The sequence below is a fragment of the Oncorhynchus tshawytscha genome, linkage group LG07 (assembly GCF_018296145.1).
Source record: "Oncorhynchus tshawytscha isolate Ot180627B linkage group LG07, Otsh_v2.0, whole genome shotgun sequence".
NCBI classification, from domain to species: Eukaryota; Metazoa; Chordata; class Actinopteri; order Salmoniformes; family Salmonidae; genus Oncorhynchus; species Oncorhynchus tshawytscha.
The window spans coordinates 17,372,268-17,444,356 of record NC_056435.1 but is presented as its reverse complement, the minus strand read 5'-3'; the positions used below and the strand labels follow the sequence as shown (position 1 = coordinate 17,444,356).

At 40.8% G+C, this 72,089-nt stretch overlaps 2 protein-coding genes across 2 annotated transcripts; one reads left to right on the top strand and one right to left on the bottom strand.

Moving 5' to 3' along the window:
* Positions 1-14,296: 14,296 nt before the first annotated feature.
* On the bottom strand, positions 14,297-57,758 carry LOC112239864 (zinc finger protein 239-like). Its single transcript, XM_042325009.1, has 3 exons — positions 57,634-57,758; positions 23,598-23,653; positions 14,297-15,496 (listed from the first exon to the last, which is right to left on the bottom strand). Exons 1-3 carry the CDS (start codon positions 57,756-57,758, stop codon positions 14,619-14,621), a joined length of 1,059 nt encoding a protein of 352 aa, XP_042180943.1. The 3' UTR covers positions 14,297-14,618.
* Positions 57,759-61,760: 4,002 nt separating this feature from the next.
* Positions 61,761-67,945, top strand: LOC112239865 (zinc finger protein 501-like). Its single transcript, XM_024408259.2, has 2 exons — positions 61,761-62,419; positions 65,950-67,945. The coding sequence occupies exons 1-2, from the start codon at positions 62,089-62,091 to the stop codon at positions 67,020-67,022; spliced, it is 1,404 nt and encodes a 467-aa protein (XP_024264027.2). The 5' UTR covers positions 61,761-62,088; the 3' UTR covers positions 67,023-67,945.
* Positions 67,946-72,089: the final 4,144 nt, after the last annotated feature.

Here is a 72,089-nt window from a genome sequence, read left to right as displayed (position 1 = left end):
CATCTGCTTTTCTTCCCTCTGAAAGCTTTTGTTGTCTTTTTGCACTGAGTCAGTTCCTCACGCTGCTGTTTCCAATGTCTTATCGACTCATTAAGGCCAAGCTCCCGTGCAGCAGCTCTATTTCCTTTTCCAACAGCCAGATCGATGCCTTCAACTTGAAAGCTGCATCATATGCATTTCTCTGTGTCTTTGCCATGATGAGGGTGACAAATTACTACCGTAATCAGAATGATGGGAAGTTTTAGCGCGCTCGATTTATGTCACAATATGTGACGGTGCTCAGTTTTTTTGAAAGCGGGAAAAATCTATAAATTAGCCGCGTAATTGTATAAACCGCGAGGTTCAAAGCCTGGGAATAAAGTAGCGGTTTATAGTCCGGAAATTATGGTAGTTGAAACATTTTGCCTTCAATGTCATATTCTGATCGCTATGTTGCACTCATTGCTATGATATAATTCCTCCATGAAGACGTAAGAAGTGCAAACTGTTTAGCCTCCAGGCCGCTGTGTCACTATTATTAGCTAGGCTACTTAGCTAGCTATGCTGGGTGTCGTGTGTGTGTACCAGTGTGTGTGTTTTTGAATGACCTGGTCCCTTACTGGCAAATATGTCGCTTATTTTGCAGCATTTAGCTGCGTCTGTGGCAAGGGTCTTTCTCTTTTTTATTCTCTCCCTCTCTGCTCCATCTTTCCTTTTCTGACCGTCCATTTCGCAGTGTGACTTGTCTAAAATGTTCTCGGTAGAGAAGCATGTTGACGGTTGCTTTGTGCGTCGCGGAGTGATGTAATTTCTGCGCAGGGACACTGCAGCGAGAGAGTGAGAGTCGCGCCTGATGCATGGATTCTCCATCAACTCATTCCTGCTTGCTATATTATCTCTGGTCAAGTTGATTATTCACAGCAGGCCAAAACGACCCTCAGGCCAAAACGACCCTAAGGCCACGGGGAAATGTCCTGGTGCTCCCTACGGCCAGTCCGCCATTGCCGCTCGGCCATCGCTCATCCATATACTTATATGTACATATTCTCATTCACCTCTTTAGATTTGTATGTATTAGGTGGTTGTTGGGGAATTGTTAGATTACTTGTTAGATATTACTGCAATGTCAGAAATAGAAGCACAAGCATTTCGCTACACTCGCATTAACATCTGCTAACCATGTATACATGACCAATAACATTTGATTTGATTTTCCAGTTATCTACCAACTTGAAAGAGGGAACTTTAGCATCAAACCCACATGGAAAACTGAGATTCGGCAAATAACATATAAAGAGAGGCTTATTTGACACCAAACCAACAAATGTAGTTACTAAAACATAAATTGTTAATGTACGGTGTAACTTTATACATTTCTATCCCCGGGACCAAAAACTCATGCTTCCTACACTTTAACGTGTCTGTTAATAAAATATACATTTTACTCAACTGCGTTACAGACTCCAGTCAACAGATGGCGGTCTGGGAATTTAAGGCGATGTTGCTGGTGTGACGTATAATCTAGTGGATGGAACGTTTCTTTCAACAGCAGCAACAGTTTGTCAGACAACTCGGTAGCTTGCTAGACAAAATAGACAAACCAATAAAGCTCTTTAGACGCTTTAGTGTATATTAGCCATTGTGTTTTAAACCCACTTCTGTCGTCTAGTTAGTTATCCGATTTAATTTCATATTTACGGTGTTGTTATTATTCAGCTAGCGGTTAGTTAGCATTAGCCTAGCTGGCTAACATCTCCGACCATGAGGTGTTAGGGTTGCGTCAATTGAATCTGGTATCAGGATAAATATGACATTGACACTTATTTTCCACCATAATTTGCAAATAAATTCATTAAAAATCCTTCAATGTGAATTTCTGGATTTTTTCCCCTAATTTTGTCTGTCATAGTTGAAGTGTACCTATGATGAAAATTACAGGCCTCTCATCTTTTTAAGTGGGAGAACTTGCACAATTGGTGGCTGACTAAATACTTTTTTGCCCCACTGTATCTGGAGTACGGGTGAACATCACTAGGTGCTTTTCTAGTAGATCCCAGGAGCTGATTAGCTGTAACTTCAATAATGGTTAGTGGTATTATCAGACTGGCTAAAGCATACATACCCTGCCAGTTATCTCTCAGGACAGGTGTTAAATGCCTGTTTGGGCCACACATCCACCATACATCAGCAACACCCTTAGTTTGATTCAAGCCTTTCACTGGCCAGGTGGCATTAATTGTTATGTTACTATTACAATCTGCTGCAGGCAACCGCCCATAGTCAAAACCCCTACCTGTACCAGTGATGCAACTGTAGTTACCTCCGTACGCCTTAACACCCCATGGAGCCTTTTGAGGAGGGACTTCCGGGAACACTAGAGACAGAGTCTTACAAAGGGTGGAGTTGTGTTTAACATGGTAAAACTTTCCAGTATACACCTCCATCCTTCCCCCTTTCCCAAGGCAAATGGATGAGTAGCCAATACAGGCCTAGTTTGGCCACAAATAACACAGTCCTTCCTTTGTAACGTTTTGACAGTATATCGCATGTATGCCATCCACATATTTTCCCTACCGTCATATCCGGTTTCAGTACGCAATTGGTCGCTATCTGTGATATCCTTAACATTAATTACCTGGATAGGGTTTGGTATTTTGGTTGGTGGAGGCAGGGTTGGGCCTGGAGTGCTGGAGGAGTGTTTCTGGGTCTGGCTCTGGTTCGTCTGGGACCGCTGTGGCCTCGGCAGCACTTTTACAGAGAACACACCCATCGTGTCAGCCCCATCCCTTTCCAGACCGAGGGTATAGGTTCCTGCATCAGAAAGCTTAATGGACCTAATGGTTAGTAGGATTTCATCACCTTTACAGAGTTCAACAGTGCTCCCAGGTTTTCCCCATATCATGGAAAACCTATCCACCTTTGTGGGATCCCCTATGCTATAAGGATACCCTCTTCTCCAATCCCAAACTGTCCCAAGATGGTTATCATATAATCCCCATACCGACACCCTCCCCCATTACACAGGTACACTGGCACCCTCCTATACACAGGTGTAAAACCAAACAAATATCTAAATTTCTTCCCTGTTTATCCAGATTAAAGGATCCCACATGCTTGGTTAATATAAAATCCTCATCGTCTAAACTATGGGTCAGGTTACCCTCTTTAGCCTTCTCGGGGGCCCATGGTGTATCAGGAATATGGCTCCAACAATCAGACAGCTCAGGACGACCAGCACTCCTGTAAAGCCCCACCCTTTCCCGGAAAACACATCAGCAGCCAGAGGTCAGACACACCCCTCACTTTTATGAACAAACACAGGGATGAAATGATGGGAAAAGGAAGTCTTCGTTAGAGAGATGGCCCCCAGAATCCTGTTGATTCCAGTTCTCCTCTCTAACACTGTGATTGTTCGACAGTGTCAGTGTGTCTTACCCTCCAGCAATGTGTGATATGTCCCCAGGTAGCTCTTTCAGCTATTCTCACCGCAAAGGCTGTCACCAGGAATCCTTCCCCCCCCCCTCAACGGGCTGCTTCCCATCTATTCTCCCCAGGGACCTGAATGAGTGAATCACCTTCTCCTGTAATTCACCTGTAATGCATAAAATCTTGGACATATAGGTTTGGTTAACAAACAGTTTCTCATTTGTTCCATCTGATTATATCTTTAACTTCTATACCTATTTGTGAGCTAGAATATATTTATTTTTATTTTTTATTAGTTTATTATCCAATGGGCCCCATCCTATCCTAGACCACAACTTACCCATCCCCCCTTTTGATACCTGGCTCTGCCTAGGTAACAACCTTACCTACTCGAAACAATTACTTAGGTAAGATTAGTAAATTATCCTTCTGTTCTGACATTATCATGTAGGAGCGCCCCTTTCATTCTCCACATGTCCAATTCCCCCTTTTGTCTCCACTTAGTAACTGTTATCTACCCATTCTGTTATCTTTGCTCATGTCCTGGCGCCCCTTCTAAAACTTCTCCTCTCTGCTCTCAAACCTTCAAGGTCTCAGCAGTGCGGGGAGGGCTCCTCTGTCTGCCCTTTCCCCTATCTGTCTGTAACAACTATGTGTTGTTTCCAAATTTTAACTAAATGTCTATGACTCCTCTGTGGTTCCAACTATAATTATTTCCAAGAGCTATAAACTCCATTATAATGAATTTACCTTTAAAACCAGTATCCCAAATGACCACAAATTCATTATCCAAATGGCCCTCGTGGCTGATCAGACCACAAAAGAAAACCCTGATAAAGGTCAAAGGTTACACCACCCTTTTACATTCATGTTCCATACCATATTAGACATATTAAAGAACCGTTTATCTAAAAAAATTATCACTTGTTTAATTAAAACTCCTAATATTCCATATGTGAGTGTACCCCTTTAAGATATCTTGTCTCTGGGCTGTACTAATGAAATCCCCTCAAACCCAAACGTTTACTACAAATAAAACCTAATAATTATATTGTATCTATCAACTCATTCGTTTTAAATGTCCTTAATGGTTATATCTAAAACCCATTCAGTCTCTCTTCAAACAGTCTCTCCAAAATGCTTCTTAAAGACCCTGCCATTAGACACACACAACTGTGATAAACGTGCACTGTCCCTTTAAAATAAAACAAACTCAGCCAGCAATACAACTTGCAGACCTTTCATTGTTCCCCGTAATAAAACAGATAATGTTTAGAATATGTTAACTTCTTGTTCGAATTCACTGGTGTTACCTAAACAATCAAACGAAAAATCAACAACCGGCAACTACCACAACGTTTTTACGATTCAACTATTCTGACCTCCCTATCTTATAGCCAAATATAGCCCAATAAACGCCACCAACCTGTGATGACCACCTAGCAATTTTGTTGCTAGTTTTACCATCTTTTCAGACTATCCTAACGATATTCAGCTACTTTAAAAAATGTATTTGGAACTTTTTAGCAACTTTTGAAAAGTGACTCAAAGCTATAATGCATGCATTTCCCTCTAAATGACACAAATCATTTTCTTTGTCACCCTCAGTCACAACATCCTTGCCTGACTGCAAAAGTGCATTGTGAGTGATCTCAGCAACATGCGCTCAGCCCAGCCCAGACCACAGCAACTTTCAACGAATTGCAAATCAACTGCTCCTGCAGTTGTTGGCTAACTGCAGCAGCAGTGGTACAGGTTCGACAAACCCAACCCAATTTATCACAACTGTTGGATCTTGAATAGAACTTACAACATCAATCAACATCTCTCAATCAAAATTGTACTGCCAGAAGTACAGAAAGAGTGTACCAGAACAACGGTCAAATCAATTTGAGTAATGTTATTGTGTATCCAACGTAATGACGCAGTTTTACTTTACAACTTCCTCTAACCCAAAATTTAAACGTACTACGTACATCGCTAAATTCATAAGAACATTTCGATGGGCACAAATCTATCGTAATTGTCTCTTCATTATTATTTAGAATTCATTAGATTTAGGTAACTTTCTCTTCTATTAATGAGTAATTTAAATAAGACTCCAGTCTCAATATATTATTCCAGCAGATAATTTGGGCAACACAACGTATTACATCGAAATTGCCTCGCCATTATTTTGAATTAATTAGTCTCTCAATTCAACCTAAACAAACTATTAAAACATTCAGTTCATATCTTGAACAAACACTAACAACCGTATCTTTCCGGGAAAAACCTATAAATATTTGAATTACAATCAGAATTAATTTGAGCCTATCAGTGTCAAGGCTGAGATACGAACCCCAGTCTCCCGCGTAGTAGGCAAAAACTTTACCGCTGAACCACCAATGCTATTGAAATGCTTGAGTTTCCCCGCCAACAACCATATTCTTATAATTGTCTGTATTCGCAAACTCCGGCACCGAGACATGTCCCAGAAAATATTACAATTAAAAGGTCCAAGCTTTTCCCCAGCGAGGATTCTCCTTACTCTCAATCTACTCTGAACTGGTTTTATATGTTTTTCGTTATGTCTCCAGTATTCAACCAGGCTCCCCGTCGACTGGGCGCGGCAATACTGCCCTCTTCTGTCCACTCCCTGTATAGGTTTTCTCCCCGTTTCTTCCAGTCCTTCCCATTCTTTCCACCATTAACTTCTAGTGTGGATTTAAATGTCTTCAACACTTTCTCCATCCTCTGATCAGTCATTTTAATATATAATATGGAAGTATATTTTATCCCCGTCGAAACCAAATTATCCAAAGAAACTCTAGAAGATATAACTAGGTACTATAACCCTCAATAGGATCTATAAACCTTTCATTCAAACTAGGTGCCAATGTTTCACAAACTTGACACCCAATGGACTACATACACTCGGTGACCATTCAATGTATGTAACACTTTTTATCCGTAGATCATTCAATCGATGCAGCGCGCCCACTTACATCCCAGTGTACTACATTCAAGTTTTACATATAGTAAAAACGGCATTCACTCCGGTAAATTCTCAAAATGACCACATACACACTAGTACACACATACACTGTTACATTGCGATTCCACCCACACTCATACTAGTAAATTCTTAGATCTACCCACATACACACAACTGAGTACGCGTCATACAAACCGACCCATTTAGTACATTGCATTCACTTGTTATATCACAAGAGTGATCGATCAGTTCAAAATTGCAATTACCACTATGTATTCCTTATGATCCTTTACCAATATAAACTAATACAATTTGGTTACTTACATCAAACAGATGTCTCACAAAACTAAATTTGGATAACGCCAATATGCAGAACTTTAGTCATTCACAACAGGTGTCTACTTACCTTTTTTAGTTGACCGGTCTAGTTTGTGAGGCTCACCGTTCAACGACAGCAATGGTCAATTGGCTGGCACGCCAATGTCCAGCGAAGTCCTTCACCAGATCATGTCGGGGTCACCATGTTAAGGGTTGCGTCAATCGAATCTGGTATCAGGATAAATATGACAATGAGTCACCGATTGTATACTATGTATTGTTTATTAGCTAAGCAATAAGTGGTAAATGCAATTTTCGTATATACGGGCTCTCTGTCCCACCTCGCAGGGCAAGCAGAGAACTGGCCAACACCCTAAAGGTATCTTCTTTAATACTCTGACAGAAGTAGTTCCTGCTTCCGAGCTGGCCTGTCAGAGTAGAGGTCAAGTGTGGTTTAAACTTACTCAACCTATCGTTGATTGTTGGCACACGAGCTGGTCCCAGCCCCCGGGCGCTGAAGTTGATAGATGCAACTGTTGCTGTGTAGAGTATCTATGCGCTCATACCCGAGATACCTTAATCACATATCTGGTTTCTGTTATTGCTAAGTTTGAGTTCTAACAAAAGACAGTCTGTGGTTTGCTACACTACGTTCTGTATGTGTCCCCCACAACTCATTGCACAGTCCCTGTCTTCATGTTATTCTGTATTTTTCCATAACGGGAAAGGCCCATGGCCCTGAAACTGTTAACAATGTCTCAAGTCAGCTACAGTATGTTGCATAACACATACACCCACACAAGCCAACAGCAAATAATATTCCATCACATATTATATGGTAACGGGCTATAGTGTATAACACAGAACGTCACACCAGGTGGTGATGCAACCGGTCAGGATGCTCTTGGGAGTGCAGCTCTATTACCTTTTGAGGATCTGAGGACTAATGCCAAATATTTTCAGTCTCCTGAGGGGGAAAAGGTTTTTGTTGTGCCCTCTTCATGACTGTCTTGGTATATACCCACGTGGGTGATTAAAAGATGAACAGAGGTCCATACTCCAGTCCAGTTGATGGTGGTAATGCACCTTAAAGTTGGTTGCCAACCACCATATAAAGTCCAAAGAAGAAAAAGAAGCCTGAAGGAAGGAGAAATGACGAGAAACCAATTTGGTTTACCGTTTGGGGCGTCGCGACTGGTTACCTATTTTGATGTGATATGAAAGTATTATGTGAAATTATTTTGATGTGATATGAAAGTATTGTGTTAAAGGATTTTGATGTTAAAGTATTAGTAATTATTTTGATGTGATATTAAAATATTATTTGAAATTATTTTGATGTGATATGAAAGTATAATATTACATTATTTTGATGTGATATAAAAGTATTATGTGAATATATTTGTCTAGGACACACGTTCCACTGACGGAACCCCCCCCAACATTCCGCTGAAAAGGCAGCATGGGAAATTCAAAAATATTTTTTTGAAATATTTAACTTTCACACATTAACAAGTCCAATACAGCAAATGAAAGATAAACATCTTGTTAATCTACCCATCGTGTCCGATTTTTAAAAATGTTTTACAGCGAAAACACAACATGTATTTATGTTTGATCACCACCAAATCCAAAAAAACACACAGCCATTTTTCCCAGCCAAAGATAGTCACAAAAGCAGAATTAGAGATCAAATGAATCACTAACCTTCGATAATCTTCATCAGATGACACTCATAGGACATCATGTTACACAATACATTTATGTTTTGTTCGATAATATGCATATTTATATCCACAAATCTTGGTTTACTTTGGCGCCATGTTCAGAAATGCCTCCAAAATATCCAGAGTAATTACAGAGAGCCATGTCATATAACAGAAACACTCATCATAAACTTTGACGAAAGATACATGTTTTACATATAATTAAAGATACACTGGTTCTTAATGCAACCGCTGTGTCAGATTTTTTTTAAACTTTACGAAAAAAGCATACCATGCAATAATCTGAGACAGCGCTCATACGTAAATATATTTCTCCGCCATGTTGGAGTGAACAGAAATTACATCATAAATATTCCCTTACCTTTGATGATCTTTCATCAGAATGCAGTGCAAGGAATCCTAGTTCCGCAATAAATCGTTGTTTTGTTCGATAATGTCCATTACTAGTGTCCAATTAGCTACTTTTGCTAGCAGGTTTAGTTCACATGTCCAAAAGCTGGCGCTGGTCCAGGCGAACTCGGACGAAGATTTCAAAAAGTTATATTCCAGGTCGAATAAACTGGTCAAACTAAGTAGAGAATCAATCTTCAGGATGTTATTATCATATATATCCAATAACGTTCCAACCGGAGCAATCGTTTTTGTCTACAGAGTAATGGAACACAAGGCGATATCAAGAGTAATATTCGCAACCAGGAACTGGCATTCTGCCAGATCACTGACTCAAATAGCTGCCATCTGGTCCCACATCACATTAGAGGCTTCATTCCACCTTCTACTGACTGTTGACATCTAGTGGAAGGCGTAGGAAGTGCGAACAGATCCATATCTTACTGGGATGTGAATAGGCGATGAGTGGAAAATCAACCAGCCCCAGAATTTCCACTTCCTGTTTGGAAGTTTGCCTGCCCTATGAGTTCTGTTATACTCACAGACATAATTCAAACAGTTTTAGAAACCTCAGAGTATTTTCTATCCAATAGTAATAATAATATGCATATATTAGCATCTGGGACAGAGTAGGAGGCAGTTCACTATGGGCACGCAATTCATCTAAAGTGAAAATGCTGCCCCCTATCCCTATTGTGTGAAATTATTTTGATGTGATATTTAAGTTCAGCAATTTATGTTTCTAGAAATGTATCGCAATTGAGAATCGATTCCCATTTCGATGGAATATTTGATTATTTTAGCTGCCAGAGCCAGTCTACCTCTGAAAATAACATACAGTCCTTGGACCTTGAGGAGAAACGGGGGCAGCAATCAGCAGTAGAAACAATAACAAAGCGTACTCCCTGCCCATTTCGGTAAAAAGCTGAGGGATGGGGCTGAAGAAATGCAACCCTCCATGATATCAACATTCTAGTTTTAAGCATGTTTTGAGGATATACAGTGTTTGTTTATATTTACTGACAAACATTGGAGTAAAAAAAGCTTATATTCTGGGTTCTGATAGGGTACGACAGTTGAACTAAGCTCATGAGGCATTTATAAGTGATTTCTTCAAGAAACAATGAGTACATATCATGAATGTATAAGTCCCAAAATGGATGTAACAACTGCTGATTGCCCCACTAAGACTACATATTGGGCTAATGTAATAGGAGATATTGAGGACTACAGTATTTCAGGCATTGTCATTGGATGCATTTGATCAATTGTTAATGTTTTGTTAATGGTCCACTCTTGATGTTCTACACGTTACAGTGTAGCTTCAGCCATTCCTACAGAACAACATTAAAGTGTAGAACCCCTTTACTGCATATTTGTTCAACGACTGCAGAGAAGGTACTTACTGGTGTTAAACTGATCTCCAACCTCTTCTTCCTCCTCTTTCAATGTGACAGTCATCTCCCCCGCCTCTTCATTCACTCCAAAAACTGCTTCCTCTTCTTTTACTGTGAAATTCTCTTTCACTCTGAACGCGTCTTCCTTGTCTTTCACTGAAATGTCTTTCTTTTCTTCTTTCACGGTAACAGCCTCACCCTCTACTTGTTTTTGTATTGTAACATCCTTCTCTTCCTCCTCCTCTTTCACAAGAGCTTCTTTCTCTGTCCAGCAGACCTTCTCTTCTTTATCAGGAGGAGAGTAGCTTAGTGAACTCATGGTCAGGGATGTTAGCTAGCTAGCATTAGCGACTAGCCTAGTTCCAAGCTAACTTAGCAAACCAGCTAGCTGACAAACAATGATGGGTTATGAATTAGCAGGTATAAATGATGGGTTATGAATTAGCAGGTATAAATGATGGGTTATGAATTAGCAGGTATAAATGATGGGTTATGAATTAGCAGGTATAAATGATGGGTTATGAATTAACAGGTATAAATGATGGGTTATGAATTAACACATCCCCTCCAGGCATTTCAATACATTCAGGATTTCTTACGGTCCATGTGCATTATGCAATGTTCCTTGCAATTATTCAAATATTTTGTACATTTCACGAGAGCAACAAGATAATGAATGATTTCTGAACAACCATTTTTTCTTTGATGTCTATTAAGAGTATCTTATCAACTTTATTTCACTTGGTGATGTTTCATTATAGAGAACATAACATGACAATACATGACATCTAAGTAGCTGAATATGATTATGAACTAACAGTCTAAAGGACACAACTCATGTTATTCTGGTTAAACAGTGGGAGACTAGTTGATTAAGGAGTGGGGAGTTTTTTACAGTTAGGAAATAATATGTCATGTTTTACTCGTACCTCAGCCAGCATTGTGAATGGTTAGGAAATAATATGTCATGTTTTACTCGTACCTCAGCCAGCATTGTGAATGGTGTCTGATGCAGTGACATACTAGACCATGGCAGTAAATCGAATACTTAGGTGTTTTTAGTCATGTATGAAAGGTCTGTGGTGGTTCTATGGTTATAAGTTACTGACCTTAGAATACATTTCTGGCCATGCTGGCAGGGTCTGAATCAAACCCAATTTCCACCTAGCACACTGGCAGGGTCTGAATCAAACCCAATGTTCACTTGGCACACTGGCAGGGTCTGAATCAAACCCAATGTCCACATGGCACACTGGCAGGGTCTGAATCAAACCCAATGTCCACTTGGCACACTGGCAGGGTCTGAATCAAACCCAATGTCACCTGGCACACTGGCAGGGTCTGAATCAAACCCAATGTCCACCTGGCACACTGGCATAGTCTGAATCAAACCCAATGGTACACTCTGGGTTAAACTTAGTCTCTTTCCATGAAACATGGATGCCAAATGAAAGTGCTTGGGAACCTAATAAGTTTTCAGGCAAAGTAACCAATGTGGTTAACCAAACCACCTCTAATAGACTTCACCTCCTTGGACCTCATCTCAGTGAGTTTAGTTTGGGGAAACCATGGAGGAGAGGGCTTTGGACCTCATCTCAGTGAGTTTAGGTTGGGGAAACCGTGGAGGAGAGGGCTTTGGACTTAATTTTATGGCAATGAGCAGGAGCTGTCACACAGTACATGGTCTAGTTCATGACATTGAGGAGGAGAGAGCAGCTGTAACACAGTACCAGTGGTGTAAAGTACTTAAGTAAACGTTATTTCAAGTACTACTGAAGTAGTTGTTTTGGGGAATCTGTACTTACTATTTTTATTTTTGACAACTTGTACTTTTACTTCACTACATTTCTAAATGAAAATAATGTACTTTTTAATACATTTTCGCTGACACCCAAAAGTACTAGTTACATTTTGAATGCTTAGCAGGACAGAAAAATGGTCCAATTCAGCACTTATCAAGAGAACATCTCTGGTCATCCCTAATGCCTATAGTCTGGCGGACTCACTAAACAGAGAACATCACTGGTCTTCCCTACTGCCTCTGATCTGACGGACTCACTAAACACAAATGCTTCGTTTGTAAATTATGTCTGAGTGATGGAGTGTTTCCCTGGCTATCCGTAAATAAAAAAACAAGAAAATGGTGCCGTCTGGTTTGCTTAATAGAAGGGATTTGAAATGATTCATACTTTTACTTTTGATACTTAAGTATATTTAAAACCAAATACTTTTAGACTTTTACTCAAGTAGTATTTTACTGGGTAACTTTCTATGACGGTATCTATACTTTTACTCAAGTATGACAATTGGGTACTTTTTCCACCACTGATCATGAGTCTAATCTGGCTCCTTCATCATGGTCGGCTTCATTGAGTCTAATCTGTTCTCCTTCAACATGGTCAATATGAGCCTCAATTGTCTGATGAAAAAGAAAACCCACACACTGATCAGTATCAATCAGCCTTTTGTTTTCTTTCAAGTTATTAACTAATGATGAACACACAAGTTCTCAGATGTGTGAGTGCTTTACCTATTTCTAACAGTATCATTTCAAATGGAGAAAACATCTCAGCAACATGGAAACAATGTGGGAGGATTAGCAAATCCTGTTTCAGTATCGAAACTACAAACCACATGAACAAGTGCATTGGACATGTCTACGAGGTCAATACTAATCCATCATGTCTGCATTGGACATGTCTATGAGGTCAATACTAATCCATCATGTCTGCTTTGGACATGCCTATGGGCCGGCAGGTAGCCTAGTGATTAGAGCATTGGGCCAGAAACCCCGAGCTGACAAGGTAAAAATCTGTCGTTATGCCCCAGAACAAGGCAGTTAACCCAATATTCCCCGGTAGGCCATCATTGTAAATAAGAATTGTTTCTTAACTGTCTTGCCTAGCTAAATAAAGCTTAAAATAATTTAATCATTTGTAAATGTAGCAGAATTAAATAATGATTGCACAATATCATCAGACCAAATTAGAGTAACTCAATAAACCAGACAAACAGGGAATGTTCAATGACTCAAAAAGACACTATAGTTCATTCTGTGAATCAGCCCTTTATTTCCTATCATAAAGAACACCTGTGGAAATGGGAAGTGGGTATAGACATCCATCTGACTCCAAAACAAGACATGATTGAATAGTTGAAGTGTCTAATCCAAATAATCAGCACAATGTCAGCTGTTAGTGCAGGGCTGGAACAGAAACCTGCACCCAGTAGCTAGATCTCTAGCAGCAAGGTTGGCCATGTATTTTCTAGGTCTCTGCATCGTTGCTTTAACAGTATTGGTGTAGTCATACAACTTATTCTAACAGTAAACCAACAGCATATTCAGAACATTCAGAAAGTATTCAGACCCCTTGACTTTTTCCACATTTTGTTACGTTACAGCCTTATTCTAAAATGGATTAAATAATATTTTCCTCATCAACCTACACACAATACCCCATAATGACATCACAATACCCGATAATGACAAAGTGAAAAACAGAAATACCTTATTTAGACCCTTTGCTATGAGACTCAAAATTGAGCTCAGGTGCATTCTGTTTCCATTAATCATCCTTGAGATGTTTCTACAACTTCATTGGAGCCCACCTGCCATAAATTCATGCCAGAGAAAAAACCAAGCCATGCCTTCGAAGGAATTGTCCGTAGAGCTTCGAGACAGGATTGTGTCAAAGCACAGATCTGGGGAAGGGTACCAAAACATTTCTGCAGTATTGAAGGTCCCTAAGAACATAGTGGCCTCCATCATTCTAAAATGTAAGACGGTTGAAACCACCATCTTCCTAGAGCTGGCATCCATTTCAAACAGAACAATCAGGGGAGAAGGGCCTTGGTCAGGGAGGTGACCAATAACCCACTGGTCACTCTGACAGAGCTCCAGAGTTCCTCTGTGGAGATGGGAGAACCTTCCAGAAGGACAACCATCTATACAGCACTCCACTAATCAGACCTTTACGATAGAGTGGCTAGACGGAAGCCACTCCTCAATAAAAGTCACATGACAGCCCACTTGGAGTTTGCCAAAAGGCCTCACAAGATTCTCTGGTTTGATGAAACCAAGATTGAACTCTTGGCCTGAATGTCAAGCGTCACGTCTGGAGGAAACCAGACCCAATCCCTACGGTGAAGCATGGTGTTGGCAGCATCATGCAGTGGGGATAGTTTTCAATGGCAGGCACTGGCAGACTGATCAAGATTAAGGGAAAGATGAATGCAGCAAAGTACAAAACAATTTCCACTGATGAGGCTAATACCCATATCATGCTGAAATCAATAGAACAGGAGGCAAACAATTTGGGTTCTACATTATTCAAATACTCCTACTACAATGTTTAAACATTCTACACTGAGATTTTATTTCATTGATATCATGAAACAACTCCTTCATGTATGTATTTTCTGATGTTTGATCAGAGATCTTTTATCAGAGTATCTCTTGTCACATTGATCACAGCTATGGGGTTTCTCTCCTGTGTGTGTTCTCTGGTGTATAGTCAGATGGCTAGATGTAACAAAACTCTTCCCACATTGATCACAGCTATAAGATTTCTCTCCTGTGTGTTTTCTCTGGTGTGATAACATGCTGCTTGAGTGAGTAAAACTAATCCCACATTGAGTACAGCTATACGGTTTCTCTCCTGTGTGTGTTCTCTGGTGGACAGTCAGATGGCTAGATGTAGTAAAACTCTTCCCACATTGTTCACAGCTATAAGGTTTCTCTCCTGTGTGTGTTCTCTGGTGTGATACCAGGTTGCTTGACTGAGTAAAACTCTTCCCACATTGATAACAGCTATAAGATTTCTCTCCTGTGTGTTTTCTCTGGTGAGATAACAGGTTGCTTGACTGAGTAAAACTCTTCCCACATTGATCACAGCTATAAGATTTCTCTCCTGTGTGTGTTCTCTGGTGTACAATCCGATGGCTGGATGTAGTAAAACTCTTCCCACATTGATCACAGCTATAAGGTTTCTCTCCTGTGTGAATTCTCATGTGTACTTTTAGTGAATTTGATCTTATGTAGCTCTTCCCACAATCAAAACAGTGGTAAGATTTCTCTATTGTGTGTACTCGTTGGTGTATTTTAAGTTCTGATGAAGATTTAAAACCTTTCCCACAGTCAGAGCAGCGGTGAGATTTCTTCCCTGTGGGTCTCCGCTGATGTTTCTTGAGGTGTACTGATCTGGAGAGACTCTTCTCTGCCTTGTCAGCATCATGATGTTGTTGAAGCTCCCCCGAGGACCCACTGTAGTCCCGTCTCTCTCCTGTGTGAACAACAAAATCAGACATATGGTAAAAGGCCCACAACAAAAAAAGGGGATGCCAACAGCGTAGCCATGATGTTGTGCAACAATTGACATCTAATGAATGTTAAAATTATTTGACAATTGTCTTAAAATGAGCAACAATAGTCATATTTTGTTTTGTTTTCACATTAGCAGTAAAATCGATGATTGCAGGCTAGAAATAAGTTATTAAAGTTGTTGAAACTCTAAGCAATGTGCCAAACGACTTTTGGTCTTTTGGTCAATATAGGCCCTTTCTGTGTTTGCCAAAATTGCGGCACGAGGGCAAAGCATACACAATTTGGTTGCAGACAAAATTACTTTGTCCTCTCACTCTAGAGAACCAGCCTCAGAGAATTAAATATGCAATAATTGGACTTTAGGACAATGAGTTTCGAACGGCAAGAGTTTCACCAGTATACGCTTGATGTTTATACATTGTACATTATGTGGAAAATGTCCAAATCAAAGAGAATGTTTTGGTAAAGATGAAATGTGTAGTTAGTTGTCTAAAATTGGATCTGAGTAAAATACAGACCTCCAGCCTCTTAACTTGGTAAAAGGCGTAAACGTCCACTTCTCACCCGAGGGTATAAGACATGTGAGTTAAGAATTAACATGCTAAACTAAGTGACCCGAGCTGCAGCCAAGGTCTGAGTAGTCAATGAACCCAAAATGCAACAAGAGGTTGAAGACAAAGGAACCTTCTACCAAATCATTGCTACGGATGAGTAGCTGAGTCTAAGAGGGTGAATTCAAGCAGGACCACCCAGTCACCACTCTCCATCGAATCGTGTATCTACACTGCTTTCATTCCTAATGCTGTGAGCCCTGAGCTGCAGTGCTGGCTGTCCTCAGAAGACCCCTTTTAGAACAAGGGCGAGGAAACAGACCACGAAGACAAGGACACTGACATCGTGAGGACAACCAGAGAGTAACACCAGAGAAGTGAAACATCCGAGGAACCAGGTCCACGCAGAGACCCACCATCGGAGACCTTTAACACGTAATTACATCATTATATTCCGACCCATAATAGCGGCAATTCGGGGCAAGGTTAGGATTAAAATAAGCAAAGCTGACAAATGCACATAAATGTACATTTCTCTCATGTACATTCTCTTTTTATCTCTCTTTTAAATCCCCATTTTGGGTAACACGCATCATAGTGCATTGGCCCGTTGTACTAAGTTCTATTCAATAGCCTAGACTGTGTTTTGTGTATCTCATTATCATTTTAGCTTGCTAGTAAATAAATAATCAACTAAAATTGGTGTGGTACAGACTCATTGGTGGGACTCGGGTTTGTGCAGATTCCCGGATTATGCGACGTTCAGAATGAGACTGTAGAGGAAATTGATTAATTAGCGACTGTTGTAAAATCGATATTCTGAAATTATTTTAGTTAATAATTTGGGAAATAGAAACTCAATAAAACTAATTTTCCCATGGTGCCCCAGGTTAATGAGTTAATAATTGACAGATTTATTTAATCACGCAATTATAAACCACTAATCATTCGATGAGCAGCAGTCGTCACATTAACCGATACGACTTCACAATATTATGGATGTAGTGTATCTGGTTGCAGAAACTCCCCCTTGCTAACGAGGAAACCGCTAGTTATGGATGTAGTATATCTGGTAATGAGGAAACCACTAGTTACGGATGTAGTATATCTGGTAATGAGGAAACCGCTAGTTACGGATGTTGAATATCTGGTAATGAGGAAACCGCAAGTTATGGATGTAGTATATCTGGTAATGAGGAAACCGCTAGTTATGGATGTGGTATATCTGCTAATGAGGAAACCGCTAGTTATGGATGTGGTATATCTGGTAATGAGGAAACCGCTAGTTATGGATGTAGTATATCTGGTAATGAGGAAACCGCTAGTTATGGATGTAGTATATCTGGTAATGAGGAAACAGCTAGTTATGGATGTAGTATATCTGGTATATTTCGTATTGCGTCAGATAACAACATTGACAAATACGCTGATTCGGTGTGCGAGTTCATTAGAACGTGCGTTGAAGATGTCTTTCCCATAGCAATGATTAAAACATTCCCTAACCAGAAACCGTGGATTGATGGCAGCATTCGTGTGAAACTGAAAGCGCGAACCACTGCTTTTAATCAGGGCAAGGTGTCTGGTAACATGACTGAATACAAACAGTGCAGCTATTCCCTCCGCAAGGCTATTAAACAAGCTAAGCGTCAGTACAGAGTCAAAGTAGAATCTCAATTCAACGGCTCAGACACAAGAGGCATGTGGCAGGGTCTACAGTCAATCACGGACTACAGGAAGAAATCCAGCCCAGTCACGGACCAGGATGTCTTGCTCCCAGGCAGACTAAATAACTTTTTGCCCGCTTTGAGGACAATACAGTGCCACTGACACGGCCTGCAATGAAAACATGCGGTCTCTCCTTCACTGCAGCCGAGGTGAGTAAGACATTTAAACGTGTTAACCCTCGCAAGGCTGCAGGCCCAGACGGCATCCCCAGCCGCGCCCTCAGAGCATGCGCAGACCAGCTGGCCGGTGTGTTTACGGACATATTCAATCAATCCCTATACCAGTCTGCTGTTCCCACATGCTTCAAGAGGGCCACCATTGTTCCTGTTCCCAAGAAAGCTAAGGTAACTGAGCTAAAAGACTACCGCCCCGAAGCACTCACATCCGTCATCATGAAGTGCTTTGAGAGACTAGTCAAGGACCATATCACCTCCACCCTACCTGACACCCTAGACCCACTCCAATTTGCTTACCGCCCAAATAGGTCCACAGAGAATGCAATCTCAACCACACTGCACACTGCCCTAACCCATCTGGACAGGAGGAATACCTATGTGAGAGTGCTGTTCATCGACTACAGCTCGGCGTTCAACACCGTGGTGCCCTCCAAGCTCGTCATCAAGCTCGAGACCCTGGGTCTCGACCCCGCCCTGTGCAACTGGGTACTGGACTTCCTGACGGGCCGCCCCCAGGTGGTGAGGGTAGGCAACAACATCTCCTCCCCGCTGATCCTCAACACTGGGGCCCCACAAGGGTGCGTTCTGAGCCCTCTCCTGTACTCCCTGTTCACCCACGACTGCATGGCCACGCACGCCTCAAACTCAATCATCAAGTTTGCGGACGACACAACAGTGGTAGGCTTGATTACCAACAACGACGAGACGGCCTACAGGGAGGAGGTGAGGGCCCTCGGAGTGTGGTGTCAGGAAAATAACCTCACACTCAATGTCAACAAAACTAAGGAGATGATTGTGGACTTCAGGAAACAGCAGAGGGAACACCCCCTATCCACATCGATGGAACAACAGTGGAGAGGGTAGCAAGTTTTAAGTTCCTCGGCATACACATCACAGACAAACTGAATTGGTCCACTCACACAGACAGCAGGAGGCTGGAGGCTGAAGAAATTCGGCTTGTCATCAAAAGCACTCACAAACTTCTACAGATGCACAACCGAGAGCATCCTGGCGGGCTGTATCACCGCCTGGTACGGCAACTGCTCCGCCCTCAACCGTAAGGCTCTCCAGAGGGTAGTGAGGTCTGCACAACGCATCACCGGGGGCAAACTACCTGCCCTCCAGGACACCTACACCACCCGATGTTACAGGAAGGCCATAAAGATCATCAAGGACATCAACCACCCGAGCCACTGCCTGTTCACCCCGCTATCATCCAGAAGGCGAGGTGCATCAAAGCTGGGACCGAGAGACTGAAAAACAGCTTCTATCTCAAGGCCATCAGACTGTTAAACAGCCACCACTAACATTGAGTGGCTGCTGCCAACACACTGACACTGACTCAACTCCAGCCACTTTAATAATGGGAATTGATGGGAAAATGATGTAAATATATCACTAGCCACTTTAAACAATGCTACCTTATATAATGTTACTTACCCTACATTATTCATCTCATATGCATACGTATATACTGTACTCTATATTGACTGTATCCTTATGTAATACATGTATCACTAGCCACTTTAACTATGCCACTTTGTTTACATACTCATCTCATATGTATATACTGTACTCGATACCATCTACTGTATCTTGCCTATGCTGCTCTGTACCATCACTCATTCATATATCCTTATGTACATATTCTTTATCCCCTTACACTGTGTATAAGACAGTAGTTTTGGAATTGTTAGTTAGATTACTTGTTGGTTATTACTGCATTGTCGGAACTAGAAGCACAAGCATTTCGCTACACTCGCATTAACATCTGCTAACCATGTGTATGTGACAAATAACATTTGATTTGATTTGGTAATGAGGAAACCGCTAGTTATGGATGTAGTATACAGTGGGGCAAAAAGTATTTAGTCAGCCACCAATTGTGCAATTCTCCCACTTAAAAAGATGAGAGGCCTGTAATTTTCATCATAGGTACACTTCAACTATGACAGACAAAATGAGAATTTTTTTTCCAGAAAATCACATTGTAGGATTTTTAATGAATTTATTTTCAAATTATGGTGGAAAATAAGTATTTGGTCACCTACAAACAAGCAAGATTTCTGGCTCTCAACAGACCTCTTCTTTAAGAGGCTCCTCTGTCCTCCACTCGTTACCTGTATTAATGGCACCTGTTTGAACTTGTTATCAGTATAAAAGACACCTGTCCACAACCTCAAACAGTCTCACTCCAAACTCCACTATGGCCAAGACCAAAGAGCTGTCAAAGGACACCAGAAACAAAATTGTAGACCTGCACCAGAATCTGCAATAGGTAAGCAGCTTGGTTTGAAGAAATCAACTGTGGGAGCAATTATTAGAAAATGGAAGACATACAAGACCACTGATAATCTCCCCCGATCTGGGGCTCCACGAAAGATCTCACCCGTGGGGTCAAAATGATCACAAGAACGGTGAGCAAAAATCCCAGAACCACACGGGGGGACCTAGTGAATGACCTGCAGAAAGCTGGGACCAAAGTAACAAAGCCTACCATCAGTAACACACTACGCCGCCAGGGGCTCAAATCCTGCAGTGCCAGACGTGTCCCCCTGCTTAAGCCAGTACATGTCCAAGCCCGTCTGAAGTTTGCTAGAGAGCATTTGGATGATCCAGAAGAAGATTGGGAGAATGTCATATGGTCAGATGAAACCAAAATAGAACTTTTTGGTAAAAACTTCCATCAGCAAGGGCATTGAAGATGAAACGTGGCTGGGTCTTTCAGCACGACAATGATCCCAAACACACCACCCGGGCAACAAAGAAGTGGCTTTGTAAGAAGCATTTCAAGGTCCTGGAGTGGCCTAGCCAGTCTCCAGATCTCAACCCCATAGAAAATCTTTGTAGGGGGTTGAAAGTCCTTGTTGCCCAGCAACAGCCCCAAAACATCACTGCTCTAGAGGAGATCTGTATGGAGGAATGGGCCAAAATACCAGCAACAGTGTGTGAAACCTTGTGAAGACTTACAGAAAACGTTTGACCTCTGTCATTGCCAACAAAGGGTATATAACAAAGTATTGAGATAAACTTTTGTTATTGACCAAATACTTATTTTCCACCATAATTTGCAAATAAATTCATTTAAAATGAATTGCAGAAACCACTATTTATGGATTTAAAATATCTGCATAGAGCCAAAATGGTGAGCGAAGATTTTAGTTTTCACAATGTGTTCTGAATATTACAGTAGGACCCATAACTTCACCTAACAATAACATACACCTACTGTAGGACCCATCACTTCACCTAACAATAACATAGACCTACTGTAGGACCCATACATTGAGGGAAAAAAAGTATTTGAGCCCCTGCTGATTTGGTACGTTTGCCCACTGACAAAGAAATGATCAGTCTATAATTTTAATGGTAGGTTTATTTGATCAGGGAGAGACAGAATAACAACAAAAAATCTAGAAAAACGTGTGTCAAAAATGTTACATTGATTTGCATTTTAAATGAGGGAAATAAGTATTTGACCCCTCTGCAAAACTCTTCTTGGCAATCACAGAGGTCAGACGTTTCTTGTAGTTGGCCACCAGGTTTGCACACATCTCAGGAGGGATTTGTCCCACTCCTCTTTGCAGATATTCTCCAAGTCATTAAGGTTTCGAGGCTGACGTTTGGCAACTCGAACCTTCAGCTCCCTCCACAGATTTTCTATGGGGTTAAGGTCTTGAGACTGGCTAGGCCACTCCAGGATCTTAATGTGCTTCTTCTTAAGCCACTGATTTGTTGCCATGGCCGTGTGTTTTGGGTCATTGTCATGCTGGAATACCCATCCAAGACCCATTTTCAATGCCCTGGCTGAGAGAAGGACGTTCTCACCCAAGATTTGACGGTACATGGCCCCGTCCATCGTCCCTTTGATGCGGTGAAGTTGTCCTGTCCCCTTAGCAGAAAAACACTCCCAAAGCATGTTTCCACCTCCATGTTTGACAGGTGGGATGGTGTTCTTGGGGTCATAGGCAGCATTCCTCCTCCTCCAAACATGGCGAGTTGAGTTGATGCCAAAGAGCTCCATTTTGGTCTCATCTGACCACAACACTTTCACCCAGTTGTCCTCTGAATCATTCATATGTTCATTGGCAAACTTCAGACGGGCATGTATATGTGCTTTCTTGAGCAGGGGGACCTTGCGGAAGCTGCAGGAATTCAGTCCTTCACGGCGTAGTGTGTTACCAATTGTTTTCTTGATGACTATGGTCCCAGCTGCCTTGAGATAATTGACGAGATCCTCCCGTGTAATTCTGGGCTGATTCCTCACCGTTCTCGTGATTATTGCGACTCCACGAGGTGAGATCTTGCATGGAGCCCCAGGCCGAGGGATTGACAGTTCTTTTGTGTTTCTTCCATTTGCGAATAATCGCACCAACTGTTGTTACCTTCTCACCAAGCTGCTTGGCGATGTAGCCCATTCCAGCCTTGTGTAAGTCTACAATCTTGTCCCTGACATCCTTGGAGAGCTCTTTGGTCTTGGCCATGGTGGAGAGTTTGGAATCTGATTGATTGCTTCTGTGGACAGGTGTCTTTTATACAGGTAACAAACTGAGATTAGGAGCACTGCCTTTAAGAGTATGCTCCTAATCTCAGCTCGTTACCTGTATAAAAGACACCTGGGAATCAGAAATCTTTCTAATTGAGAGGGGAGGGTCAAATACTTATTTCCCTCTTTAAAATGCACATCAATTTATAACATTTTTGACATGCGTTTTTCTGGATTTTTTGTTGTTATTCTGTCTCTCCCTGATCAAATAAACCTACCATTAAAATGATAGACTGATAATTTCTTTGTCAGAGGGCAAACGTACAAAATCAGCAGGGGATCAAATACTTTTCCCCCTCACTGTACAACATAAATCTACTGTAGGACCCATAACTTCACCTAACAACAAAGACCTAGGACTATTTTTATTTATTTCACCTTTATTTAACCAGGTAGGCTAGTTGAGAACAAGTTCTCATTTGCAACTGCGACCTGGCCAAGATAAGGCATAGCAGTGTGAACAGACAACACAGAGTTACACATTGAGTAAACAATTAACAAGTCAATAACACAGTAGAAAAAAAGGGGAGTCTATATACATTGTGTGCAAAAGGCATGAGGAGGTAGGCGAAAAATTACAATTTTGCAGATTAACACTGGAGTGATAAATGATCAGATGGTCAAGTACAGATCAGTCGCCTATTGGATGACGTCACGACTTCCCATCAAGCCAACTCCTTGAAGGGCTTACTATGACATCACTCACTCCTTCTAGTTTGCAGTTGTCTAAAAAAACACTATTTTGCTCAAAACATTTATTTGTTTCCCATTAGTGTGTTTATACTTTACTGTATTTATGTCACTTTTCAACAGGAAATGTTAAAAATCACTGGAGGACGTCATGAACAATTCATACAGTACAAAAACATATTCAAGCGTATAACGCCCTTTTAAAAATCACACATTAGTTCAACAACTGCAGAGTTTGGGCCCTTATTAAGATAGTACTCACTGTATTTACTGGTGATAATCAGATCAATGTCCCTGTTTTATAAGTTAGTGCTCACTGTATTTAATGGTGATAATCCGATCAATGTCCCTGTTTTATAAAATAGTACTCACTGTATTTACTGGTGTTAATCAGATCACCACTCTCCTCTTCTTCGTCCTCCTCTAATGTGACAGTAATCTCCCCCTCTTCATCCTTCATTCCAAAAACGTCTTTCTCTTCTTTGTTCACTGTAATATCCTCTTCTTCCTTCTTCTCTTTCACGACAATGTTCAGCCCCAGAGCTTCTTTCTCCGTCCAGCAGACCTCCTCTTCTTTAACAGGAGGAGAGAAGTTTAGGGAGCTCATGGTCAGGGATGTTAGCTAGTTATCATTAGCGACTAGGCTTGTGCTAACTTAACCAGCCAGCTACTATAGCTGACTAATACAAAATAACGTAATATTACATTAAATAGGTTAACAAGTAGATACGACAGAAGTGTGTCGAGTACACAGTAGCTAATATACACCGAAGGCGTATAAATAGCTTGAATCTTTCGGCTATGTTGGTTAGCAAGCTACCGAGGTGGTTGACGAGCCGTTTCTGAAGAACCGTCCACTAGATTATACGTCACGCTAACAACGTCGCCTGAAAGACGCACATCGCCGTCTGCTGACTGGAGGGGAAACGCAGTTGAGGATCATATTTTATTTTCAGACAAAGATTATTTTACATGGAATTAATTCAATAATACTATTGTATTGAGACATACAAAGACCTGAATGTGTTGATTGATTAGTGCGAATAAGGCAGATTCATTAAGTCAAACATCTAAATAAGTAGCTAGCTACTGTTGGTCTATACTGTTCCTACATGGTGTAACAATACATCATGTAGATGTATATAATGAACAGACTAGGTCTATACTGCTCCTACATGGTGTAATAATACATCATGTAGATGTATATAATGAACAGTGCCAGGTGGACATTGGGTTTGATTCAGACCCTGTCAGTGTGCCAGGTGTGCATTGGGTTTGATTCAGACCCTGTCAGTGTGCCAGGTGGACATTGGGTTTGATTCAGACCCTGCCAGTGTGCCAGGTGGACATTGGGTTTGATTCAGACCCTGCCAGTGTGCCAGGTGGACATTGGGTTTGATTCAGACCCTGCCAGTGTGCCAGGTGGACATTGGGTTTGATTCAGACCCTGCCAGTGTGCCAGGTGGACATTGGGTTTGATTCAGACCCTGCCAGTGTGCCAGGTAGACAATGTATTCCAAGGTCAGTAACTTATAACCACAGAACCACCACAGACCTTTTATGCGTAACTAAAAACACCTAAGTATAAGACTTACTGCCATGGTCTAGTATGTCACCGCCTCAGACACCATTCACAATGCTGGCTGAGGTACAAGTAAAACATTACATATTATTTCCTAACCATTCACAATGCTGGCTGAGGTACGAGTAAAACATTAAATATTATTTCCTAATTGTAAAAAAAAAAATCCAAGCTCAGTGGGCTTTTCCATTGTTGAGGAAAGCAGGGGAAGTGTTGTGAGTAACATAACTGCCTGAGATGTGGGGGAAGGGAAGCTGCTCACTGATTGGCTGTAGTGACAAGTGTCCCTACAAAAATCGATCATTATTCCAACTGACAAGTCAAATTCACAAATTCTACAGCACAACGACAGTCATGTCTTACGTGTAAAACTAACAATGACTCAATAATCCATGCCTTCTGGGAATGTTATGATGTTATAAAGTTATGGGAGGAATTAGAAAGTTGGCTGTCAGAAGTACAGTATTATAATGTAAAATTCCTTTTAATCTGTCTGACTGCATATTTCAAGACATGGCATATGAGGGTGCAGTGAGATACCCGATGGTTGGATGATACTTTTCTCATCAATCAACTTAAATATTATACTTAATTAAAACCTGGAAATCAACCAATCCTCTGTTGTTAATTCAATAGAAAGGTAAAATGCTTTATTATCTAAAAGTTGAAAGTGAGTGTGCAACGGAGAGAAATAAAATGGTGCTGATGCGGGTGCTAGAGATGGATGTAGTTAATGGAGATGGAGGTGTGTTCTAGTGGGTCTGGGCAGGTGTGATGTAGTTATTGGAGATGGGGGGCGCCAATGTGTTTTTTTTTTTTTTTCAATTACACCTTTATTTAATCTTTATTTAACTTGTAAAGCCAAATGAAGTAAGCCAAGAACGTAAGTTGCTAAACTTACAGCTAGCATTAAACTTATCTTGTAAAAACAATCAATCATAATCACTAGTTAACTACACATGGTTGATGATATTACTAGATATTTTCTAGCATGTCCTGCGTTGCATATAATCTGACTGAGCATACAAGCATACAAGTATCTAAGTATCTGACTGAGCGGTGGTAGGCAGCAGCTCTTCGTTGTGCGTCACGCATTGTGCTGTCTATGACTTCAAGCCTATCTACTCCCAAGATGAGGCTGGTGTAACCGAAGTGAAATGGCTGGCTAGTTAGCGGGGGCTACTCGCTCTGAGCCTTGGGGTGGTTGTTTCCCTTGCTCTGCATGGGTAACGCTGCTTAGATGTGGTGGCTGTTGTCGTTGTATTGCTGGTTCGAGCCCAGGGAGGAGCGAGGAGAGGGACGGAAGCTATACTGTTACACTGGCAATACTAAAGTGACTATAAGAACATCCAATAGTCAACGGTTAATTAAATACAAATGGTATAGAGGGAAATAGTCCTATAATTCCTATAATAACTACAACATAAAACTTCTTACCTGGGAATATTGAAGACTCATGTTAAAAGAAACCACCAGCTTTCATATGTTCTCATGTTCTGAGGAACTGAAACGTTAGCTATCTTACAAGGCACATATTTTACATGGAACATATTGCACATATTGCACTTTTACTTTCTTCTCCAACACTTTGTTTTTGCATTATTTAAACCAAATTGTACATGTTTCATTATTTACTTGAGGCTAAATTGATTTTATTGATGTATTATATTAACTTAAAATAAGTGTTCATTCAGTATTGTTGTAATTGTCATGATTACAAATACATTTAAAAAAATAGTAATAATAAAATCAGCCGATTAATCGGTATCGGCTTTTTTGGTCCTCCAATAATCAGTATCGGCATTGAAAAAATATGATCGGTCGACCTCTAATCTGAACAGGTGTGATGTAGTTAGTGGAGATGGAGAAGTGTTCTAGTGGGTCTGGGTAGGTGTGATGTAAATGGAGATGGAGGTGTGTTCTAGTCTATCTGGGCAGGTGTGATGTCGTTAATGTTTGTATGATGTTGTCGTTTGTAAGTGTATATTTTGTATTGTTTATAAAATATCAAATAAAAAAATAACAAAATAACAATGCAAAGTAACACCTCACAGTTCTATTTTTGGAGTTGTTACATAAAACCAATCAGAATTCAGAAGAATGATAGTCAGGTGTGAAGTAATATGGAGGACCAGCCTATTCCCTATGATGTCAACTTCAACAGAAATGAAAGTAGAACTTTAAATTAAACCAATCATTTGAACTCATGGCTTGAGTGATTAAAGTAAACCAGTTTTGGAAATACATAACGCCATCTAACCAAAAATCAAATCATATTAGCTATATGCAGTTATCTTAGCCAGCCAGCCAGCCTAGCCAGCCAGCCAGCCAGCTAATGTTAGCTATTTAGCCAACTAGCTATTAGCCTAACCAGTGTCGCCAACCAGCACGGTTATGGTCAGTGAGACCAACTACCGGAGACCAGTTAGAACCAAACTAACAGTAAGCCAAGGTGGAAAATGTTACAAAACTCCCGTAGATGAAGTCCCACACCGCAGCAGCAATGCATTTATGTCATATATTACACCACTGGCCGTGTTCGAGACATCAAATCCATTCATGCTGCGTTGTGGGTAAACGGTGACTGGCTGACTGATTTATAACTAATAATAAGTAGTTATTTATGATGCAAGGTGATTTGTAAATTAGTCAGTCAGCAGCCACCTGCACTGTCGGCTGCAAGGTCGAATGAGCCCAATACCCAACCAATCAGGTGTTCGACGAAATGATTCTTCAGACGTCATTGATCACGTGCTGCTGATAAAGTGACACTGCTTTGAATTATATCGCTTAGCGACTTCAGTACATGCCTCATAGCTCCAGTCTCAAACTTAACCCCGTTCCTGCTGAAGAAGAGGAGGTCTACTGGATGGAGAAATAAGTTCTCGTGAAAGAGGAGGAGGAAAGAGGAGGATGCTACAATACAGAAACAAGTAGAGGGTGAGGCTGTTACTGTGAAAGAATAGAAAGATGTTTCAGTTAGAGGAGGGAACTGGATATCTGTGTCCTGTTAACCAAAGGCATCTTGAGGCATCCAATGGTTCTAACGATGAACGGGCCCTGGTTAACACTCGTAAGTACTGTCTTAAAAAAGGAAGCACAAACTCTGCAGTTGTTGAACTGATGTGTGGTGTTAAAGGGGAAAACTGCAATTGCTGCATCCATATTTTGACTTTTAAATTATTTATTTATTGGCATTGATTCTTGAAGAATATAACACATGCCTCATGAGCTTAGTTCAACTGTTGTACCCCATCAGAACCCCAAGTAAGCTTTTTTTTTACTCCAATATTTAGAAACAATGTAAATCAACACTGTATAGCCTCAACGTGGTTAAAACTATAATGTTGATATTATGGATGGTCAGTCCTTGCATCCATAGGTCTGTCTATGAATTTGAGAGTAGTTACATTTCTCCAGCCCCATCCACCATCGTATTACCAACACGGTGGTGGAATTACAGCTTTGTTATTGGTTAAACTGCAGATTGGTTGATGGATTGTTGAGTGGCTTTTTTTAAAGCGGCAACCTAGTTTATAAACAAACAAAATGGCTGCCCAGAGTTCTGAGTTGTGTTAGAATACTCATACTAACCGTACTATTTGTGTTGTTAATTGAGTATACAGTATGCTTATTGGTCATAGTATGATGTAGTTGGTATGCCAAAAGTTCCCGGATGTCGTACTAAATTCGACAAAATAGGATGTAAACACGCAGTACTTTAGGGCCCATAATGCAATTCTTCAGAAAATGGGCGTGGCTTCACGGCGTTTTCAGATTTGAAGAAAATGGAGGAAAATATGCAGCCGAAGTCCAACGAGAGCGGATACAAATTCATTGCTTTAACTAATTATGACAAATGTTGAGCAATGTAATAAAGTAATGACTTTACAAATAAGTTACGTTACACGTTGTTAGCTACACTATCCTTACAAAACGCATAGCATATCTTTACAGCAGTATGTATCGGTATGTTAATTAGCTACCTAACATTAGTAGGCTACTTTTCCATCAAACTTGCCAGTAAAGTAACTATATTCTAACTAACTACCCAATGGTTATTGACTTGACTAGAGAGCAGAATAACTGATGAATTTAATAATGCTCAACACCCGTTGAATATGGCCGGTGTCGGTAAACATCTGCAAAAAAGCTCAAATTAAATTGTTGCCAGCAGCACAGTTAGTCACCAACGCTCTGGATAACATGAAAACAGCCTAACCAGCTCTGCTAGGGCAAGTAAAATGGTAAGAGTGAGATTTTCTCTCATTTGTGTCTAGCAAGCTATCCAACGTTAGCCAGTTAGCATGGGTGCTTTACTGTCCTTGTGAGGTCAGAACGCTTGGATCAACCCTACTCCTCAGCCATATAGTATTAGTTTACAAACAGTGGCGTTATACAAGCTTATGTTTTGGTTTCTGGTGGGGTAATACGGTTGAAATATTTGAAGAATTTATAAGTTATATTCTTCAAGAATCAATGGTTATATAGTAAATGGGTCTTTCCATAACTGCCAGTGTACATTTCCTGTTGGGGTCAAATTGTTAGAGCTGTTGATAAGTCATTGTATAATATTCTGCCAATTCTTTTCATGCCATTACATTAAAGGCGAAAGATGGTCTTTTCTTAGCAAGGTGTTAATCAAATAATGTTAGCAGCTAATCGCTAGTTAGCAGGCTAGCTAGCTTGCTAAATGTATTAACCGGTCTAGGACACAGGTTCTGCTCGGGGTACCCCCCCATCATTCCGCTGAATAGGCAGCGCAGGAAATTCAAAATTATATTTTTTAAATATTTAACTTTCACATATTAGCAAGTCCAGTACAGCAAATGAAAGATAAACATCTTGTTAATCTACCCATCATGTCTGATTTTTAAAATGTTTTACAGCGAAAACACAACATATATTTAATATTTGATCACCACCATATCCAAAAAAACACACAGCCATTTTTCCCAGCCAAAGACTGTCACAAAAGCAGAATTAGAGATAAAAATTAATCACTAACCTTTGATAATCTTCATCAGAAAATAAACACGAACAAAATTTACTCCACTACTCTGAATTTCAAACAAAAATGGTACTATTCAGATCCCTACACAGGTTCAGGAACTTGGGAGGGGAAAACGTCTTCATTCAGTACTCCCTGTAACATTTTCTCTGTGAAGTCCTGGAGATCCAGAAATCCATTTGCCGCCTACACGATGATGTCTAGCTTCTTAGATGTTTTATTAGTTTATTATTAATGCAATTTATCACTGCGGCAATGAGGGCAATGCAAACGCATTTTTGTTGTAGAAACTCCTCCAAGCTAATGCAGAAACTGCTAGTTTTGGACGAAGGTTACTAATAATTTATTAATGTAATTTATCACTTGCTCTATAAACACAACAATGTCCACCTTCTACACTATTAGTGTGTTGGGATCCTTCTCCTGCATGGCTTCACTGCAGACTGTGGGACATCCACTACCTTCTCCTCTCTACTCCTTAAGCTATTTTCATTCCCTCCACATAGGACACCTGCTGGATGGGCCTGATCCTAGCTGCTGTGACATCCTTCATCCGTACAGTGCACTCCAAGAACTTGGGAACGTGATTCCCATCACAATTTCAACATGCTTCATCTGACTACGACGTATTTATTCCTTCGACAAGCACTTGTCACATGTCCAAACATTTTAACAATGGTAACACTGCAGCGGCTTCTGTATATCTCACTTACCCAGGTTTTACATAAGATGGGTGAACCACTTCACCAAACCACAGTAAAACCATCTGTCTATCATTCATTTTAATCAACGTGTGTCTACCTGAAATGTTTAACCTAAACCACACAAAGCTTTCTCCTTTTGCGCTGTTGACATACAATCAGTATCATACCGCTCCTGGTCACTCGAACCGATTCCACTTTACCCAATTCATCCTTCACCATCTTTGAGACCGTTAACAGGTCACCCAAAAAAACATCCTTGCTGATGATTCCCACTCCGACCTTAAACTGCTGTTCATTACCAACTCTAGCCCTTTTCACTCCACTGTTCTTCACCATCGTCTACTCAGTCTTACCAACTGTACTCACACCAAGAGAATCCCACAATACTTCCTCCATTGTTCCTCCAGTCATCCCTGGACTGCCTCGCTCTGTGCTGTGAGAGTTTGTGTTCTCAAAGTAGCATCTACAGTGCCTTGCGAAAGTATTCGGCCCCCTTGAACTTTGCGACCTTTTGCCACATTTCAGGCTTCAAACATAAAGATATAAAACTGTATTTTTTGTGAAGAATCAACAACAAGTGGGACACAATCATGAAGTGGAACGACATTTATTGGATATTTCAAACTTTTTTAACAAATCAAAAATGGAAAAATTGGGCGTGCAAAATGATTCAGCCCCTTTACTTTCAGTGCAGCAAACTCTCTCCAGAAGTTCAGTGAGGATCTCTGAATGATCCAATGTTGACCTAAATGACTTATGATGATAAATACAATCCACCTGTGTGTAATCAAGTCTCCGTATAAATGCACCTGCACTGTGATAGTCTCAGAGGTCCGTTAAAAGCGCAGAGAGCATCATGAAGAACAAGGAACACACCAGGCAGGTCCGAGATACTGTTGTGAAGAAGTTTAAAGCCGGATTTGGATACAAAAAGATTTCCCAAGCTTTAAACATCCCAAGGAGCACTGTGCAAGCGATTTAAATTTGAAATGGAAGGAGTATCAGACCACTGCAAATCTACCAAGACCTGGCCGTCCCTCTAAACTTTCAGCTCATACAAGGAGAAGACTGATCAGACATGCAGCCAAGAGGCCCATGATCACTCTGGATAAACTGCAGAGATCTACAGCTGAGGTGGGAGACTCTGTCCATAGGACAACAATCAGTCGTATATTGCACAAATCTGGCCTTTATGGAAGAGTGGCAAAAAAGCCATTTCTTAAAGATATCCATAAAAAGGGTTGTTTAAAGTTTGCCACAAGCCACCTGGGAGACACACCAAACATGTGGAAGAAGGTGCTCTGGTCAGATGAAACCAAAATTGAACTTTTTGGCAACAATGCAAAACGTTATGTTTGGCGTAAAAGCAACACAGCTCATCACCCTGAACACATTATCCCCACTGTCAAACATGGTGGTGGCAGCATCATGGTTTGGGCCTGCTTTTCTTCAGCAGGGACAGGGAAGATGGTTAAAATTGATGGGAAGATGGATGGAGCCAAATACAGAACCATTCTGGAAGAAAACCTGATGGAGTCTGCAAAAGACCTGAGACTGGGACGGAGATTTGTCTTCCAACAAGACAATGATCCAAAACATAAAGCAAAATCTACAATGGAATGGTTCAAAAATAAACATATCCAGGTGTTAGAATGGCCAAGTCAAAGTCCAGACCTGAATCCAATCGAGAATCTGTGGAAAGAACTGAACTGCTGTTCACAAATGCTCTCCATCCAACCTCACTGAGCTCGAGCTGTTTTGCAAGGAGGAATGGGAAAAATTTCATTCTCTCGATGTGCAAAACTGATAGAGACATACCCCAAGCGACTTACAGCTGTAATCGCAGCAAAAGGTGGCGCTACAAAGTATTAACTTAAGGGGGCTGAATAATTTTGCACGCCCAATTTTTCAGTTTTTGATTTGTTAAAAAAGTTTGAAATATCCAATAAATGTCGTTCCACTTCATGATTGTGTCCCACTTGTTGTTGATTCTTCACAAAAAATACAGTTTTATATCTTTATGTTTGAAGCCTGAAATGTGGCAAAAGGTCGCAACGTTCAAGGGGGCCGAATACTTTCGCAAGGCACTGTATATTGTTCTCGTTCCAGCACATCTGTTGCTTCGGAAACTTGTTATCCCTTTCGTCTGCACTACTTGCTGCCCATTTTCATGGGCACAGGGACTATGGTGGTCTGCTTGAAACATGTTGGTATTACAGACTCAAACAGGAGATGAAAATGTCAGTGAAGATCCTTGCCGGTTGGTCAGCGCATGCTTGGAGTACACGTCCTGATAATCCGTTTGGCCCTGCGGCCTTGTGAATGTTACCCTGTTTGAAGGTCTTACTCACATCGGCTGCGGAGAGCGTGATCACAAAGTCGTCCGGAACAGCTGATGCTCTCATGCATATTTCAGTTTTACTTTCCTCGAAGCGAGCATAGAAGTTATTTTGCTCATCTTGTAGGCTCGTGTCACTGGGCAGCAATTGGCTGTGCTTCCCTTTGTAGTCTGTAATAGTTTGCAAGCCCTGCCACATGCGATGAGGGTCGGAGCCGGTGTTCAAGGGATATATCAATCTCCCCAGGGTAGCAGTAATACGTTGAGAGATTTGTTCACAAAGGGTTACCCCTCCCATAGGTGGCTCATTATTGGGATTCATTGCTGATTCCTACCTGTAGCTCACTATGAAGTGTCTCGTGATACAGGTAAAGGGCCCTGTTGGAGATTGGTGGTTGGTAGTGGAGTCGAGGGAACAAGCAGGGTTGGACACGGCCATGTTATTATCCCACACAGTCTCGGTTTTTCATATGAACCCCGTTCCTGGGAATTAGATTTGCCACAGAAGGGGCCCGTTTGTCCCATTCCCAGCAAGGTTACGAGGCGCTTTGTCATTTTATTTTGGTACTGTCCATATGTAGCTTGTTTTTGGTCACAGAATGGCTGAATAAGTGCAACATTTTACCAGGAGCTAACTATGCTGAGCATAGGACATGTCAAATGACTTTAGCTTCCCTCCAGGCCTGAGGGCACACGCTCTCTAGTAGGCTTAAATTAAAGATACGGAAAATAGGAGTGGCAATATAGTCCGCTATTATCCTCAGTAATTTTCCATCTAGATTGTCAGACCCCGGTGGCTTGTCATTGTTGATAGACAACAATAATTGTTTCACCTCTTCCACACTGACTTTACGGAATTCTAAATTACAATGCTTGTCTTTCATAATTTGGTCAGATTTCCTTGGAAGTGTAGTGTCAGGCATGACATACCGGCAACAAACGCTAAGTTTGCTAATCTTGCAAATGAAAAAAATCATAAAAGTAGTGGACTTTGATGAATGAGCCATCTGATTCAGTTAATGATGGAGCAGAGTTTGCCTTTTTTCCCAAAATTGTATGCAAGGCTCTCCAAAGCTTTTTACAATCATTTTGTCATTTATCTTTGTTTCATTGTCTTTTTCTTCAGTTTAGTCACATGATTTCTCAATTTGCAGGACATTTGCCAATCGGTTGTACAGCCAGACTTATTTGCCATTCCTTTTCCCTCATCCCTCTCAACCATACCATTTTTCAATTCCTCATCAATCCACTGGAATTGGTGCCAATTTATCTGACCATTTCTACTGATCTGGTGCCAGTTATGATTTTCATATTCACATTTTACTGGAACAGTTTAATTTAATTTATAATTGTAATAATAATTATAATAGTCTTTATCTCAATCATTATCTGTGACTAATCTATATTCTATATAAATCGAAGTGAAAATTATACAAATTTAAAAGTAACTTTTATTGCCATTGCCAACTGTGTAAAAAATAGCCTACATAAAGCCAACAAATAAAAACAGCTAGTAATATCCAGATAAAAATAAATCATTTTGGCTGCGCATGGCCTATCTACATAGTTCATACAATGTTTCAAGTTCTATCACCTAGGGCGGTCCGGAACTTGATATAAAATATTCTGGGCCCTCAGAGTTTCCCGCGGCAGTGAGTTTGGAACAGACACAGCTGAAGGCTATTTGTGTAAGGGATAAGAAGTAATCAGATATTTTATGACATTTCCACTGGATCAGAGCATTACATTTTTGCCTTTCATGTCGAGTGGTTATAAAGAGTGAGAGCTGGAAATATTTTACAAATACTTTGAGGAACTTTGTTTACTTGCTGTTTGAGGTGAAGAAAAAATTACTTTGAGAAGCTCCACAAATCATTAGTGGTGGTGCGTAAATACTATCAGATATCTCCAAATAGGTGCATCGCTGTCTACATCGCTGTGTGCCCTCTGTTTGCTAAAACGCAATTTGGTTGCAGAAACTCCTCCATGCTAATGCGGAAATCCCTAGTTATACCAATACCATAGACCTTCTGTAGGACCCGTAACTTCACCTAACAACAACATAGACCTACTGTAGGACCCATAACTTCACCTAACAACAACATAGACCTACAGAAAGGTGACTATATTGGAGACCAAAAGTTGTCTGGCACACTGCTTAGAATTTCAACAACTTTAAAATGTATTTCTAGCATACAATCGTCAATGTTACTACTAATGGAAAACAAGACAAAATATGACTATTGTTGTTCACTTGACTGTCTTAAGACAAATGTAAAATAATTTACATTCATTACAGATGTCATTGTTTGAACAACATCATGGCTACGCTGTTGGCATCACCTTTTTATAGTGGATTTTTGCTTTTGTGGGCCTTAAACCACCTGTCCGACTTCAGGAGCGAGACGTGACTATCGTGGATCCTCTGGGGGGCCTCAACAACCTCATGATGCTGACGAGGCAGAGAAGAGTCTCTCCACATCGAAACACCTGCAGAGACCCACAGGGAAGAAATCTCGTTGCTGCTCTGACTGTGGGAAAGGTTGCAAATCTTCATCAGAACTTAAAATACACCAGAGAACACACACAAGAGAGAATCCCTATAGCTATAATCAATGTGACAAGAGATACGCTGATAAAAGATCTCTGATCAAACATCAGAAAATACATGGAGTTGTTTCATGATATCAATGAAATAATGTCACAATGTAGAATGTTTTAACATTGTAGTAGGAGTATTTTAATTATGTTCTACCTTATTGTTTGCCCTGTTCAATTGATTGCAGCATGATATGGATATTAGCCTCAGGGGAAATCCAGGCTCTGAATTGAAAGAGTATTATTTAACAAAAAGTGACTAACAAAAAAAGAGCTGTGTTACAGTTATTGCGTTGGTGACCCCCTTTAATCAAAATGCAGCACTTCAAAATGTAGCTGGCTGTTTTCTACAAGTTGAAAAATCTGCTTGTTTAAAAAATACATGTAATATGATAATTGTTGCAGATGTTTCTGTATATACACATGAAAGCAGTATAACAAATTGGTCTATAATCAGTTTTATTAACAATCTGACATCACTCCAGTATTTCTTGACAACATTCAAATGCTAATTGTCTTTATTCCACTACTGAAGCATGACTCAAATCACCTCATATTTCAAACATCCAGCCTGACATGTTTTATTATTCCATGCCTCACCCTTAAGTGAATTATTGCCAAAACACATTAACAAAGGGGTGTACATTTGGTTTTGATTTTCATATTTACAATTTATGTAACATTTAGTAATCAATTAATTATGCAACCAGCTGACCATTTTTGGGTACAATTATATTGGTTGCCCTGCTTTTAGATATAATTATATTGAAGTTTTTACCCTTATTTTAGAATATCAGGATTCATTCTCAGATGTGCCAACCCAAATGCATGACATTGGGGACTGGGCCCCGATCCAACAACATGCCTATCGAGTGAACCCTGAAAAGAGAGAGAAGCGCCGCAGTGAGGTGGAAAGTTACTATGGATATTGCAGGTGTTGGTTGCGGATTGTTACAAGGGTGGGAAGTCAGCAAGTTTTGCGTTTAGCCAGTGAGTTGCCATGGATGACAATTTATTTTGACTGCATTTGTTCCGTATTGGAGATTAGAATTACAATGTATTTTGTTCCAAGGGGACGAGAGTTGAAGAACTTGGTGAGTTCTAGAAGCTGGTGTTGTCTTAAGGGGAAGCTGTTACAGGCTTTGTTTTTTCCATTTATGTTTTGGTTAGACTTTCACACATAGGACACACTGATTGGTGTCACCTCATTAGTCAGTATGTGTTACACCTGTGCTGGCTTGTCCATCTCTTTAGTGGGAAGGTGTTTCAAGTCAAGAAATGGAACGGCAAGGCTGCAGAGCTGTGTTCAACCACAAGCCCCTGGTAGAGCCGGGGCTGGTGTTTACCACGCCTTCAGCAGGCTGGAAAAGTGGGATCTAGCCAAGTTTTCAGTTGTTGAATCCTTCGACGTATTGTTGAGTTCAATAAATGCACTGCGTTGGTTGAAAAGTGATACTAAAATGACATACCATAGTGGAAGATATCTTTATCCATCTTAGTTTAAATTCAGTATATGTTGCTTTTCCACATTTGTTCATTGGTTTTGCAAGAGTCTGTTGTTTGGTTGGTCATTGGGTTCATAATGTTTAAATCAAGCTTTATTTATACAGCACATTTCAGACATGGATGCAACACAATGGCTTCACAGGAAAAAAAACAATGAAAATAAACAAATATTTAATACAAACATAAGAGAAACAGAATAACTGAAAATAAACTGGAAGACTAATGAGCATTCTAAGTAAATGTCATCGATTTAAAATATTAACAATTCACTGCAATATCCAACCCAAAATATCTTGTCTTTCTCCATTGTTTGATGTTACGTTCTCCAGCAAGAAAACCAAAAATGTCCCTCAAACAGAAGAGGGAACTAACAACAACAACCAAAACTAAACAGGTTTTAGGAGGGGCTCTGAAAGACACTGAGGGTGTCCACTGAAAGTTGACTAGTAACAACTGGGACCTAAAAGACACCCACCATGAGACCCACTAAATCTGCCCAAGAAGAGGCAAACAAAAGAAAAACACACACCAACCTTAAAGACAGGAAGCAAACCAAAAAAGATGGAGCAACTAAAGGTGTTGACTCTCCACATCTATGAAGACAACTGGAGCACTGGGCCAGACACTCTTAAATAAAACCTGGACCAGCTCAGGAAAAACACCTTCCTACTAACGAGATGGACAAGCCAGCACAGGTGTAACAACAATTATATCGTATATTTTTGTTGGACAAGTTTGCTCACCACCAACAGAAAACAATTTCCATTTCACATTATAATCAACTACAATGCTTCACCAATATAAACACAGTGTCTACTGTCAACATTTTAAAATGTAAAAAAATATTTTTTCCCATTAGCTTCTAGAACTCTCGTCTTCCTAAAACTCACTAGATTCGAAAACTCTTGTCCCTTTGGAACGAGCCCTTTCAAAACTAATCTCAATTTCCAAAAAAAACGTGCAGTCAAAATAAATTGTGACACATGGCAATGCCCTGGCCAAATGCAAAACACACAACTTTTTGACTGCCCACCCTTGAGAAAATCAGCAAGGAAGTTGTCCTTACCACAGACATGTCTGATTTCAAGAGGACTCCTGCAATATCCGTAGTAACTTTCAGTTTTAATGTGTCCAAATCAATAACCAATATGCAGAAACAGTTTGGGATCAATTGAAAACCTAAACATAAAATGGGCTATATACACAAACATCTGCCACAATAATAATATTACTTGTAATTTTTAAAACAAGCACCTTTTAAAATGCTTTTGTTTTGACAAGTAGCAATAAATCACTGATATCGATTAGGGGGAAATCAGGCTGTACGTGCTGTTGAAACTAACACAACTAAAAAACACATGGAAATGTCATTTCAAAATAATTTGTGCGAGAGATGAGGTTGCACGTGCTGTTAAAACTAACTCAAAATCCACACGGAATATGGGAATAATGTGTACATCCCTGGTTAGAGCACAACTTGTAGAAAACAGATCGCTACATTTTGAAGTGTTGCATTTTGATTCAAGTGGGTCACCAACGTGGCAAGTGAAACAACTAATTTTTTGTTAGTCACTTTTTGTTAAATCTCATAAATAGGACTCTTTCAATTCAGAGCCTGGATTTCCCCCCTGAGGCTAATATCCATATCATGCTGAAATCAATAGATCAGGGGACAAACGTTTAGGGTCCTACATTGTGACATCATTAAAATATTCCTAGTACAATGTTAAAACATTCTACATTGTAACATTAATTCTCTGATATTATGAAACAACTCCATGTATTTTCTAATAATTGATATGAGATCTTTTATCAGATTATCTCTGGTCACTGCTATAAATGTCTCTCCTGTGTGTTCTCTGGGGTACTCTGACTGCTAGATTGAACAAAACTCTTCCCACATTGATCACAACTATAAGATTTCTTTCCTGTGTGTGTTCTCTGGTGTACTGTCAGGAAGCTAGATGAAACAAAACTCTCCACATTGATTACAGCTATAAGATTTCTCTCCTGTGTGTTGGTGTATTTTAAGTTCTGATGAAGATTTGATTTGCAACATTTCCCACAATCAGAGCAGCAGTGAGATGTATCACCTGTGTGAATTCTCTGGTGTAGTTTTAGTGAATCTGATCTTAAGTAACACTAACCACAGTCAGAGCAGCAGTGAGTTCTCTTCCATGTGGGTCTCTGCGGGTGTTTCTTGAGATGTTCTGATCTGGAGAGACTCTTCTCTGCCTCTTCAGCATCATGAGGTTGTTGAGGCTCCCCAGAGGACCCAAGATGCAGTGCCTTGCGAAAGTATTCGGACCCCTTGAACTTTGCGACCTTTTGCCACATTTCAGGCTTCAAACAAAGATATAAAACTGTATTTTTTGTGAAGAATCAACAAGTGGGACACAATCATGAAGTGGAACGACATTTATTGGATATTTCAAACTTTTTTAACAAATCAAAAACTGAAAAATTGGGCGTGCAAAATTATTCAGCCCCCTTAAGTTAATACTTTGTAGCGCCACCTTTTGCTGCGATTACAGCTGTAAGTCGCTTGGGGTATGTCTCTATCAGTTTTGCACATCGAGAGACTGAAATTTTTTCCCATTCCTCCTTGCAAAACAGCTTGAGCTCAGTGAGGTTGGATGGAGAGCATTTGTGAACAGCAGTTTTCAGTTCTTTCCACAGATTCTCAATTGGATTCAGGTCTGGACTTTGACTTGGCCATTCTAACACCTGCATATGTTTATTTTTGAACCATTCTATTGTAGATTTTGCTTTATGTTTTGGATCATTGTCTTGTTGGAAGATAAATCTCAGTCCCAGTCTCAGGTCTTTTGCAGACTCCATCAGGTTTTCTTCCAGAATGGTCCTGTATTTTTCTCCATCCATCTTCCCATCAATTTTAACCATCTTCCCTGTCCCTGCTGAAGAAAAGCAGGCCCAAACCATGATGCTGCCACCACCATGTTTGACAGTGGGGATGGTGTGTTCAGGGTGATGAGCTGTGTTGCTTTTACGCCAAACATAACGTTTGGCATTGTTGCCAAAAAGTTCAATTTTGGTTTCATCTGACCAGAGCACCTTCTTCCACATGTTTGGTGTGTCTCCCAGGTGGCTTGTGGCAAACTTTAAACGACCCTTTTTATGGATATCTTTAAGAAATGACTTTCTTCTTGCCACTCTTCCATAAAGGCCAGATTTGTGCAATATACGACTGATTGTTGTCCAATGGACAGAGTCTCCCACCTCAGCTGTAGATCTCTGCAGTTCATCCAGAGTGATCATGGGCCTCTTGGCTGCATCTCTGATCAGTCTTCCTTGTATGAGCTGAAAGTTTAGAGGGACGGCCAGGTCTTGGTAGATTTGCAGTGGTCTGATACTCCTTCCATTTCAAAATTATCGCTTGCACAGTGCTCCTTGGGATGTTTAAAGCTTGGGAAATCTTTTGTATCCAAATCCGGCTTTAAACTTCTTCACAACAGTATCTCGGACCTGCCTGGTGTGTTCCTTGTTCTTCATGATGCTCTCTGCCCTTTTAACGGACCTCTGAGACTATCACAGTGCAGGTGCATTTATACGGAGACTTGATTACACACAGGTGGATTGTATTTATCATCATTAGTCATTTAGGTCAACATTGGATCATTCAGAGATCCTCACTGAAATTCTGGAGAGAGTTTGCTGCACTGAAAGTAAAGGGGCTGAATAATTTTGCACGCCCAATTTTTCAGTTTTTGATTTGTTAAAAAGGTTTGAAATATCCAATAAATGTCATTCCACTTCATGATTGTGTCCCACTTGTTGTTGATTCTTCACAAAAAATACAGTTTTATATCTTTATGTTTGAAGCCTGAAATGTGGCAAAAGGTTGCAAAGTTCAAGGGGGCCGAATACTTTCGCAAGGCACTGTAGTCCCGTCTCTCTCCTGTGTGAACAACAAAGTCACACAGGTGGTTAAAGGCCCACAACAACAAAAAACACTAAAAAATGTGATGCCAACAGGGTAGCCATGATGTTGTACAACAATCAACGTCTGTAATGAATGTTAAAATTATTTGACAATTGACCTAAAATGAGCAAGAATAGTAATATTTTATCTTGTTTTCACATTAGTAGTAACATCGATGATTGTAGGCTAGAAATAAGTTATTCATGTTGTTGAAACTCTAAGCAGTGTGCCAGACGACTTTGATCTCCAATATTGGCCCCTTTCTGTGTTTAATAAAATTGCGGCACGAGGGCGATGCCCACACAATTTGATTGCAGAAACACCTTCCTGCTGATGAGGAAACCGATAGTTATGGATGTACTATCTGCCTGGAGCAAAAATGGTGAGCAAAGATTTTAGTTTTTCACAATATATGTGAATGGGGGAAAACTCAGGGGAGTAACCTCAATTTACAGGTTGCTTATGAGTGCATTTCACACTACTTTGGATTATAATCGTAAGGCTCGTTTGAATGTCCTGCTTAATATAAATGTTTGTGTCACCACAGTAAAATGCTCTTTGGCTAGCTTTTCCATCAGCCTGACAATGAGGGGTTGTACATTGTTTGCCAAATTGCCCATAACTTCACCTAACAACAAATATACCTATGTTATGTTTGTCATTTGACTGGCATTCAGAAAACGATTTTCAGCTGATGATAGTTGAACATGTGACTGTAACTAAACAGCTACATTATTAAGTATTATGTGTAATTATTGAAGAACCGCGTTAATGACAGTATCCATTTGGGTGTTGTCAATAAAGATAGGATTTTTTAAATGTATTTTTAATGACATTTTTCTTCACCTTTTATTTAACCAGGTAGGCCAGTTGAGAACAAGTTCTCATTTACAACTGCGACCTGGCCAAGATAAAGCAAAGCAGTGCGACAAAAACAACAGAGTTACACGTGGGATAAACAAACGTAAAGGCAATAACACATTAGAAAGTCTATATACAGTGTGTGCAAATGGAGTAAGGAGGAAAGGCAATAAACAGGCCATGCTATGGGTGGGTGTTGCTATGGTGTCCAGTGAGCTGAGTTAATGCGGAACTTTACCTAGCAAAGACTTATAGATGACCTGGAGTCATTGGGTTTGGCGACGAATATGTAGCGAGGGCCAGCCAACAAGAGCATACAGGTCGCAGTGGTGGGTGGTATATGGGGCTTTGGTGACAAAACGGGTGGCACTGTGATAGACTACATCCAGTTTGCTGAGTAGAGTGTTCGCTGATGTCAAGGATCGGCACGGTAGTCAGTTTTACAAGGGTATGTTTGGCAGCGTGAGTGAAGGAGGCTTTGTTGCAAAATAGGAAGCAGATTCTAGATTTAATTTTGGATTGGAGATGTTTAATGTGAGTCTGTAAGGAGAGTTTACAGTCTAGCCAGACACCTAGGTATTTGTAGTTGCCCACATATTCCAAGTCAGAACCGTAAAGAGTAGTGATGCTAGTCGGGCGGGCGGGTGAGGGCAGCGATTGGTTGAAGAGCATGCATTTAGTTTTACTAGCGTTTAAGAGCAGTTGGAGGCCACGGAAGAAGAGTTGTATGGCATTGAAGCTCATCTGGAGGTTTGTTAACCTCTCTACAGTACTGTCTCACCTGACCAACATCCAGTGAAAGTGCAGGGCGCCAAATTCAAACTACAGAATTGTAAATATTTAACATTCTTGAAAAGACACATGCAATATGTCAAATTAAAGCTTGACTTCTTGTTAATCCAGCCAACGTGTCAGATTTCAAAAAAGCTTTATGGCGAAAGCAAACCATGCGATTATCTGAGGACAGCACCCCATCAAACAAACACAGACAATCAAATTTCATCCCTCCAGGAGCAACACAAAACTCAGAAATAACGATATAATTCATGCCTTACATTTGAAGAGCTTCTTCTGTTGGCACTCCAATATGTCCCATAAACATCACAAATTGTCCTTTTGTTCAATTAATTCTGTCGTTATATCTCCAAAATGTCCATTTATTTGGTGTGCTAGATCCAGAAAAACACTGGTTCCAACTCGCGCAACATGACTACAAAATATCTAATAAGTTACCTGTAATCTTTGTCCAAACATTTCAAACAACTTTCCTAATACAACTTTAGGTATTTTTTTAACGTAAATAATAGATTACATTTAAGGCGGGATAAACTGCGTTCAATAGGGGATAAAAACAAAGTGGAGCGAGCTTTCAGGTCACGCGCCCCAACAGTACACTAGACTCGACCCTTGTTCTGAACAGGGCTACTTCTTAATTTCTCAAAGGAAAAACATCAACCAATTTCGAAAGACTGTCGACATCCAGTGGAAGCGATAGGAACTGCAAGCAAGTGCCTTAGAAATCTAGATCCCCATAGAAAGCCCATTGAAAAGAGAGTGACCTCAAAAAAAGATTTTCCTGGATGGTTTGCCCTCGGGGTTTCGCCTGCCAAATAAGTTATGTTATACTCACAGACATCATTCAAACAGTTTTAGAAACTTCAGAGTGTTTTCTATCCAAATAGAGTTGGATAGAGTTGGGGTAGCCAGGAGGAAAGCATGGCCAGCCGTAGAGAAAGGCTTATTGAAATACTTGATTATCGTGGATTTATTGGTGGTGACAGTGTTTCCTAGCCTCAGTGCAGTGGGCTGCTGGGAGGAGGTGCTCTCATTCTCCATAGACTTTACAGTGTCCCAAATACTTTTTGGAGTTCGAGCTACAGGATGCAAATTTCCGTTTGAAAAAGCTAGCCTTCGCTTTCCAAACTGACTGTGTGTATTGGAGCATGCCCAAATTAAGCGGCCTGCTACTCGGGCCCAGAAGATATGATATGCATATAACTGGTAGATTTGGATAGAAAACACTCTAAAAGGTTCCAAAACTGTTAAAACGGTGTCTGTGAGTATAACAGAACTGATTTGGCAGGCGAAAGCCTGAGAAAAATCAATTCGGGAAGTAGTTTTTTTTTGTTGGTTTTGTAGTTTTCTATTCAATGCCATTACAGTATCCATTGACTTATGACTCAAATTGCAGTTTCTATGCCTTCCACTAGATGTCAACAGTCTTTAGAAATTGTTTCAGGCTTGTATTCTGAAAAATGAGGAAGTAAGAGCAGTCTGAATGAGTGGACCCTAAAGCGTCACAGAGCTTTTTCATGCGCGCGACCGAGAGAGTGCCTTTCTTGTTTAACTTTCATATTGACGAAGTTATTGTCCGGTTGAAATATTATTGATTATTTAGGCTAAAAACAACCTGAGGATTGAATATAAACATCGTTTCACATGTTTCTATGAACTTTATGGATACAATTTGGATTTTTTTTTGTCTACCTGTTTTGACTGCATTTGAGCCTGTGGATTACTGAAGAAAACGCGCGAACAAACTGAGGTTTTTGGATATAAAGAGACTTTATCGAACAAAGGGAACATGTATTGAGTAAATTAATGTCTGCTGAGTACAACCATTTAAAGATCATCAAAGGTAAGGGATGAATTCTCCCTCTATTGCTGACTTGTGTAACTCTTCTACTTGGCTGGTTACGGTTTGTAATGATTTGTTTGCTGGGCTATGTTCTCAAATAATCGTAAGGTATGCTTTCGCCGTAAAGCATTTTTTTTTAAAAATCTGACTCCGTGGTTGGATTCACAAGAAGTTAATCTTCAAACCTATGTAAAATATGTTTTCTGGATTTTTATAATGAGTATTTCTGTATTTGAATTTGGCGCCCAGCAGTTTCACTGGCTGTTGAAGAGGTGGGACGCTAACGTCTCACGTACCCAAGAGAGGTTAACCCAGGCCATGTGTCCCCCCAGGCACTCTCACTTGTTAACTTCTGTAACCATAAAAGCCTTGGTTTCATGCATGTTAACATCAGAAGCCTCCTCCCTAAGTTTGTTTTACTCGCTGCTTTAGCACACTCCGCCTACCTTCATGTCCTTGCCATGTCTGAATCCTGGCTTTGGAAGGACACCAAAAATTCTGAAATTTCCATCCCCAACTACAACATTATCCATCAAGATAGAACTGACAAAGGGGGAGGAGTTGCAATCTACTGCAGAGATGGCCGCAAAGTTCTATCATACTTTCCAGGTCCATGCCCAAACAATTCAAGCTTCTAATTTTAATATTCTTATCTCCAGAAGTACGTCTCTCACTGTTGCCACTTGTTATAGACCCCCTCAGCTCCCAGCTGTGCCATGGATACCATATGTGAATTGATTGCCTCCCATCAATCTTCAGAGTTTGTTCTGTTAGGTGACCAAACTGGGATATGCTTAACACCCCGGTGATCCTACAATCCAAGCTAGATGACCTCAATCTCACACAAATAATCAAGGAACCCACCAGGTACAACCCTAGATCCGTAAACATAGGCACCCTCATAGATATTATCCTGACCAACTTGCCCTCCAAATACACCTCTGCTGTTTTCAATCAGGATCTCAGCGGTCACTGCCACATTGCCTGCATCCGTTATGGGTCCGCGGTCAATCGACCACCCCACATTACTGTCAAACGCTCCTTAAAACACTTCTGCGAGCAGGCCTTTCTAACCGACCTGGCCCGGGTATCCTGGAAGGATATTGACCTCATCCCATCAGTAGAGGATGCCTGGTTGTTCTTTAAAAGTAATTTCCTCACCATCTTAATCAGCTAAGACAACAACAGGTAAAATGGCAATGAATGGGCAGATAGGGTCAGTTAACTATACACAGGGCCTGAGTTCAAGGCTGGGGCCGACAGATAAACAAAATAGAGATTTGTGATTAATGAACAGTCCAACAGGCATCAGCTATGTAGCCAAGTATCATAGGGTCCAGCGAACAGCAATATATGAACCAAGGAAGCCGTTAGGTAGTCGATATTAGGCTAGCCAGGATATGCACCTGGCTCAAGGCTAACTGGTGCTAGCTTCGGGACAAGGACGTTAGCCACTATAGCCACTTCGGTGAAAAGGTCCAGAGCTTACCGCAGGAATCCGGTGATGTAGTGGCTTCTAGTCGTGTTAGTGAAGAGTCCGGGAGGCATCAGCTGTGTAGCCGAGTGATCATAGGGTCCACTGAGCAGGCCAGAAGATGGGCCTGGCTCAAGGCTAGCGTCGGGGCTGGGCCACTTGGCAGCAGCTAGCTAGCTGCGATTATCCAGAGCTTACGGCAGGAATATGGTGATGTAGTGGAGAAAAACAGTCCGATATGTTCAGGGTTGATATCGCGCTGTAGAGACTGGCAGATATAAAAAAATAGCAGATCCGTATCACACTGGGTGAGGCGGTTTGCCGGAAGGTATATTTAATTTAAAAATGGAAAAAGAGATTGAAATATATTCCAACATATACAAAAAAAAGACTTAAAAAGATAACATTTACAACAACAAACACTTCTTACTAGTTTTGGAATAGTTTTCATTTTTCAAACAGGTTTGTTATTTTATTTCACTTTACTAAATAGTTTTCCCCTAATTACTTTTTCTATAATAAGCATGGGTGTTTCCCCTGTCAACCAGTCATAGGTACTGGCGACAAAGCGCCTCGTAACCTAGCTGAGAATGGGACAGATGGAACCCTTCTGTGGAAACAGATGGGGGCGAAATGTAATCAAATCTAATTCCCAGGAATGGGGTTCATATGAACCACAGAGACTGTGTGTGGGATAATAACATGGCCGTGTCCAACCCTGCTTGTTCCCTCGACTCCGATACCAACCACCAATCTCCAAAAGGGCCATTAACCTGTATCACTAGACACCTCATAGTGAGCTACAGGTAGGAATCAGCAATGAATCCCAATAATGAGACACCTCTGGGGAGGGGTGTCAGAAATATAAAAAAATAGATATACATATATAGTGTTTTAAGATCAACCGTTTTTTTTTTACAATCCGTCAAGACACCAACTTAGACTTTAACGTGAAATGCTTTACTTACAAGCCCTTAACCAACAGTGCAGTTCAAGAAGAAGAAAATATTTACCAAGTAGACTCAAATAAAAAGTAATAATAAAAAGTAAACAATGAGAATAACAATAACGTAGCTATATACAGGGGGCACCGGTACCAAGTCAGTGTGGAGGCTATATAAAGGGGGCACAAGAACCGAGTCAGTGTGCGGGGTACAGGCTAGTTGAGGTAATCTGTACATGAAGGTGGGTGCGTAGTGACTATGCATAGTTAACAAACAACCAGCGAGTAGCAGCAGTGCACAAAAGGGAGGGGGGTGGGGGCATATTAAAATTAAACACTCTGTCAATTCATAAGGATTTGTAAGACCCTTATTTTATATTAATGGACAGAGCCCAGTCTTAAAGTCAAACAGCAGTTTATTCACGAGAGTACTGAACACGATACAGTTTACCACAGGTTATAAACTGAAAATGATGTCATTAGTTCCAGTACCAACCCGTCTCTTCTCCCACCCTGTAACAAAGGCAGTATCTCAAGCCTTCCCACATCGTCTCCCTACCAATTTAATATAATTTATGGTCGAGCCAAGGTCTTCTTGTGTAGATAAGCATTCTAGCCAGTCTGAAGATATAGTTCATTCATTTCTACCAAGGAACAGACAGTCATTGTTCTAATTCTTGATTATATTTACACACATTATATTCAGTACTAGGATTAAGAAAGAAAATTCATACATATACAGTAACATAATAGTATTCTGATTAGTGTATATATACAGTAACATAATAGTATTCTGATTAGTCAGTCCTGATTGAAATGTATACATAATTAGTCATTATTGATAAATTCCCTTAACAGGGGGGGTCAATGTAAATTGTTTCGTGGTGATTTTATGAATTGTATGGCTGGGGGGTAGAAGCTGTTGAGGCTTTTGGTTCTAGACTTGGCGCTCCGGTACCGCTTGCCGTGCGGTAGCAGAGAGAACTGTTTAAAACTTGGGTGACTGGAGTCTCTGACAATTTTGTGGGCTTTCCTCTGACATGCCTATTACATAGGTCTTGTTGTTCCTGTATGCTCTTATGTTTAGATAAGAATTGTATACCTGTCTTGTATACCTATACACCATTCTTGTGTGTGTTTAATAAAAATATTTTAAACATAGGTCCTGGATGTCAGGAAGCTTGGCCACAGTGATGTACTGGGCCGTACAGTGATGTACTGGGCCGTTGCACTACCCTCTGTAGTGCCTTAGGGTCAGATGCCGAGCAGTTGCCATACCAGGAGGTGATGCAACCGGTCAGGATGCTCTTGGTGGTGCAGCTGTATTACCTTTTGAGGATCTGGGGACCCATGCCAAATCTTTTCAGTCATCTGAGGGGAAAAAAGTTTTGTTGTACCCTCTTCATGACTGTCTTGTTATATACCCGCGTAGGTGATTGAAAGATGAACTGAGGTCCACACTCCAGTCCAGTTGATGGTGGTAATGCACCTTAAAGTTGGTTTCCAACCTCCATGTAAAGTCCAAGTAAGAAAATGAAGCCTGAAGGAAGGAGAAATTACGAGAAACTAATTTGGTTTACCGTTTGGGGCATCGCAACTGGTTACTTATTTTGATGTGATATGAAGTATTGTGTGAAATTATTTTGATGTGATATGAAAGTACAGCGATTTATGTTTCTAGAAATGTATCGCAATTGAGAATCGATTCACATTTAGATGCTTCAGCCATTCCTACAGAACAACATTAAAGTGTAGAACCCCTTTACTGCATATTGGTTCAACGACTGCAGAGACGGTACTTACTGGTGTTAAGCAGATCTCCAACCTCCTCTTCTTCCTCCAATGTGACAGTCATCTCCCCCTCCAAAAACTACATCCTCCTCTTCTTTCACTCTGAACGCGTCTTTCTCTTCTTCTTTCATGGTAACAGCTACACCCTCTACTTCTTTTCGTATTGTAACATCCTCCTCTTTCACAAGAGCTTCTTTCTCCGTCCAGCAGACCTCCTCTTCTTTATCAGGAGGAGAGTAGCTTAGTGAACTCATGGTCGGGGATGTTAGCTAGCTAGCATTAGAGACTAGCCTAGTTCTAAACTAACTTAGCAAACCAGCTAGCTGACAAACAATGTAAATATATAATTAAATGGGCCAACAAGTACATACGACAGAAGTGTGTTTAATACACAGCGATTAATATACACCAAAAGAGTGTAAAGTGTAAAAGTTGTAGCTATGTTTGCTAGAAAGCTACCGAGGTGTCTGACTAGCTGTTGTTGTTGAAGGAGCGTCCCGTTCACTAAATTATACGTCACACTGGCAGCGTCGCCGGAACCTAAAATACGCACAACGCCAGCTGGTGACTGCAAGTGGGTGCCAAGATGGCTGCTTGAACAGACACTTTTTTACCGAGCTCCGTACCAAACTTCAGAAAGATTGTGAAAAATGTAAATAAAAAAAGTTTAGTCATTATTATCTTTCTTTGTTCAAGATATAAGACCTTTCCTGTGACTGGAATGATAATTGGATCATTTATTTCAGCATGTCCATGCAAAGTCGTGACAAAAAAAGAAAGGAAAAAGTTAGCCGTTCTATTGCTAATCAACGAGAGAAACGTGCTTTTAGACAACTGCCATAACTACACTTGGCCTATGGATAATATCATGCTTTTGAATGCTGAAGATTACGAATTCCCCTCTTTACCGGTTACTCCGTGCAAACCTCCACCCTCCAAAAAACCCAACATGAACTCTGACATCGTGGCTACCCTCTCCTTACTCATCAACTCCAGGTGTGACGCCATTGAGAAAATGGTAGGCGCGAACACCATGGTTATCGAAGGCTTGAAAAAGACTGGAGTTTGCATGTGGTGAAATTAATGATGTGAAAACGAGAGTGGCAAAAGTTGAAAAAAATGTGGAAAGGGTGGAAAAGAAGTTGGTGATACCATCGACGTTGTACATCGCCTCGGCAAGAAGCAACAGCAAAGCGATTCAAGACCCAGGGGTATCATCATCCTTTTCACTACCAGATTCTACAAGGATGCTGTCTGGAAAGCTGCTAGGAAGAACGCCTTCCTTCAGAGCCATGGTATGCGTTTCGCCGAGCATCTCAGCCCGGAAGACATAGAAAGAAGGAACAAGTTGTGGCCTACGATCAAGATAGCACGAAGTGAGGGGAAGGCTGCTTACTTCGTAGGAGGACGAGGTTTCATCAACGGTTCAGAAATCCATATTCCTCCCTAAAATCTCACCAGAAGGAACAGGTTGATGGTTTCAGCCATGGTATTCTCATTTTCCTTATGTGGTTTACCTAACAAGCATCAGGTGACTATTTTACAGGAATACTCAGGTATTTCAATTCATTAGTTTGTTCTTGTATGACCAGAAGTCCTATTTTGTTTACAAACTTACGAAGAAGATTGAAAGCTGAATTTATGTTTTATGTATACAGTAACTAAGATGCTGTTTTAAATGGCATACAGGTCTGCTCTGACTTTACACGGTTATTGTTCTATTTAGTTATTAATACTTATTTCCAAAAAAGGTCTTAGGAACGTTTATTTGTAAAACATTTTGTTATTCAATTATTTTATGAATAGTTTTCATATGTACTTAATATAGTAGGTACCCTTTTATTTAAATTATTATTTGTTGTTTTATTTCTCAGAATAGTTCCTGATTACACTAAAGAGGGTTTTTAGTCTCTCTTACTACAAGAACCCTTGGTTTGGTCTTGAACATAATTTCCAGTTGAGTTGAATTTCAAAGGTTACGGAATAAGCCAGTTTCACTTTAAATTGAATGGTGCAGAATTAAATGGTGCAGATCTCGGTTCCTTATTGTTTACGTTCACTGCTCCTACGTCTTTGACTCATCCTACTACAGTTTATACTTTTATATAATCTTTGTTGTTTTGTCTTTGTCTATATTATCTCTTAATGCTAGGGGGTTACGAAACAGTGTGAAGCGCAAGGCCTTATTTTTATTTGCTAAACAATTTCGAACAGATTTTTGCTTTTTTGAAGAGTCTCACTCAATTTCTGCTGATGCCAACTTCTGGAGGTCACAGTGGGGCAACGATATTTGGCTTTCCCATGGATCTGAACGCTCTGCTGGTGTCACTACAATGAAAAATACCTTTGGTGGTAATATTCTACACTCGGAATGTGACCCCTTTGGTCACTTTATTTGTCTTGTGATCAGTTACAATGACATTACACTCATTACTGTAAACTTCTACGGGTACAACACCAAACATGAGAATGATGAGTTGCTTGAATCTATAGAGAAACATATACTTCATTGGTTATCTAAATTTCCCAATTCGTTATTATTGATAGGAGGGGACTTTAACATTACAATAGATAATTCAACTGATAGATGGCCCCCAGGTAGGCCAACCAATCAGAATTTGGGTTTAATACTTTTTATGGAAAAGTTTGATCTTACTGATATATGGAGAGAGAGGTTTCTGGCCGAAAGATCATTCACTTGGAGTAACAAAACAGGCTCCAGACAATCCAGAATAGATTTTTGGCTTATTTCCAAATGTATTGATAGTGAGTGTGTTACTACAAATATTTGTACTACTCCCCTCACAGACCATAAGGCTATTTACATTGATATCAAAATATTTACCCCTGATACGAACCTTGGTAGAGCATCCTACTGGAAGCTAAATAGCTCATTATTAAATAATGATATAGTTACATTTGAGGTTAAAGATCTGCTCTCACACTTTTGGGAAAAGGCTTGTGAAGAAAAATCTTATTGCAAGAACTGGGAGCTCTTTAAATTTGAGGTGTCCAAATATCTTAGAAAATATGGTAGTAATCTTGCTAAGACCAGAAGAGCTGAGGAGGAAAAGGTGATCATTAAGATAACTTCCCTTTCTCAGAGGTCCCCAGCTGACCTCTTGGGGGAGGAGAAGATGGAACTAATTGAGTTACAAAATAAACTGGATAATATATATAAATTAAAAGCAGAAGGAGCCTTTATTAGATCTAGGAAAAAATGGATTGAGGAGGGAGAACAGAATTCATCCTATTTCTTTAGACTTGAGAAATTTCACTCTAAAAATAACACTATCCATAAGTTAAACATTGATGGTGTTATTACAGATGACCAAAAATTAATCGCTAAATACTGCAGCAATTTTTACAGAAAATTGTATAGCTCTACGTACTGTCAGGAATCCACAGATATGTTTTTTAACTCACTGAATAATGTTCACTCTATCAGTGATATAGAATCTAAACAGTGTGATGAACCCATCAAAGTTGAAGAGATTATAGAGTCTATCAAACATCTAAAGAACAATAAATCACCAGGTGTTGATGGAATTACATCAGAATTTTACAAATTATTTTCTGAACAAGTAGCTCCCTTCCTATTTGAAGTCTTTTTAGAGAGTATTAAAAACAATGTTCTCCCTCCTACAATGAGTCAGGGGTTAATAACACTGATACCTAAGCCTAAAAAAGAAGTGCTGCTCATCGATAACTGGCGTCCAATTTGTCTTCTTAATAATGACTATAAGATATTAGCCTCACTACTTGCAAAAAGAATTAAAGAAGTCCTGGATGCAATCATTGATGAAACACAGTCTGGCTTCATGAGGAACAGACATATTTCTAACAATGTCAGACTAGTATTAGACGTACTTGACTACTCAGACCTAATAACTGAGGATAGCTTCATATTATTTTTAGATTTTTATAAAGCATTTGACACAGTAGAGCATCAGTTTCTCTTCCACTCCCTTGAGAGACTTGGCTTTGGGGATTTTTTCTGTAAGGCTATTAAGACTCTCTATGCAAATGGTAACAGCTCTATCAAATTGAAATATGGCACCTCACCTAGATTTGAGTTAAAGAGAGGAATTAGGCAAGGTTGTCCTATCTCTCCGTACCTGTTTTTATTAATCACCCAACTTCTTGCAAATTCTTTAAATAATAGTCCTGTACAAGGTATTTCCATAGCTGGTAAAGAAATTATTATAAGCCAGCTGGCTGACGATACTACACTTTTTCTGAAAGACGCTAACCAAATTCCCATATCGATCAATGTGATAAAATCCTTTTCCAAAGCGTCTGGTCTATATCTTAACATTAAGAAATGTGAACTCATGGCTGTCAAAGATTGTGTGACACCTTCATATTATGGTATTCCAGTAAAAGAAGAACTTACATATTTAGGCATAACCATTACAAAGGATCAGAAGTCTAGAGGCTTACTAAATTTTAACCCTCTTATTAAAAAACCCAGAAGAAACTAAATCAATGGCTACAGAGGGACTTATCTTTAAAAGGTAGAGTCCTAATAACCAAGGCTGAAGGTATCTCTAGACTAACATATGGTGCTCTATCTTTATATCTTGACTGTAAAATAAGCAAGGAGATAGACCAGATGCTTTTCAACTTTCTTTGGAGAAACCGTACCCATTACATTAGGAATACTGTTGTAATGAACACTTATGAGAATGGTGGACTGAATTTTCTGGATTTTACTACTTTAAATAATACTTTCAAGATCAATTGGATAAAACAATTCCTAAGAAGACCCACTTCTATCTGGAATTGTATTCCTCATCATGTCTTCTCTACTTTTGGTGGCCTTAACTTCATGTTGTTTTGCAATTATAATATTGACAAAGTTCCAGTGAAACTTTCTGCTTTTCATCAGCAGGTTTTCTTGTCATGGTCCTTAATTTATAAACACAATTTTTCTCCACACAGATATTATATATGAAATAATCGGGATATATTGTATAAAAATAACTCTCTGTTTTTAGAATATTGGTTCAGAAATAATATCCTATTGGTGAGCCAACTGGTAAATGCAGAGGGTCTTTTACTCAGTTATAAATAATTCTTATCACTTTACAAGGTCCCTGTAACACCTAAAGATTTTGCAATTGTTTTAGATGCCATTCCCTCAGGTGTTGCTATGTTATTCAGGAACATGTCAAGACCTGACCCTCAGAGCCTACCTTCTATTGACCCTGTTGACTCATCAGTAGGAAAGATTTGTTTCTCTTTTGGTCCATTCAACAACAGAGCGATACGATCCTTGTTTCAGCAGGATGTTGTATCTATACCTTATGTCATGCCTTATTGGAATGGATTTATTGATAATATCTGTTGGAAAAAGTTTGGATGTTGCCACACACATACCTACTTGTTAACAAAATTAAGGAAGTTTCCTTTAAAATTATTCATAAATATTATCCTGCCAACCACTATATGAAGAAGTTTAAGGAAAACATCAACTCCAATTGCTCCTTTTGTAATGACCACCCAGAAACAGTTGTGCATCTTTTTTGGCATTGTATGCATGTAAGAAAACTGTGGCAAGACATCAGTAGGTTTATAATTGAACACATTTATGAAGATTTACACTATTGTGGAGAGATGTACTGTTTGGATTCTTTACATACAATAGAAAGAAGCGGAATCATTTTTATGTAATTAATTTCATTATTCTTTTGGCCAAATTTCATATACACAAATGTAAATTTACAAACAGAAAACCACATTTTCGTACCCTACAAAAAGAAATTGAACTGTATTTTAAGACGGTTAAATGCTCTACTAACAAAAAAGCTGTTAGAATTGTAAGTATATGCATGTCCCTTAAGGTCCTTGTGTAATTGTAATGTGATATTGTACCCCCTAGTGCGATTGTCCATTGTTTGTAATCTATGTATGCTTGTGTTCCCTCATGTGCTTTATGTATTGATTTGTTGTTAATAAAAATAAAAAATTAATAATAATAATAATAATAATAATACACATTTTAAAAAAGCCAGCTGCTGACTGGAGTGGGTAACGCAGTTGAAGAACCAAAAGTGTATTTTTCATTTATTTCATAAAGGTTTAAAATTATATTAAGTCGTTCAAAGAGAAGCATGTGTTGATTGATTCGTGTTTAATGAGTGAGAATTTAAAACAAACTTTACACACCACTACATATTTTCATTGAACCATACTTCTGAAATGGATCATTTTGACCCCAGAGGCATATCTTTAATCATCGCCTAAATGTTGTTTATTCAATTTTTCATGACTTTGTCAATCAACTTGTTCTTAATAAATCTAAATCATGGTTTAGGGTTTCTGTATCAAAATGGACTTTTAACAAATTAAAATCCTTTGGAGTAATTTTGACACCAGCCAATAGCACCTTTGATAAATAGGACGTTTATTTAAAATCAAAATCACATTTTATTGGTCATATACGTGTTTAGCAGATGTAGTGAAATGCTTGTGTTTCTAGCTCCGAGGGTGCAGTAATGTCTAACAAGTAATATCTAACAATTTCACAATTTATATCCAATACACACAAAACTAAGTATTTGAATCTAGGTTTCTCTGTAGACATGATCCATCCCACCAGAGCGTGGTGGGGCAACTGTATCGGTGGTTTTGACCAGATCGACACCTGCAGATATACAGTATAGTGCCTCCCATGTACTCTCCTAAGATTGGACTTTTCTATACCACATGACTGTGTTCCTGCCAAGGCAGCAGCTACTCTTCCTGAGGTTTCTGATGGGTCTCCATTAGTTCCTGCCAAGTAAGACGTAAGGTCAGAGAGCGCATCAGCAGGGAGCAACATGATAATTCATGATTTCTTAACAACCATTTTTTATTTAATGTCTATTAAGAGTACCTTATCAACTTTATTTCACTAGGTGATGTTTCATTATAGAGAACATAACATGACAGTACATGACATCTAAGTAGCTGAATATGATGATTATGGACTAACAGTTTGAACGACACAACTCATGTTATTCTGGTTAAACAGTGGGAGACTAGTTGTTTAAGGAGTGGGGAGTTTTTTACAGTTAGGAAATAATATGTCATATTTTAATTGTACCTCAGCCAGAATTGTGAATGGTGTCTGATGCAGTGACATACTAGACCATGGCAGTAAATCTAATACTTAGTTGTTTTTAGTCAGGCATGAAAGGTCTGGGGTGGTTCAGTGGTTATAAGTTACATCTCTGGCCATGCTGGTAGGGTCTGAATCAAACCCAATGTCCAGTGGGGTTGATCTGTTTGATCCAATCGTTTGTTTCAGTAGTTGAATCCTTTGACGGATTGTTGATTTCAACATTTTTCATTTTCAACAAATGCACTGGGTTGGTTGAAAAGTAATACTAAACTTACCATGCACTTTATTGACAAAGTGGAAGAATTTTATTTATATATAAGTTATTACAATGCCATTCATACAAAACAAACCATCAATATTCCAAACAAAATCAAATATAGGCATTTTTAAATTAAAAACGAAACAAAAACCCAATAACAAAAAAACTCAGGGGAGCATCTTCCCTCCCCTTCATGCCTACAAACTACATCTCCCCATCCCTAATCTATCCCCTTAAATCATCTAAATTAACCCCAACCCTAAACCTCCCTTCCACCTCTCCCAAGCAGCATGCTGCCCCGACTTCCTCTCCTCCCTCTTCCCCCTCAAATTTCCTTCCAACCTCCTCACTATCCCCTCCACCCCCCAATATCTCCCTGTCTTTACCATGTCCTACCTGGCTTCCCACAGCCCCATTTAAAGAGGCTTATGAGAAGTCAGAGCAGAAACCTGTCCCTGACCGTCCCCCTCACTCTCCCTATACCTCTCTACCGTAGCCCAAACAAAACAAAATTCCCTTTCACCCACTTAACAACAGCCGTGCCCTAGCCCATACTACTCCGGCAAAGGCACAGTCCCAAAAGGTGTCTCCTCCCCGCCACAAGATGGTCTTGGACAAGTGGGGGATGGTGCCAAGCTATGCCTGTACATGATGGAACGTACCGGCAAGCACTTATGGAGGCTCAACCAATTCAGGTCCTTGAGCTTGTTGTCCAGACCCCGTGCCTGCACTCCCTCCCAGACCACTACCGGGATACCCACTACAACCTTAACTAAATCCCACCACTCTAACACCCCCTCACACATGGACCAGAGGCCTTCAATCCCATGAAACAAACCAGTAAAGGCTTCAATGAAAGCTAATCCAGCACATCCAAATGTAATTTCCAGTACCCCCTACCAAAGAGGCAGACTGGTGACCTCACCTGCAGGAGCACCCCGTCGTGATCCGAAAAGAAAACAGGCAACAGCTGCCTAGACAACTGACCCAAGGACCTAGACAGAAAAATATAGTCAAGCCTCCACGCAACCCCCCGGGAGTTGCACCAAGTGGAACCAGCCATTGTCGGAGTAGTGTGCAGTTCTCCAACCAGACCATGGCAAGCACTATCCCCCCTACCCCTAAATCTATATTAAAATCCCCCCTATCACCACTTACCTATTTGTGGCGCACAAGGGCGCCATCTCCACCACCTCCTTCCAGTCTGCCGCCACCTGTGGCCCGTACACCCCCACTAATCTTTATCTGCAATCCCTTAAGGTGACATCCACCCCCAAAACCCTCCCCTGCATAATCACAAATGAACCCTCAACCTTTACCTCCCTGTGCCCACACAAAATCCCTACCCCTGATGAGTGCAACCCCCCTATACCCCAAACCCCCTTGTCCCACTCCCTCCTAAATCTATTAACATCCCAGGTGAACCCCTTTAGGTGAACCCCCTTTAAAAAACAAGTCAAAACCCACACCCTCTAAATAACTAAAAACCGCCCTCCTCTTAACAAAATCCCTTAAACGCTTACATTTAAACTACCAAAAGTTATAGTAGGCTCCATTAAAAAATACATAAAATGAATTCAAAAACAACTATATTCTGACTACTAACCCTGCCCGCACCCCCCCCAACAACAAAAAACAAACAGGAGCCTCACTTGATGCTCCACTGCTCCATCTCCACCTGCAGGGACGCTGTCTCTCCTCCCGACGTCCCCCTCTCCCCCTCCATCTCATCAACCCAGGATACAGGAATGGTGTTTGGCTCCTGAGTGCCCTGCATCCTGTGTTGACCACCAGACTCCTCCACTTCCCCAGCCCCGTATCTGGTTGGGTAGAGAGTAGTGGAGCCCGTGTCCCCAAACAGGAACTGCGACCCCCCCCCTCAGTTGACCAGCCCTGAGCTGAGCTTGGTGTATCAAGCTCCTCCAGGAGTTGAGGGGCTGGGGAAGCCAAGTAGGAAACAGAAGTTTCTCCCACCCCCATCACTCGCTTGGCCACCCCTCCATGTCCCCTTCCCTCTCGCTGTCTGTTGAGAGCCCCTTCCTCTTCCCTCTCTTCTTTGGCGATGGTGGTAACAGGAAGACACCACCCCCACCCCCTGCAAGCTCCTCCACCATTCCCCAATCACTTCCACGAGAAGACTCGGCATTCTGCTGTCCCCCCCACTCCCTCCTCCTCCACTGGTCCTGCCACCGACTCCTTCTCCACCACCTCTCCCACCTTTGCTGCTCACTCTGGCTCCTCCACTCCCTTGCTTCCTTCCGCCTCTTTTCCCCCTCCTCTCCTCCCGGTTCTGCTGCTCCCGTGCCTTCTCTGTCCCCCTCTCCTCCTGCTGCCGCTCTTTGCTCCTCCTTCCGTGAGGCCATCCCCTCTGGGCCTGTGCTCGGTTCTTGGTCTGGGCCTCCTCCCCTTCCCCCGCTCCTGCTCCCCCCAACAGCGGACACATATGACCTCTGACAAGCCGGGCATTCCTGCCACAGGTGTGCTGACGAGCCACACCCGTGGCACACCTTGAGCTCGTCACAGTCCTTCGCCTCGTGCTCCCCAGATCCACAAAATCTGCACTTGTTCTGCAGGAGGCTAGGATGTGGCCGTAAGCCATACAACGCCTACAAAACGGGGGCTGACGTACATAAAACAATGTCTCCCTGTCAGCCCCCAGGGAGAACATAGCTGGAGGATGAAGGTAGCCGCCCAGTCCCTTTGGGTCCTCCCTGAGGAGGGCCTGGAAGTCTCTCCTCCCGTTCCAAAAACCCAGGGAGTCCTTGAGGTCCCTTGCTGAGGAGATGTCATCCATGTATCTCCCCAGAAAGGCCCTCACTTCCTCGTCCTTGACGTATGGGTTATAAATGTTCACAGTTACAATCCTGAAATTGTTTTTTGCCAAGCTGGTTACCTCGTAGTGGCACATCGGCCTCGCACCTCCCACTTCTCTCACCTTTTTCAGGATCTCGTTGTGTTTTTCTTCTGAGTGTAAAGCCACATCATAAGTTCCCTCCAACAGGTAACCTTGGAGGCAAAACACATCCTTCCCTGTCAGTTTAAGGAGGCACATCAAGATAGTCCTTCCAAACGTGTCACGTCCAAATGGCTCAGTCTCCTTGTCCTTCCACGCAAAGCGAAATGTATTCGCCAGACCGATCCCAGGGACTGACCTAATTTGAAGAATTTTGCACCATCTCCACTCCGCTCTCTTCTAAAAAAGGAAAAACTGAAAAGAAAAGCAAAAATGGCTGAGAATCATTACCCAAAAAAACTTTACCGCCCTCTGGCCTTCGGCTTTCAGCTAAGGGGCTACGGTACCTCAGTACCCAACTTTAACTTAGCCACACAGGAGAGAAGCCTTATAGCTGTGATCAATGTGGAAAGAGATACTCTGATTCAAGTGGTCTGATTAAACATCAGAAATTACATGCAGGAGATCCACAGAGTGTAGAATGATCTCCAACACCAGACCTATGTACATCATATCACATTTTATTTGTCACATACACTTGTTTAGCAGATGTCATTGCGGGTGTAGCAAAATGCTTGTGTTTCTAGCTCCAACAGTCCAGTAATATCTAACAATACACACAAAGGAATGGAATTAAGAATATATAACTATTTGGACGAGTGATGTCAGAGGGGCATAGACTAAGTTCCTCGGAGTACACATCACGGACAAACTGAATTGGTCCACACACACAGACAGCGTTGTGAAAAAGGCGCAGCAGCGCCTCTTCTACCTCAGGAGGCTGAATAAATTTGTCTTGTCACCAAAGGCACTTCTACAGATGCACAATCGAGAGCATCCTGTCGAGCTGTATCACCGGCTGGTACGGCAACTGCTCCGCCCACAACCGTAAGGCTCTCCAGAGGGTAGTGAGGTCTGCACAACGCATCACCGGGGGCAGACTACCTGCCCTCCAGGAAACCTACACCACCCGATGTCACAGGAAGGCCATAAAGATCATCAAGGACAACAACCACCCGAGCCACTGCCTGTTCACCCCACTATCATCCAGAAGGCGAGGTCAGTACAGGTGCATCAAAGCAGGGACCGAGAGACTGAAAAACAGCTTCTATCTCAAGGCCATCAGACTGCCACCACTAACATTGAGTGGCTGCTGCCAACATACTGACTCAACTCCAGCCACTTTAATAATGGAAATTGATGTAAAAAAATGTATCAACTAGCCACTTTAAACAATGCCACTTAATATAATGTTTACATACCCTACATTACTCATCTCATATGTATATACTGTACTCGATACTGTTTCAGTATGATATGTTAGATAAATGAATAACGACAGACACCAATGTCAGGTTCAATAGCCTTGTTTGTGCCTTGTACGAAAGGCTACAACTGGAGTCCGGGGAACAGTCCGGCTAGTCGATTGCCTATCAACTAGACTCCGTAACAGATACCATCTACTGCATCTTGCCATGCCGTTCTGTACCATCACTCATTAATATATCTTTATGTACATATTCTTTATCCCTTTACACTTGTGTGTGTATAAGGTAGTAGTTGTGTAATTGTTAGGTTAGATTACTCGTTGATTATTACTGCATTGTCGGAACTAGAAGCACAAGCATTTCGTTACACTCGCATTAACATCTGCTATGTGACAAATAAAATTTGGTTTTATTTTAAATACAGTAGAATAGGATAGAATACAGTATATATGAGATGAGTAATACATAGACTAAGATACAGTAGAATAGGATAGAATACAGTATATACCAGAGGTGGGACTAAGTCATTGTTTTACAAGTCACAAGTCCCGGATGTTTTGCAAGTTGCAATCCGTTTTTTGTTGATACAGCGTGGTCTTTATATCTGAAAATAATAATTACTTAATTACATCAAGCGTTCCAATGGCAAAACGTTTGATTTAATTACATCAAGCGTCCCAATGGTAAAACGCATGATTTAATTACATCAAGTGTTCCAATGGTAAAATGTTTGAGTTCATTGTGACACGGTCACGTTGCCTGCTGTTTATTGCCACGTTGGGATGCAACCTTTTTTTAATATCCTTTTTTATTTATTTTTTATAATCTTACCCACGTTTTTTCTTCCCAATTTCGATCTTGTTTCATCTCTGGGGGAGGCGAAAGTCAACTCATATGTCCTCTGAAACATGACCAAACCGAGCTTCTTCACACCCGCCCGCTTAACTCGGAAGCAAGCCGCAACAATATGTCGGAGGAAACACGGTTCGTTCACCTGACGACCGAGTTCAAGCCTGCAGGCGCCACAAGGAGTCACTAGAGCGAGATGAGCCGAGTAACTATTGTGTTATTGACAGTACGTTTGTTAATTCCATGTGTAACTCCGTGTTGTTTTTGTCGCACTGCTTTGCTTTATCTTGGCCAGGTCGCAGTTGTAAATGAGAACTTGATCTCAACTGGCCACCAGGTTAAATAAAAGAGAAAGAAATAACACATAATAATACATAAAAATGTAGGAGCAGTATAGACCTAGTCTGTTCATTATATACATCTACATGATGTATTGTTACACCATGTAGGAGCAGTATAGACCTAGTCTGTTCATTATATACATCTACATGATGTATTGTTAGACCATGTAGCAGCAGCATAGACCGACAGTAGCTACTTATTTAGATTTAGTATGACTTAATGAAACTGCCTTAAATGTGCTGTAGTAAACATTTTTTATTCGCACTAATCAATCAGCACATTCCTGTCTTTGTATGTCTCAATATAATAGTATTATTTAATTAAATCCATTTAAAATAATCTTTGTCTGAAAATAAAATATGATCCTCAACTGCGTTTCCCCTCCAGTCAGCAGATGGCGATGTGCGTCTTTCAGGCGACGTTGCCAGCGTGACGTATAATCTAGTGGACGGTTCTTCAGAAACAGCTGGTCAACCACCTCCGTAGCCTGCTAGAGGACATAGCCGAAAGATTCAAGCTATTTATACGCTTTCGGTGTATATTACCTACTGTGTTTTACACACTCTTCTGTCGTATCTACTTGTTAACCTATTTAATTTAATATAGCGTTATTTTTTATTAGTCAGCTATAGTAGCTGGCTGGTTAAGTTAGCACTAGCCTAGTCGCTAATGATAGCTAGCTAACATCCCCGACCATGAGTTCCCTAAACTACTCTCATCCTGTTGAAGAAGAGGAGGTCTGCTGGACGGAGAAAGAAACTCTGGGGCTGAACATTGTCGTGAAAGAGGAGGAGGATGTTACAGTAAAACAAGAAGTAGAGGGTGTTACAGTGAAAGAAGAAGAGAAAGGCGTTTCAGTGAAAGAAGAGGAAGACGCGTTCAGGGTGAAAGAGGAGGAGTATGTTACTGTGAAAGAAGAGGAGGAAGAGAAAGGGGAGGATGTAGCTTTTGGAGTGAAGAAGGAAGGGGAGATTACTGTCACATTGAAAGATGAAGAGGTGGAGATAGGAGATCTGATTAACACCAGTAAGTACCGCCTTACATGTGTTTTTAACTTTGGATATTCGGAGTTGGCTCGTCAATACCTCTTCAACGGAGGGCCCAGGATGATGACTAATATGTCTAGAATCAGACGACGTAGAGAACAAGCTACCCCTTGTTTTCTCCGTTCCGTTTCCAAAAAGTGACTTAACATATATATTTGAGAAGGGTCTATCTGCTGACCGCAGACTGGGGGGCACGGCGTGTAGTGATTTTCGTGTAGTGATGATTTACTACACACCGTGCCCCCCAATAGTGACCTAGAGAGTTACAACCTACTGTAACCTACAGGCATGACCTAGAGAGTTGCAACCTACTTTAACCGACTGGCATGACCTAGAGAGTTACAACCTACTGTAACCGACTGGCATGACCTAGAGAGCTAAAGTTGTAAAGTTCCTGGATTTTAAATGAATATTTTCTAGTAACAATGATAACTTGTATCTTCCTATCCACATGTGGGATCCCTCTCCTTTGTCGTCCTCTCTACACCAATAACAGACAACTACTGTGGGATCCCTCTCCATTGTCGTTCCCTCTACACCAATAACAGACATACTGTGGGTCTCCCAATCACGGCCGGATGTGATACAGCCTGGATTGGAACCAGGGACTGTAGTGACGCCTCTTGCACTGAGATGCAGTGACTTAGACCGCTGCTTTCGTGTGTGTGTTTAACTTTTTAACTGTGCTAGAATGCTTAAAAGGCTGCTAAAAATTGTAATATCGGTTATCGGTATCGTTTTTTGGGACAAGGAAACTTGGCCAAAAATGTAATATCGGTGCATCCCTTTATTCTAAAATTGATTATTATTTTTTAAATCCTCATCAATCTACACACAATACCCCATAATGACATCACAATACCCCGTAATGCCAAAGCAAAAACAGGTTTAGATGTTTTTGCAAATGTATTAAAACTATTCCCCAGGATAACTAGTCTGAGTAATGTAAGATGTATGATCCCAGGATAACTAGTCGCAGAGTAATGTACGATCCCAGGATAACTAGTCGCAGAGTAATGTACGATCCCAGGATAACTAGTCCCAGAGTAATGTACAATAACTAGTCTCAGAGTTTAAGCCTTGTCTGAGGGGGAGGTTTTTCTAAGCTATATGGAATTGTTTTAATAAGGTTTAAATAACATGAAGAGCTTCCACAGTATAGTACTGTAGAAACACCCTCCATCATGAAGGGCTTCCCCAGTATAGTACTGTAGAAACACCCTCCATCATGAAGGGCTTCCCCGGTATAGTACTGTAGAAACACCCTCCATCATGAAGGGCTTCCCCAGTATAGTACTGTTTTAAGGTTATACCAAGGATAATTAGGCTTTATGATTTAGAACTGTAAGACTCCTTGAAGTATCAACCAAAAATATTCATAAGTTAATTTGTGTCAAATTATTAGGCCATACTGCTATAACCCATAGTAACACATTGGATAACATTCACAACATGGAACAACAGTAACCATAGTTACATTGTTTCCCTCAAAACATCTAAAGGAAGTTTGTTCTGAAGTGTCTGGTTTCCTAATTAGCAGGGAGGAGTTTCTACAACCAGATATACCACATCCATAACTAGTGGTTTCCTCATTACCAGATATACTACATCCATAACTAGTGGTTTCCTCATTACCAGATATACTACATCCATAACTAGTGGTTTCCTCATTACCAGATATACCGCATCCACAATTAGTGGTTTCCTCATTACCAGATACAGTGGGGCAAAAAAGTATTTAGTCAGCCACCAATTGTGCAAGTTCTCCCACTTAAACAGATGAGGCCTGTAATTTTCATCATAGGTACAATTAAACTAAGACAGACAAAATGAGGGGGAAAAATTCCAGAAAATCACATTGTAGGATTTTTAATGAATTTATTTGCAAATTATGGTGGAAAATAAGTATTTGGTCACCTACAAACAAGCAAGATTTCTGGCTCTCACAGACCTGTAACTTCTTCTTTAAGAGGCTCCTCTGTCCTCCACTCGTTACCTGTATTAATGGCACCCATTTGAACTTGTTAACAGTATAAAAGACACCTGTCCACAACCTCAAACAGTCACACTCCAAACTCCACTATGGCCAAGACCAAAGAGCTGTCATAGGACACCAGAAACAAAATTGTAGACCTGCACCAGGCTGGGAAGACTGAATCTGCAATAGGTAAGCAGCTTGGGTTGAAGAAATCAACTGTGGGAGCAATTATTAGGAAATGGAAGACATACAAGACCACTGATAATCTCCCTCGATCTGGGGCTCCACGCAAGATCTCACCCGCCGCCAGAGACTTAAATCCTGCAGTGCCAGACGTGTCCCCCTGCTTAAGCCAGTACATGTCCAGGCCCGTCTGAAGTTTGCTAGAGAGCATTTGGATGATCCAGAAGAAGATTGGGAGAATGTCATATGGTCAGATGAAACCAAAATAGAACTTTTTGGTAAAAACTTCCATCAGCAAGGGCATTGAAGATGAAACGTGGCTGGGTCTTTCAGCATGACAATGATCCCAAACACACCACCCGGGCAACAAAGGAGTGGCTTTGTAAGAAGCATTTCAAGGTCCTGGAGTGGCCTAGCCAGTCTCCAGATCTCAACCCCATAGAAAATCTTTGTAGGGAGTTGAAAGTCCTTGTTGCCCAGCAACAGCCCCAAAACATCACTGCTCTAGAGGAGATCTGCATGGGGGAATGGGCCAAAATACCAGCAACAGTGTGTGAAAACCTTGGGAAGACTTACAGAAAACATTTGACCTCTGTCATTGCCAACAAAGGGTATATAACAAAGTATTGAGAAACTTTTGTTATTGACCAAATACTTATTTTCCACCATAATTTGCAAATAAATTCATTAAAAATCCTGCAGTGTGATTTTCTTGATTTTTTTTTTCTCATTTTGTCTGTCATAGTTGAAGTGTACCTATGATGAAAATTACAGGCCTCTCATCTTTTTAAGTGGGAGAACTTGCACAATTGGTGGCTGACTAAATAATTTTTTGCCCCACTGTATACTACATCCATAACTAGTGGTTTCCTCATTACCAGATATACTACATCCATAACTAGTGGTTTCCTCATTAGCAGATATACTACATCCATAACTAGCGGTTTCCTCATTACCAGATATACTTCATCCATAACTAGTGGTCTCCTCATTAGCAGAGAGGAGTTTCTACAACCAGATACACCACATCCATAACTGCAAACAAATTGCATGTGCATCGCCTTCGTGCTGCAATTTTAGGTAACACAGAAAGGGGCTTATTGGAGACCAAAAGTCGTCTGGCACAGTGCTTAGAGTTTCAACAACATGAATAACTTATTTCTTGCCTACAATCATCGATGTTACTACTGAAATATGCCTCTTCTGGCTCATTTTAAGACAATTGTAACATTCATTACAGACTTGAATTGTTGTACAACATCATGGCTTCACTGTTGGCATCACCTTTTACAGTGGATTTCTACTGTTGTGGGCCTTTAACCATTTGTCTGACTTTGTTGTTCACACAGGAGAGAGATGTGACTATCGTGGAGCCTCTGGGCTGCCTCAACAACCTCATGATGCTGAAGAGGCAGAGAAGAGTCTCTCCACATCAGAACACCTCAAGAAACATCTGAGGAGATCCACATGGAAGAGAACTCACTGCTGCCCTGATTGTGGGAAGAGCTTCACCTCATCAGGCATTAAAATTCATCAGAGAATCCACACAGGAGAGAAACCTTATTGCTGTGATCAATGTGGGAAGAGTTTTACTACATCTGGCTCTCTGACAGTGCACCAGAGAATACACACAGGAGAGAAACCTTATAGCTGTGGTCAATGTGGGAAGAGGTTTACTCAGTCAAACAGCCTGATATCGCACCAGAGAATACACACAGGAGAGAAACCTTATAGCTGTGATCAATGTGGGAAGAGTTTTACTACATCTGGCTCTCTTACTTTACACCAGAGAATACACACAGGAGAGAAGTCTTATAGCTGTGATCAATGTGGGAAAAGTTTTATTCAATCTAGCTATCTGACAATGCACCAGAGAATACACACAGTAGAGAAATCTTACAGCTGTGGTCAATGTGGGAAGAGTTTTTGTCAATCTAGAGATCTGACAGTGCACCAGAGAACACACACAGGAGAGAAACCGTATAGCTGTGGTCAATGTGGGAAGAGTTTTATTACATCTAGCATTCTGACTCGACACCAGAGAACACACACAGGAGAGAAACCTTATAGCTGTGGTCAATGTGGGAAGAGTTTTATTACATCTAGCATTCTTACTCAACACCAGAGAACACACACAGGAGAAAAACCTTATAGCTGTGGTCAATGTGGGAAGAGTTTTGTTCGATCTGGCCATCTGACAATACACCAGAGAACACACACAGGAGAAAAACCTTATAGCTGTGGTAAGTGTGGGAAGAGTTTTGTTCGATCTGACTATCTGACATTACACCAGAGAACACACACAGGTGAGAAATCTTATAGCTGTGACCAATGTGGGAAGAGTTTTACGACATCTGGCTCTCTGACTTTACACCAGAGAATACAAACAGGAGAGAAATCTCATAGCTGTGATCAGAGATAATCTGATAAACGATCTCTGATCAAATATCAGAAAATGTATACATGAAGAAGGAGTTTCATGATATCAATTCATTAATGTCACAATGTAGAAGCCTAAACGTCACCCTGTTCTATGGATTTCAGCATGATATATATTAGCCTCAGGGGGAAATCCAGGCTCTGAAATGGAGGAGTACTATTTATGTGATTTAACAAAAAGTGACTAACAAAAAAAGAGTTGTCCTCTAACCAGGGATGTTCACATTATTCCCAGATTCCTGGTTTTTGAGCTGTTAGTTTTAACAGGACGTGCAACCTCATCTCCCTCCTCTCTCGGCACAATTGATTTCGACGTGAGATATCGTTGAGTGATGACAAATAAGTGTTGTGTTCCTTTGTTTTGAGACCCCTAAATTTAAATTCATCACTCCAAAATGTAGCTGACCGTCTTCTGCAGGTTGTCCTCTAACCAGTGAAGTAAAATATATCTCCCATTTCCATGTGTTTTTTAGTTGTGTTAGTTTCAACAGCACGCACAACCTGATTTCCCCCCTAATCGATATCAGTGATTTATTGCTACTTGTCAAAACAACGGTTTTTGGTGCTTGTGTCCGTGTTGAGGACCACTTGGTTCCTGATTGTCTCAAGGTTGGGCAGTCAAAAAGATTTGTGTTTTGTGTTTAGCCAATGCGTTGCCATGGATTACAATTTATTTTGACTGCATGTTTTTCCGTATTGGAGATTAGTTGTGTTTGGGCTCGTTCCAAGGGGACGAGAGTTCTAGAAGCTAGTGAGTTTTAGGAAGACGACATGTAGAGAACTGATTCAAATAAAAAATACGTTATTTTTTCTTGTTTTTAATTGTTGACAGCCAGTAGACACCATGTTTATATTGTAGTTGATTATAATGTGAAATGGAAGTTCTTTTCTGTTGGTGGTGCGCATTCTCTTTATTTTGACTGTTACGGTTTTCCGTTTTTCCATTTATTGTTTTGAGGTTGGACTTTCCACGGGATGAGCTTCTTAGACGTAGGGGGAACTGATTTTTGTCACCTCGTTTTTCAGTGACAGCCAATCAGTGCACCCTACGTGTTTATATTGGTGAAGGTGAAGCATTGTAGTTGATTATAATGGAAAACGTTTTAGTTGGTGGAAGCATTCTCTTACAGGGGAAGGTGTTACACCTGTAATGGCTTGTCCATCTCGTGGTGTTTCAGGTTCTATTTAAGAGTGTCTGGCCCTGTGCTCCAGTTGTTTTGATAGATGTGGAGAGTCAACACCTTTAGTTGCGCCACCTTTTTGGTTTGCTTCCTGTCTTTTAAGTTAGGTGTGGGTTTTTATTTTATTTGCCTCTTCTTGGGCAGATTTAGTGGGTCTCATGGTGGGTGTCTTTTATGTCCCAGTTGTCACTAGTCAACTTTCAGTGGACACTGAGAGCAAAACTGCAACATTATGTTATACTTTTATTGGATCAAATGTTTTTTTTGCAACCGAATAGATGGTTCTTTGAACAATCTGTGTGTTCTACTGAGGATGGGCATCTGGGAGATAACTGACAGGAGATTTACAATGTCTTTTGGGTGATAAAACCTAAAGAGACCGCATTCCAGAGCATGAGTTAATGTTTCTGTTCTATATGGTACCAGGGAGAGATGACCCCAGGGCCAGAACCTGGTCTCTACACAAAGAGTACTGTTTTTACACGAGATGCTGTGAATTATAAGTATCTTTCATACCAATATTAACCTTGTTACCCGTTCTATACGTCTATTGTTGGTCATGTAGGTTGAAAGGGGTGCATCTTGGCTATTAAAGACCTTTGTACTTTTGTCTCGTGGCTCTCAACAAATCATCTGGGGGTGATTTGTCAACCAGCCATCATTATTGTAGAGCACTCAATTGAGTCACTTTATATGTGTACGTTGTATTGGCCTGCTCCCTTATTATTAAGTGAATAAAGATTTAGTTTAAGAATAACTCTGACTTGTGTGATAAGTTTGTCTCATTTGATATTAAAGAAATTAACCACATTTGGCGATTGGGATGTGAATCTTTACTTGGTGACTGCTCCTGACGACCTGGGTAAATGGAACACGAGGGATCCCTCAAACTTGGAATTTCAGGAGACCACACTTTGGGAACGGAGCAGATGGACCCACCTTTGATCTGAGAGGCAGCGAGCCAAGTGGATACCACATCTCAAATGTAGTCTAAAAAAAGAAAAAGGTGAGTGAAACAAGCAGAATTTTTATAAAAGCCTCATAGGCTTTGAGTGTGTATTCCTGTGTGAGGGGGGCACCTTGGAGGTGTAAACAGGGCTGAGGCAATAGGCTCTGTGTGTGTATTCCTGAGTGAGGGGTGAGGGGACACCTTGGAGGTGTGAAGAGGGCCCAGTCAGCTAGGCTCACCTGAGTGGGTTGATTCACTGATGTGGTCATCCTGTGGAGGTGTAAACGGGCCCAGTCAGTATGCTCATGGTGTGTTTTCTTTGTGGGGGGTCAGCCTTGTCTCAGGATGGTAAGTTGGTGGTTGAAGATATCCCTCTAGTGGTGTGGGGGCTGTGCTTTGGAAAAGTGGGTGGGGTTATATCCTTCCTGTTTGGCCCTGTCTGGGGTTAGTGTCCTCGGATGGGGCCACAGTGTCTCAGGCACCCTCCTGTCTCAGCCTCCAGTATTTATGCTGCAGTAGTTTATGTGTCGGGTGGGCTGGGGTCAGTTTGTTATATCTGGTTAAACTTCTCCTGTCCTATTCTGAGATGTCCTGTGTGAATCTAAGTGTGTGTTCTCTAATTCTTTTAAATTCTTTCTGGCTCAGGTAGGACCTGGGCCCTAGGACCATGCCCCAGGACTACCTGACATGATGACTCCTGCTGTTTACTAGTCCACCTGGCCATTTATGCTGCTCCAGTTTCAAGGTGACCTGAGCCCTAGGACCATGCCCCAGGACTACCTGACATGATGACTCCTTGCTGTCCCCAGTCCACCTGACCGTGCTGCTGCTCCAGTTTCAACTGTTCTGCCCTATTATTATTCGACCATGCTGGTCTTATGAACGTTGAACATCTTGGCCATGTTCTGTTATAATCTCCACCCGGCACAGCCAGAAGAGGACTGGCCACCCCACATAGCCTGGTTCCTCTCTAGGTTTCTTCCTAGGTTTTGGCCTTTCTAGGGAGTCTTTCCTAGCCACCGTGCTTCTACACCTGCATTGCTTGCTGTTTGGGGTTTTAGGCTGGGTTTCGGTACAGCACTTTGAGATATCAGCTGATGTAGGAAGGGCTATATAAATAAATTTGATTTGATTTGAACTGGATGAAAACTAGAATCTATGTTTACTAGTTAAGACCATGTATGATATAGTATAAGCTAGTAAGGTATACCAACAACCTAATAGGGAGGAGGTAATCTTCTGTGGTGTATTAAAATAACCTCACACTAGTAGTCACTTGGAAACTAGTATTGGAGATGATTTGACTTCTTAAAAGCATATTAACACCCCACAATGAAATATTCTTTAGTGCAATCACTTTAACCTATCCAGGGTCATTTCGATGGAACAGTGAGAGGGTAGCAAGTTTTAAGTTCCTCGGCATACACATCACAGACAAACTGTCATTGGTCCACTCACACAGACAGCATCGTGAGGAAGGCGCAATACAGCGCAATAATCTTCAACCTCAGGAGGCTGAAGAAATTTGGCTTGTCACCAAAAGCACTCACAAACTTGCATCCTGGCTAAACAGCTGTATCACCGCCTGGTATCAACTGCACCGCCCTCAACCGTAAGGCTTCCAGAGGGTAGTGAGGTCTGCACAACGCATCACCGGGGATTCAAACTACCTGCCCTCCAGGACACCTAACCACCCGATGCTACAGGAAGGCCATAAAGATCATCAAGGACATCAACCACCTGATGAGCCACTGCCTGTTCACCCCGCTGCCATCCAGAAGGCGAGGTCAGTACAGGTGCATCAAAGCTGGGACCGAGAGACTGAAAAACAGCTTCTATCTCAAGGCCATCAGACTGTTAAACAGCCACCACTAACATTGAGTGGCTACTGCCAACACACTGTCAATGACACTGACTCTACTCCAGCCACTTTAATCATGGGAATTGATGGGAAATGATGTAAATATATCACTAGCCACTTTAAACAATGCTACCTTATATAATGTTACTTACCCTACATTGTTCATCTCATATGCATACGTTGATACTGTACTCTATATCATCGACTGCATCCTTATGAATACATGTATCACTAGCCACTTTAACTATGCCACTTGGTTTACATACTTATCTCATATGATAGCTCTGTACTGCATATCATCTACTGTATCTTGCCTATGCTGCTCTGTACCATCACTCATTCATATATCCTTATGTACATATTCTTTATCCTGCACAATGGTGTATGACAGTAGTTTTTTTTGGAATTGTTAGTTAGATTACTTGCTCGTTATTACTGCATTGTCGGAACTAGAAGCACAAGCATTTCGCTACACTCGCATTAACATCTGCTAACCATGTGTATGTGACAAATAAAATTTGATTTGATTTGATTTATAAGATAGTAAGGTGCACCTGTAATTATTCTCAGCATGAGAGTTGCTAGATTTATTCATTAAACCTTTTTCCATAAAGTTAGAGTGAACCAAGGTGGCTGAATAGCTGTTGATGTTGAAGAAGCGTCCCGTCCACTAGATTATACGTCACAGTGGCAGAATCACCTGAAAGACGCACATCGCACAACTCCATTTGAAACCGGGTGACGTGGCATCAGAACCATTTATTTTCGTGTAAAAATGTACTACATAGTGCAGCTAAATATATCAACTTTGGTCATACCCACTCAGCACTTGACGTCGAATTATGGGCGATATCGGGTCTGTCTGTTCTGGCTGCTATTACGCCCCAAAATAGTCATCCCAAATGGGGCTGTGTATAAGTATGTAAATGTCTCTCGGGCAAGGTGACTTTTATCAATATACACTCTAAAAAGTAAAGGTTCCTGGAGTATCCTTTAGGGGTTCTTCAAATTGAAACTGGGGGGAACCCCTAAAAGCTATTTGAAGAACCCCTTATCATG

What these genes read in the sequence shown, in the direction of transcription:
- LOC112239864 (XM_042325009.1), bottom strand. Translation starts at nt 57,758, where the DNA reads ATGCAGGGCACTCAGGAGCCAAACACCATTCCTGTATCCTGGGTTGAT. An exon ending in ATGGAGCAGTGGAGCATCAA is followed by an intron (nt 23,654 to 57,633) that starts GTGAGGCTCCTG and finishes GATTACTGTCAC; the next exon opens with ATTAGAGGAGGACGAAGAAG. An exon ending in GATTAACACCAGTAAATACA is followed by an intron (nt 15,497 to 23,597) that starts GTGAGTACTATT and finishes TTGTTCACACAG; the next exon opens with GAGAGAGACGGGACTACAGT.
- LOC112239865 (XM_024408259.2), top strand. Translation starts at nt 62,089, where the DNA reads ATGAGTTCCCTAAACTACTCTCATCCTGTTGAAGAAGAGGAGGTCTGC. An exon ending in AGGAGATCTGATTAACACCA is followed by an intron (nt 62,420 to 65,949) that starts GTAAGTACCGCC and finishes TTGTTCACACAG; the next exon opens with GAGAGAGATGTGACTATCGT.